The sequence below is a fragment of the Glycine soja genome, chromosome 8 (assembly GCF_004193775.1).
Source record: "Glycine soja cultivar W05 chromosome 8, ASM419377v2, whole genome shotgun sequence".
Taxonomy (NCBI): domain Eukaryota; kingdom Viridiplantae; phylum Streptophyta; class Magnoliopsida; order Fabales; family Fabaceae; genus Glycine; species Glycine soja.
This window is the reverse complement of record NC_041009.1, coordinates 29,764,750-29,836,838: the sequence shown is the minus strand read 5'-3', so window position 1 is coordinate 29,836,838 and position 72,089 is coordinate 29,764,750. Positions and strand designations below refer to the sequence as shown.

General features: G+C 37.6%; 1 protein-coding gene, 1 long non-coding RNA gene and 1 pseudogene across 4 annotated transcripts; 2 read left to right on the top strand and 1 right to left on the bottom strand.

Moving 5' to 3' along the window:
* Nucleotides 1–16,069: 16,069 nt before the first annotated feature.
* Nucleotides 16,070–16,765, top strand: LOC114424077 (annotated as a pseudogene).
* An 11,900-nt stretch (nucleotides 16,766–28,665) lies between these two features.
* LOC114422914 lies at nucleotides 28,666–29,312 on the bottom strand. The gene is made up of 2 exons (XR_003668766.1): nucleotides 29,258–29,312; nucleotides 28,666–28,834 (listed from the first exon to the last, which is right to left on the bottom strand). It is a non-coding gene; the product is annotated as an uncharacterized LOC114422914 (long non-coding RNA).
* Nucleotides 29,313–36,000: 6,688 nt separating this feature from the next.
* LOC114422912 (actin-related protein 2/3 complex subunit 2A-like) lies at nucleotides 36,001–60,638 on the top strand. 3 transcript variants are annotated; one of them, XM_028389474.1, is made up of 11 exons: nucleotides 36,001–36,293; nucleotides 39,964–39,997; nucleotides 40,112–40,178; nucleotides 40,354–40,561; nucleotides 44,399–44,568; nucleotides 49,410–49,487; nucleotides 49,654–49,786; nucleotides 49,872–49,963; nucleotides 50,583–50,639; nucleotides 59,944–60,015; nucleotides 60,114–60,638. In XM_028389474.1, exons 2-11 carry the CDS (start codon nucleotides 39,993–39,995, stop codon nucleotides 60,147–60,149), a joined length of 918 nt encoding a protein of 305 aa, XP_028245275.1. In that variant the 5' UTR covers nucleotides 36,001–36,293; nucleotides 39,964–39,992; the 3' UTR covers nucleotides 60,150–60,638. The 3 variants fall into 3 exon arrangements, with proteins under 3 accessions (XP_028245275.1, XP_028245276.1, XP_028245273.1); XM_028389475.1 differs by having other exon boundaries at nucleotides 36,002–36,293; nucleotides 39,964–40,002; XM_028389472.1 differs by lacking the exon at nucleotides 39,964–39,997 and having other exon boundaries at nucleotides 36,002–36,293.
* Nucleotides 60,639–72,089: the final 11,451 nt, after the last annotated feature.

Sequence of the window (72,089 nt, the reverse complement as noted above, 5' to 3'; positions counted from 1 at the left end):
TTTGGCAGAGGGAGGTCAGAATTATGATCGCTGGGCAGGATGTTGCTGAGCTGCAACGTCATCCATATCTGGGTCAGGGTGGTCATGTTGCTGCGCATGATTTGCACTCGCCTCCCTGCAGCAGTCCGGGCAAAATCCTGCCCCGGTATACACAACAACTGGGCGATGGCCTCCTCATCAAAACCATCGGACCGGTTCCTCCTCTGGTCATACTCGCACTCCTGGCCCTCTTCCAGCTCTAAAGGATATCCCAGGAACTGGCTGATAGCATCCGCATCGAACGGGATCCACTGACCCCTCACCCAGGATCTCATATCTCGCACGCCCTCCTCCGTAGGCCAAGCATTGGCATAAAATTCGAGGACTATGTCTGGGTCGAACTTGGCCATGGGGGTAACCAGTGATGCCCACCGTCGGCGAACTATCTCCTCCTGGAAATCGGTATACTCATCGTCCCTGAGCTGGACGCGTCGCTCCCGGAGAAATGACCATCCCTCGATGGCCTCGAAGCGCTGCTGGTGTTCAGCGCTCCTAAAGTGGTGGCTGTCATACTTGGGAGCGGAACTGGTTCCTTCGGCCGCTTTATCCTTCCTAGATCTCTTTGAGGCAAGCTTCCTCGGGGCCATTTCCTGCGAAGGCAAACATTTGGAAAGTTAGTTTTACCAAGAAATGCTACTCTTAAAACGAAAATGGCATACAACCTCCTCCAATAAACACAAACATCAATGTAAATTTAGAGCATACTCATGCACATACTTTCTTACGAACATTCACTCGCACAAGATATTCTTCTAACTAAAAAAAAAATGCACCCATGCACAATCAAGGCACCTTCGTTACCTAGATCACTTATATGCACTTCCAAGGTGTATTTGCTACCTACATCACATGCATTTCCTTTGCTAAATTTACATACATACATACTCAAGGCACTCTGGCTACCAAAAATTGCATACGTGCACATTCAGGTATTTCTAATACCTATACTATTATAGCGTGGCTTATAGCTGATTGCTGGCCAAAAAGGGTAGCTTCACCCAATATGCACCCACTCTTGTGTTTTCTTGCATCAAAACAAGATTTGGTTACTAGGCCTAGGGTATATGAGGGGTAATTATTCTAGCCCTCACGAAACTGAACACATGTTCAAAAAATAGAAAACATGCGCAAACCAAATTGTCCCATAGGTTGTTTCCCTATAAAATCATGCGCAAATGCCATTGAGGCATTTCACCGAACACTTGGTGGGCGCGCGCTTAGGCATAAATAGCGAGAGAACGGGGACAATGTGACATGCCCCATTGCTTCAAAATGCATTATAGGCCTAGGGCCATCTCATACAAACCCTCAATTCAACCCAATCAAGCAAGAAAACAAACCAAAATTGCCCCACATATATGAGCACATTCCCACAATTTAGAGCACCAAAAGAAGATCAAAATACACCAATGGAAAGCTAGAAAGCTTAAGGATGGAATACTTACTTGTTGGTGATGAATAAAAGCGCAAAATGGAATCGAAAAATGCGAAAATAGTGATCCTAGGGTTGCAAACTTGTAAATCCCGTGGGTATTGCTTTTGAATGGGGGGGAAAATTTTTTGAATGCAAAAACGCCCCCCCCCCCCCTCCTTCTTTTTTTTAATTTTGGTGCAGGGGGTTGCTCGCCCAGGCGAGCTAACCTGCACTTTTTTTTTTTTGCCGTAGTTTATCAACATCGCCCAAAACCTTGATTGGACAACATCCCAGGGATTTTTAAAAGTCGATTGATTTTAGGAGACGACTGTACACGGGAATGACTCGCGTGAGGGGACCAAAGCTTTTGATGCTCCGCCAGCCACTCCGTAAGGTACTGATCGAAACCCCCCAGGATAGATTTGGCATCGAACAAAGGTAATAATTACTATGAATTCAAAGGATACTGGGCTACTTTACTGCAGCGCTTTCTGCTTGTTCCGGGCTAGGTTAAGGACGACAACCTATTGGTAGTGACCCTAGCCTCTTTTTTTGTCCGTCCCCAAGTATCTGAAAGTAGGAAACAACGAGGTGTGGCAAATCTCGGCCGCGTCGCTGTCTTACCTTGATTGGTTTCTGCTGCTTTAACTTTGTCTCCACCCCAGAAGGTAGCTCTAGATGATCCTGCCCCTGTTTTATCACAACAATATGCATGCGTATGCGTATGCATGAACGTTTTCAAACGCAACAAATTTTAGTGAGAGTTGGTTTAGGTTCAATTTTAATTAAGCGCTTGGGGCATCCCATGAACTGAGCGCAAGGGCTCAGGCGATCACAAATTAACGCAAGGTTTAAAACCAACGTGAAGACTAAAGCCTCGAACCCACGTTTACTTCTTTAAAAGATTGTAACGAGAGATACAGTAGACGGGGAATCCCTGGGGGAAACCCAGAAAACACATAAAGATAAAGAACATGCAGCGACATCCTTAATTGCCCCAGATTCTAAGCATAATATCGCTTGACGACATCAGAGTTCACGGGTGAAGGTAGCTCTTCGCCATCCATGTTGGTAAGCACTAGGGCTCCTCCGGAAAAAGCCCTCGTCACAACAAAAGGCCCTTCGTAGTTTGGGGCCCATTTTCCTCGATTTTCCTTGACAGCATGGGACATTTTCTTTAGCACAAGGTCTCCCTCATGGAACTTGCGCAAGCGTACCTTCTTGTCGAATGCATTCTTCATTCTTTGCTGGTACAAGCGCCCATGACTCATGACCGTTAAGCGCTTACCTTCAATGAGGTTGAGCTGGTCATAGCGCGTTTGAGCCCACTCTGATTCCTTTAATCCGGATTCCGCCAAGATCCTTAATGACGGGACTTCTACCTCAAACGGTAGCACAGCCTCCATCCCATATACCAATGAGAACGGCGTTGCCCCAGTTGACGTTCGTACTGAAGTTCAGTAACCGTGTAACGCGAATGGGAGCATCTCGTGCCAATCTTTGTACGACACGGTCTTCTTTTGGATAATCTTTTTCATATTTTTATTGGCCGCTTCCACGGCTCCATTCATCTTTGGTCGGTAGGGCGTGGAATTGTGATGCTGGATTTTAAACTCCTCGCACATTTCCCCCATCATCTTGTTATTCAGGTTGGTGTCGTTGTCCGTGATAATCTTCCTTGGCAAACCATATCGGCAGATGATCTCTCTCTTAATGAACCTGACCACTACACCCCTCGTGACATTAGTGTAGGAGGCCGCCTCGACCCACTTTGTGAAATAATCTATCGCCACGAGGATGAAGCGATGACCATTCGAGGCCTTGGGCTCAATGGCCCCGATGACATCTATTCCCCACATGGAGAAAGGCCAAGGGGCGGACATGACATTCAGAGGATGCGGTGGAGCATTGACATTGTCTGCGAACGCTTGACATTTGTGGCATTTCCTTACATGGACACAACAATCACTTTCCATGGTAAGCCAGTAATAACCTGCCCTTAGGATCTTTCTGGCCATAGCATGCCCGTTGGCGTGCATTCCAAATGAGCCCTCATGGACTTCCTCGATCATGTGGTTTGCCTCTTTGGCATCCACGCACCGCAGGAGTGTCATGTCGTGGTTTCTCTTATATAGTATGCTTCCGCTCATGAAGAAGTCGGCCGCCAATCTTCTCAATGTCCTTTTATCATTGTCGGCAATCTCTGGTGGGTATTCTTTGCTTACGACATATCGCTTGATGTCGAAATACCAAGGCTTACCGTCCCGCTCCTCTTCTACTTGGCAACAATGCGCGGGTTTGCCACGACACCAGAATTCAATGTATGGTAGATCCCCGTGCGGCGTTAGCTGGAACATAGACGCCAAAGTGGCAAGCGCATCCGCCATCTGATTTTCCTCCCGGGGAACATGATGGAAGGAGATCTCATCAAAGGTCTTAGCCATTTCCTTGATATAGGCTTTGTAGGGTATCAGCTTGGGATCTCTAGTTTCCCATTCCCCTCTCAGCTGATGGATTACCAACGCTGAGTCGCCGTACACCTTGAGTAGTTTGACATCGGAGTCAATTGCTGCTTGGACGGCCAGGGCACATGCTTCATATTCGGCCATGTTGTTGGTGCAGTCGAATCCTAGCCTGGCTGTGAAAGGTACACATTGATTGTTCGGAGAGACCAATACTGCTCCAACGCCATGGCCTAGAACATTCGACGCTCCATCAAACCATACGGTCCATTTGTCCCGATCTTCGTCCAATTTTTCCTCAAACAAGGCCATGATGTCCTCATCTGGGAATTCGGGATGCATGGGCTGATAGTCGTTAAGAGGCTGCTGAGCCAAATAATCTGCCAAGGCGCTTCCTTTTATCGCCTTTTGGGTGACGTAAACTATATCAAACTCGGATATCAGGACTTGCCACCGGGCGATTTGTCCTGTGAGAGCTGGCTTTTCAAAGATGTACTTGACCGGGTCCATCTTGGATATCAACCAGGTAGTATGGCTCAGCATGTACTGCCTTAGGCGATGGGATGCCCATACTAAAGCACAACACGTTCTTTCAAGCAAAGAGTAATTCATTTCACAGGCCGTGAACTTCTTACTCAGGTAGTAGACAGCGCGTTCTTTCTTTCTGGATTCGTCATGCTGCCCCAGCATACATCCCATTGACTCGTCCAAGATTGTCATGTATAAAATGAGAGGCCTTCCAGGTACCGATGGTATAAGCACAGGGGGATTCATGAGACACTTCTTGATCCTTCCGAAAGCCTCTTGGCAACCCTCATTGCAGCGGTCAGTTTGGTTTTTGCGTAAGAGTTTGAACAACGGCTCACAAATGGCGGTGAGCTGCGATATGAATCTGGCAATATAATTCAAGCGTCCCAGGAAACCTCGGACTTGCCTCTCTGTACGGGGTTCCGGCATCTCAAGGATGGCCTTCACCTTTTCGGGGTCTACCTCTATCCCTTTCTGGCTTACGATGAAACCTAGCAATTTCCCTAATTTGACCCCAAAGGTACACTTAGCGGGGTTCAACCTTAATTGATATTTCTTAAGCCTTTCGAACAACTTCCGCAGGTTGACAAGGTGTTCTTCCTCGGATTTAGATTTAGCAATTATGTCGTCCACGTAGACCTCGATCTCTTGGTGCATCATATCATGGAACAAAGTTACCATGGCCCGTTGATAAGTTGCCCCGGCATTCTTGAGTCCAAAGGACATCACCTTGTAACAGAATGTCCCCCATAAGGTGATGAAGGTAGTCTTTTCCATATCCTCTGGCGTCATTTTTATCTGATTGTAACCGGAGAAACCATCCATGAAGGAAAATAAAGTGAAATTGGCCGTATTATCTACGAGGATATCGATGTGTGGTAAAGGAAAATTGTCCTTGGGACTGGCCCGATTCAGGTCCCGATAATCCACACACATTCATACCTTCCCATCCTTTTTAGGGACCAGTACAATGTTGGCAACCCATTCTGGGTATCGAGCGACGGCCAGAAAACCAGCGTCAAATTGCTTCTTCACTTCTTCTTTTATCTTCAAGGATGTTTCGGGCTTCATCCTTCTCAGTTTCTGCTTTATCGGGGAACACTCGGGATTTAGAGGTAATCGGTGTTGTACAATGTCAAAACTCAAACCAGGCATATCTTGGTACGACCAAGCAAAGATGTCTTGGTAGTCTCTTAGCATGGTTATTAATTCTTCACGGATAGGTGCGGTAATACTCGTGCCTATCTTTACTTCCCTTTTTCCACTGCCAGTTCCCAAGTCTACTAGTTCTGTTTCTTCTTGATGAGGCCCCCTTTCTTGGCCCTCATGGGCGACTATCCTTTCTAATTCCGGGGGAAGTCCCACATCCTCGTTCTCTTCATCTTCCGTTTGATTCGTTTCTTGCTCGAAGTTGATAGGCGGGTCCCAGGTATTAGTACCTTCGAGGGACTCGTCATCGGATCTGCCGTTTTAAAAATAAAGAAGTAAACATGCAAATGGATGAGAATGGGTAGAGACGTAGGAACAGATGAAGAAAGATCCTTGTATTTATAAATTAAAAGACACAAAGCCTTAACAAAAGAAAAACTCTAAAGCCTAGGCCCAACTATAGAGCTTTTTAAAACCGTAAAGGTTTACATTATGCTCGTTGCGTAAATGCTGGGGCATTCCTCCACTTGCCAATTTCCCAGCTGGAAATCAGGAAGGCATGGTCGTACCAAATCCAATGTACTCGGAACATCATCTTCGTATATCACGACCACTTGACCTTCATCCCCCAGACCCGCGCTTATAAAGCTGCTACTTATGTGGCAGGGTGGGCTTCCTTCACCTTCTTGTCTCAACCGCGAGCTTTGACTACCGCTCTTCCTTCCCACGATGCTTCTCTTTATATCTGCCTGAGTGGGCTTATAGCCTAACCCATACTTCCCACGATTTCCTTTGGCATTTATCAGGCTAGTAATGCCGCCGTTGTCTTTGCCTAAACCCATTCCGGGTTCGTAACCGTTCCCCAACATAACTCGGGCCATCATTACTGCTGCATCGGACAGGCAAGCTTGCCCAGAGAAGGAATCCACGGAGGAAATGCTTACCACCTCGAAAGACTGGAAAGCGGTTTCTAATGACTCCTCTGCGGCCTCCACATAAGGCATAGAGGATGGGCAGCTCACCAAGATGTCTTCCTCGCCTGATACGATGACCAGATGCCCTTCCACTATGAATTTCAACTTTTGGTGGAGTGTAGAGGGAACAACTCCCACCGAGTGGATCCACGGACGCCCCAACAGACAGCTGTAGGGGGGGTTAATATCCATTATTTGGAAGGTAACTTGACAGGTGTGAGGGCCTATCTGTACTGGGAGGTCGATCTCTCCCCTAACCACTCGGCGGGTGCCCTCGAAGGCACGAACCACCATCGAACTCGACTTTAGGTGGGAAGCATTGAATGGTAATTTCTCCAAAGTGCTCTTAGGCATCACGTTTAAACTGGAACCATTATCGATGAGCACCTTGGCCACGATGTGGTCCATGCACTTGACTGACACGTGCAAAGCTTTATTATGCCCTCTCCCCTCGGCGGGGATTTCTTCTTCGGTGAAGGCGAGATAGTTGTTGGCAGTGATGTTATTGACCAGCCCTCCGAAACCTTCTACCGAGATGTCTTGGGCCACGTGGGCCTCGTTCAGAACTTTTACTAGCAGAGCCCGATGAGGCTCGGAGCTCATGAGTAACTCCAATAGCGAGACCCTGGCCGGGGTTTTGTTGAGCTGCTCGATAACCTTGAACTCGCTCTGCTGAATTATACGGAGGAACTCGCTGGCTTCCTCTAGCGACACCTCCTTTTTACCGTCCTTTTTCTCCGGAAGACCTTTCGTCGGAATATCTTTATTCGAAGCGAGGGGTATTTCATCATCTTGTTCCTCCACCACTTTTGCTTTCCCCTTGACGTTTGCGGGTTGGACTGGTAGGTCCGGGGGCGCAAACACACGACCGCTACGGGTCACACCACTCAATCCCGTGATATTTGTTACCTTAGCCGACAACGAGCTGACGTCGGTGGCTTCTTCTTCCTTCCCCCTCGGAGGTGTATATCTCCATGGGACTGCGTGGCTATTTTGGTGTGGGAAAGGGACAGGTTTAGCTGTCAAGGGGTGTCCGGGCTTTTGCGAAGCTGTGCCCTTGGTGAAGTATATCACCAAGGGTTTGGGCTTCGCAACACTGCTCCCATCCGTGGACTGCATGCATATGTGCTGTTCTTCTCTTCCTTCACTGCCGACTTCCAGTCGACCCTGATCTATCATCCGCTGTAACAATTCCTCCACTTCCAAACACGTTTCCATGTTATGCAGCTCGCCGGAATGCAGCAAACAGGAATCCTCCTTACGCCCACTATGGGGAATCACACCTCCTTTTTGTAGGGCCTCAAAGATAAACCTCCTAGGGGTTGCCACGTCCCTCAAAGGTTTAGACCTGTGCGGCCTGTCGGACTCAACGGCATTAACCGCTCCCCCTCCATGGTTGGCGAGCGGGTTGGTTTTCACATTGGGCCGATCCTCTTGGAAAGTCAGCCATCCAGCATCTATTAAATGTTGGACTTTGTGTTTAAAGGCCAAGCATTTTTCAATGGAATGCCCCGGGGCACCCCCATGGTACTTGCAAGTCGCGTTAGGGTCATACCACTTTGGGAAAGGGGGTTGGAAGACCTTTCCGGGAGTTACCACGGCCAATTGGTTGGCGATGAGGGACGGCAAGAGGTCTTCATACGTCATTGGGAGTGGGGTGAATTCTTGAAATGGCCTCGGAGGGAAGTTCCTCATTGCGTTGGAATTGCCAGCCGGGCGAGTTGTGTTTGGAGTTGGAACTTGGGGAGCTTCCCTCTGGGTGGGTGCCTTAGGCTGCACGGGTGCTGAACTAGAGGCACTCCCGGTGTGAGCTGAGAAGCTCGGATGATGTTGCACGTACTGATGGGTACCATGAGGTGGCTGCGGGGGTTTGACCCATGCGGGCGTTTAAGAGACGGCATGGGCATCTCCTTCCTTCCTTTTTGCCCCCGTTGCCCCGATTCTTTTGGCATTCGCACTCGTGGAGGAAACGTAATCGAACTTTCCTCTTTTCAATCCTACCTCGATTCTTTCCCCGGCGAACACTAGGTCCGCGAAGCTGGATGGCATGTAACCTACCAACTTCTCATAGAACACTGGCAAGGTGTCTACCATCATAGTGATCATCTCTCTCTCGACCATGGGAGAAGCCACTTGTGCTGCCAGGTCTCTCCACCGCTGTGCGTATTCTTTAAAGGTTTCGCCCTCTCTCTTGAACATATTCTGTAGCTGAGTGCGATTGGGAGCCATATCGGAATTATACTGATATTGCCTTAGGAAGGCAGTAATCAGATCCTTCCAAGTACGGATACGGGAAGCTTCCAAATTAGTGTACCAAACCACCGCGGCTCCAGCCAAGCTATCTTGAAAAAAGTGTATTAACAGCTTCTCATCCTTAGAGTGTGCGCCCATCTTGCGACAGTACATCTTGAGATGGTTCTTGGGACAAGTCGTCCCTTTATACTTGTCGAAGTCCGGTACTTTGAACTTCGGGGGGATAACAACATCGGGTACTAAGCAGAGATCCGTCATGTCTGCGAACGGATAGTCACCAAATCCTTCCACGGCCCTCAATCTCTCCTCGAGGAGATCGAGTTTCCTCCTTTCTTCAGTTGCCGGGGGAGGTCCTTCCATGGACAAAACTATTGGTTGTGTCGTGAGGTTGGGCTGAGGCAACGTGTTGGGTGCCGGCCCTTCGGGGATCGGGGGATAGAACTCGACATCCCTTCGGGCATAGTCTTGAGGGTTTTCGTGGACCTCGTCGGGCTGTTGAGGAGGCTCCCTTTCAAGGACGGGAGAAGAAATATGGCCCGCATCGTCTTGCATGATGGGGGGTGAGTAGTTAGGCGGCAATCCATAAGGGTAAGCTGTTCGGTTGTATCCCAGATGAGGGTTGTCGTCGTGCCCCAGCGTGTTCCTTCCCCGTCCTACTGTGTTTGAGGGAGGATGGCGCGCGGTAGCCAAGAGAGTTGGGTCTGCTTCGGCAGCCGAACTGACAGCAGCGGCCATGTTTTTCTCCATGAGCTGCCTCATTCCTAACATGGCCTCCATCATGGAAGCCATTTGTTCTTTCAGAGCCGACATGTCGGCTTTCATCTGTTCCTGTGTCTCCTCTTGATCACCCATCGTTCTAGATTTGGATCTGGTGCGATAGGGATGCCTTGTAGCGCGTTTAGTTATGGTGTTTTTCCTAAAAAAACCAAACGTGAGGAGTAGGTAAAGAAAAATGAATGCATGCTAGAGATAAAATGTAGGAGTGATTTGATTCACACAAGCTTTTGGAGCAGAAACATAGGACCAACTCATTTTATTTCAGAAAGTCATATCTAGTCAAGATCTGAGAGACCATACAAGTTTCCTAGCGGTTTCTAATTATATGGGCCATTAAGTCTATCATATGCTGACAATAGCTGAGAAGCCCGTGGATTTCTTCGGGGGCGGAGTAGGTGTCCGCCATTGCCTTGGCCTTGGCTAGCAATCGGGGAAGTTCTTGACTCCCGTTCAAGGTAAGAGCAAACCGGTCCATCCACATGGTTGCCTCTTGGTGTAAAGAGTCGATCACCCTTCCTCTAGCCTCTTTTTCCGCGTATACTTGGGCATACTCGTCCGCGACCCTATGCTCGTGGGCCATGGCTAGACTTAGCTCTTCTTGGTACTTGGCGATGATAGCTAGCATGTTGGTCTCTGTCTCGCACAAACGCTGAGACAAGTTTCTTTTGGACCTTGAACAGGCAACTAACTCCTCTTTCAAGACCATGCCATGTGCTCGCGACTGGTCTCTTTCTTCCCTTTGCAGCTTGAGTTCACTGTTGCTACCCCACAAAGCTCTGCGAAATTTGTTACGACCATACTCTTCCTTGCAAGCCCTCTTGGTCTCTTGTTCAAAGGCTCTTGCGGTAGTTGCATTCTCTTCACGTAACCCGGCACACTCTTTCCGGATGTCTGTAGCGGCTAACTTGAACTTCTCATTGGCAAGTCTCGCCTTTCCTAACTCGTTTTTGAGAGCTTGGACTTCTTCGTCCTCTTCCGGCGCTTCGAAACTCTCTTCGCTGACAACCTTTAACTTGGGGAGCCAATCTAAACCTCGTGTATGAACTTTCAGCCATTCATGATAACCACCAATAATGCCATTATGAATGCCCCTAAGTTCTTTATCTTTTCTTAACAGGGTTTCCCACGCTTTATGGATCCTTTGTATAGCTTTGAAATTTTGCGTGCCGAAATCTCTCACAAGGAAAGGAGACATGCTTTCTTCACATATGGCAGCAGTAGGGACTACTAGCAACAATAAGTTTTCAAAGAGAAAAGCTCTAGATGAGGGTTCACTGTAATCAAGCAAGTCGGAGACCTAGCATGATCACAGATTCACCTCCACTCCTTATGTTCCCATGAACCCGGGTATAGGGCCCTTTTTCAACTCACAGTGTGTGCAAATAGTGTTGGTGTTTGTGTGCATCAAATGAATAAATTTTTACCTCATGCATACATTTTGAAATACACTAAAAGTATCAAAGAGTTGTATACAAAGAACGTAAGAAAAATAAAGGGAAACCAATAAAGGAGGATGTCATGATAAAACATTGCACAAGATTAAATGGCCTAACTCTCTAAAAAATATTCCCCAGTGGAGTCGCCAACTATCGCAACCTACCCTTCGGCGGGAGGACGACGCGTGACTCGCGAGATTCGTGTTCCACGAAAGGAATACGCGCGGAGTCGCCACCAACGTTTATTTGGGGAAAACGTCGGAAAAACCGGAAAAGACGTGATCTACGAACTTTAAATGAAAAGGTTTGGGAGTTGTATTTACGCACGGGGAAGGTATTAGCACCCCACACGTCAGTCACAAGGGACGGCAGCCTTTAATCGAATGTGCAATCATGACTTTGATTTTTACGTTCCCTTTTATGTCCTTATATCCTTTATACCCTTTTTATATTTTTTTTCTTTTTTTGTGGTCGACAAGGGTGTTTCCCTTTGCTCCTACGTATTCCTCAATTGTGATGAGAAAATCAGACCTACGTAGTTCTTTCTTAAAGGTAAATCAAGCGATTCTTTTACTTGAAAGGTGATCACTTAAAGGTGTTGGGCCTTTAAAAATGATCCATTTAACTTGGTAAGAAAAAGCTGAGATAAAAATTTCAAATCCTTTTTTAGTGATTTTTTGGTGGACGAGCTTGACTTGGCGAATTGATTTTAGCCTTAGTTTCGCTTTAGTTATTAGTCAATTCAGTTGAGAATGAGAAATCCCAAAGAGAAAACGTCCGATTGATTTTCGCTTCATTTTACTAAAAGATATTTTTTATTATTATATTATTATTTTACCTCCTTTTTTGATTTCCAACGCGGTTACGGCACGACCGAACGGTCGAAATTCATTTTAACCGAAATTAACGGATGATACAATTCAAATGATCGGTGGAAGTTTATTTTATTTTTTGATTAGGCAAGAAAATAACTTAAGCAAATGACTAAAGCACGTCAAAAAGGGGGTACAGAAAGTAAATGAAATGTAAATGAAAGCACGTAAAAACAAATGAGGACCACTAAGGGTGCATAGAATGAATTGAAAAGTTCGATCTAGGGAACTTACCGGTTGAAGACCGAAGAACGACGAAGAACGAATGAAGAACGTCGAAGAACGGTCGAAAACCTTCGCGAAATCACCCACGGAAACGTTACGGAAATGTTACGGAAGCGCCTCAGCTTGGATTTTCTTCACGGAACCAATTTTTCTCACTAATTTTAAGTGATTCTGAATTACCAGGAGGGCTGAACCCTTTTCAACTTCACTTCTCCCCCTATTTATAGAAAATTGAGGGAGAAGCTTGCCACCCAGCTCGCCCAGGCGAGCAAGGTGGCTTCCTCCAGAAGCAACCGCCTTCTGGAGGAATCTTCTGGAGGGACCAAGTGGTTCTGATTGCTATTTGCACCCCCATTTTTACTAAACACACCCCCTGCCTTTTTTTTGTGCTTCTTTTTTCGTAAAGTTACGAAAACCTTCGAATTTCGTAACGATGCTTGTTTTCTTTCCGTAATGTTACGGAACCTTGCGGATTACATAATCATCCCTTTTTTTACATACGGAACGTCACGGAACCTCACGAATTGTGCAACGATGCTTCCTTTTTTATTTCCGATATGTCCCGGAACCTTACGGATTGTGCATCAATACTTTCTTTTGATTTCCGGCATGTCCCGAAACTTCACAAATTGCCTAATGATGGGTGCCAAGCACCTCACAAGGACCAAACAAAAGTTGCATGCCACCAAGCAAAGGTCCCCGGACGAAATTAGGGTATGACAATGAGAATTAGAGAATAAGAGTTTTTATGTTCTTGTTTGCTGTACAGATCCTGCCACCTCCTATATCGAGAACAAATTTTGACAAAGTACTTGCTAGACAAAGACCCACCGTAAGCAAGTCTGACCTTGATGTTCATGAGCGATTCACAAAGGAGTTCGGAGAGGAAGGATAATTCTGATAGAATTTTTCTTCAACCATCTTCACTAGTTTAAACATGTTATGATTTGTAATTTACAGAGCTATTGGATCAAGTGAAATGCATATTTTTACTAATCATAATTTGTGAATAAAAATAGACTGATGAAATGATCAGAAAAATAAATTTTATGTGAATATGTGATTCCAGTTACTCATGTTGGTCGGCCTTTTGAATGTAGATGTCACAAATTTTATGATAGTTATAGATGTCACAAATTTTATGATAGTTATAGGTTTGAGTTTTTTCAGATTCCAAGCTGGGGTGAGGGTTGACAATTTCAGCTGCAATGCTTCACCCAACCGCAAGAGACAAACTAATTTCATCACTAAAGATGCCGATTAAGATATTCGTTTAACTGTAAATTCAAGTTTTGAGCAGGTTGTTCAACCAAATGTGATATTACTTTGCAATTCAAGTTAGTCCTAGAAAAGCATATAAATTGTCCTAAACGTGGTTTATATATGCGAAAAATGCTTGGAAAGGTCATCTTTATTAGATGTGACTTGCCAGAGAATAGAAGGCATTGCTAATGATGACACTGTCTGAAATTATCAATGGAAACAAAAAAATTTTGGCCACCTCTGATTGTTTGAATCGTAGGGACGGCCAGTTGATAATTTGAAGAAGTGAATGGCATGTAAGCTGTCTAGTTACAATCAGTTCCAAATGTGAGGAGGTGATCTGCCAAATAGATATATTAAAAAACAAAATAGGTTTGTTTGCATATTTTGTAGAGGGATTAATTAGGGAAAATTATGAAGTAGGAAAAAGAACTAGTGTAAAAAAGAAAAACCACATTAATTAGAAGGATTCATCCATTCGTCTCTGTATGAGCATACAATACTAGAACTTTAAAGTTTGATATGGCCCAGTGGTTAGAGAGGGGAGAAGGGAGGAGGGAGAGTCATGAGTTCGAATCCCCCCAAGTGATATTTTTAACAAAACTAACCTTTGTTGATACAAAAAATGCCAAAAGAATCTAAGGATGGAACATTTTTGGCAGAGCACCTAGTAATGAAATATAGCTTATATTTTCTATCTTTTTATTTTTTTTAAGAATCTTAATTGCACTGTAGCTTATGGTCTGTAAGCATATGCAATTTGTGGTTGCCAATAACATACTCTCAAAGTTCAGACAAGGGAACCACCCATCGTCCTTTGCAGTCTAAAATATTGAAAAATTATTAGTTCCAATAATTGTTGTTTATAATTCGTCCAAATGATGTTAGTTCGTTAAATATATATTCGTCTTATCTCCTCTTGTGAATGTCATTTAAGTTTTTGAAGAATCCCAAATGTACACTAAGTTATAACCAGAAACATATAAAGTCGGAAATGATAATTTTTATATGTGTGACATGACATATAAGTTGGTCCGTGTATGCTATAAAATAGGTGAATCACCAACCAAAAAATGAATCAGCATTTCCACATCTAGCATCTATTCTGGACCCCTTCAACTTATCATGAGGTTTGCCAAAATTTTGAGCTCTTTCACCCTTCTGTTCATTGGGTATACTTTGGTGAATGGATCCACACCAAAGGTAAGGAGCATATTCACTTGAACTTAATGCATGATGTCAACGTGAGTTGCATGCATCTACATCCTATGAGCTACATTACTAGCAGCTCCTAACTACTTACTTATATAGAACAAAACTAACTTTGGGATTTGCATTAATGTAGCATTATATAGTTTACATGGAAGATCATTCACACCCTAATTCAGAATCTGTAATCAGAGCAAACCATGAGATACTAGCTTCAGTTACTGGAAGGCATGTCACTCAATTTAAGATAAAACTCATGGAATTCATTATAACTAATGATGTTATTTTAAGCTTGATTTATTCAGAATGGAATAGTGTAGTCTAACATAGTCTTCCTCTGTAAATTCTTTACACTCTTTAGCCTCAGCGAAGCAAAAGTAGCAGCACTCCACCATTACAATAAAAGCTTCCAAGGTTTCTCAGCCATGATTACACCAGAGCAAGCTAGTCAACTTGCAGGTATTTATTCCAGTGTTATACCCTTCTGTCTTTATCTTTCCCACTATATTGGCCAGGCAAACATTTTGAATAAGAGATGGAAGACTAATTCAATATTTTGAGAAAGGCTTCTCGATTTAGATGGGGTGGCTCCAAGCCTCCAATAATTTGGAGCCGTATATTTTCAAGTTTCAGAGTGATAAGCATATTCTATATGGAATTCATTCACCACTTTCTTGATCAGGCTCTGAATGACGTTTTGAATTGTGTTTCAGAATATGAATCAGTATTGTCCGTATTTGAAAGCAAAATGAATAAACTTCACACAACACATTCTTGGGATTTTCTTGGATTAGAAACTATCAGTAAGAACAATCCTAAAGCACTGGACACCGCATCCAATGTCATTGTTGGTGAATATTTGCTCAAGCTCAATGAGAACTATTGAGGAGGCTCTCAAATGAGAAGTTTTTGGTCAAGGTCAACATCAAAGTTAAGAAAAGAAGTTATGAATTTTTATTAGAGTCATTAGGTGAGTTTGTTTGATTTCCTTTTCACTTTTTGCACAGGTGTCTCACTTTTTGTGTTAAAAATTCACTAAAACAAAAAGGAAGAAAACTACACACTACTCATTCGTGGGAATTCATGGACCTGGAAGGGAATGATGGGGTAATTCCCTCTTATTCACTGTTTAGGAAGGCCATATATGGTGAAGATACTATTATTGCGAATTTTGACACTCGTAATTTTGGTCCCTTGTTTCTGCTATTATACATTTTTGCCTTTCCCGAGTCTCATCTACCTTAAGCTAGCTATTTAGGTCACTCATGTATTATAATTATATTATTATCATTACTATTATTAGAAGATTATGTCCAGGGATTTAGACTAGAATGTGTTATGGTATCATTACTATTATATATAATAACTTATTAATTTTTAAAATAAATATTTAAAAATATTTTAAATAATAATATATAATTAGAATGATAATATAAAATTAATAGATAAACATTAAACTCATATAATAATGCGAGATAAGTTAGGTATTTGGTGTCCGATTGGAGATTTGGAAGTTAGAACTCTCAATATTTGGTTACATGGAGCTATAGAAATTTTTTTTAAGGAAACAAATTCATGTCATTTTATTAAGGATATCAACATACATTTTGAGGAAGACTATAACAAGTTTTATGAAGGCTTCTCTAAGAACTTTGAAACTTGGTATTAATGAGGATTCTCAGAACAAGACAAAGCTAGCTGAATTGCTCAAGTATGACTCGAGTAAGAGTGGTGATGAGATGACCAGCCTCAAGGACTATGTTACGAGGATGAAGGAAGGACAGAATGACATCTACTACATTACTGGTGAAAGCAAGAAAGCTGTCGAGAATTCCCCCTTCCTTGAAAAGCTTAGGAAGAAGGGGTACGAGGTTCTCTACATGGTTGATGCTATTGATGAGTATGTTGTTGGTCAGCTTAAGGAATTTGAGGGAAAAAAGTTGGTCTCTACTACCAAGGAAGGCCTAAAACAGGTAGTAATCCGTATGCACCTATAATATATAGGGACTTTCAAGAATGAAGATTGGCTGCTTAACTTCTACCATACCCTCAGAAAAGGTAAAAAATGTTGATATTTTAGCTGAACGTGAAGCGTCTTGGTCTCAACATGTTTTAGTTTTGGAGCACTTTCCCATGTTCAAATGCTTCTCTTGGAAGCTGTAGATTCTGCTAGTTTTGTTGCCTATATTGATTATGCTGAATGAACAAAAAAAGATGACACAATATTTTTATTATCATTATTTATAAAATCCATTATATTTAATAATTAACATATATAAAAAAATTGATATAGTTAATAATTGATTGATAAACAGTCACCAAAGGCAAAGCAATTGCAAAGTTTCATTAAATATGTACATTACCTTGTATTGGAGGTATATTGACCCTTTCCTTTAGCAATAAAAAATCGAACACGATGTCCCAAATATACTTAATTATTCAATTCAAGACCTGTGATTACAACAGAAAATTGATTTTCAGGTTCAAGTCATAACAACTGAGTATAACTAAGAGTTTTCTAGAACTTATTAGTATGGTACTGTATGACATGGATGACAGGATGCGATTTCTCATCACAATATAAACTAATAATTCTTATGCATGTGTAGAAGCTACCACTTAATGTTTTCTCATATGGCTACTACAACTCACAATTTTCTTGTGCAATGACAAATTTAAAATAGGAACTATAAGGCACAAAGAAATAGTTTAACCAACAAATTTCTTGTAAACATAGACAAAAGTCAGAATGGAAGGACCTCAAAATGACCTGGCAATAGCAATTACTAATTTCGGTTTACTTTCTATCACTTTTTTGACTATTGCACTAAGTTTCCAACTTATCTCTCCACTTAATCCCATAAAAGTTTGTTTTAAATTAATATACATGATCTGGAGCAATTTGTTATGCCATTGATATATGTGAGTACAGTACTCATTTGTTTTTTGGGTATGTAAGTGAATCATAATAATTTCTCAGGATTTCCAGTTCTATAGCAATAATAAATGGACTGGACTAGAAAGAACTAGACTATCAATAAATTATAAAACAAAAACCATAACAAAAAAAACTATCAGTTCCTACATTTAGTCCCTAGTTGGCAACTATTTTGGTCATGCTTTGGATTTGAGTAAACTTGGGCTTTTTAAAATGCTTTGTCATAGCCTTTGTTGGAACAAGGACATTATTATAATGAAACCATACACATGAATCAATTAACACAAATTATTTAATTTAACTAAAGATTAATTTCAAGTTTAAATTGTCAGCATACAGTTATTAGAAAAATTGTCACCTATAATAATTTTATATATTTGAAGATTATTTTTAATGAAAAATACAAGTAGTGGAGGGTTGGGGGTGAAGAAGAAGGGTGAAAACCCATTAGTATAAAACATATATATTAAATTAACAATCTGTAATTCATTATATGTTCTAATTTAAGGTTGTTAGTATTTTTTATGCATATTTAAATTGAATAAAAAATTATTTTATTCAAAAATAGTATCATATTTAAATAAATTTTTATTCTAAAATAGAAAACAAAATAGAAACTTAATACATATTTTTTTCGGTGAATAATATACATATATTTATAATTAGGCTAAGAAATTCATTTATATAAAATAATTATTTTTTCTATAAATATCAAATCTCTGCAGCGTTTTGTAGTGGATGAAAAAGTTTGAAACAAGCCATTCTTTTATTTATTTATAAAGCCAAAAAAATCTAATGTTGAACAAAATAATTAATCAGACTTTAAAGAATTTATTTAGGCAACTTTAAAGAATTGGTAAAGCTTAATGCATGTATTCTATCTATTAAATCAATATTTTTATAAATATATCTATAATTATAGACACAATTCACCTTAAACCTATACCTACCCATAACTTAAAATAAATCTATCATATTCAATTGTTTTTTTATGATGGGGTTTCTTGTTGTCAAATAACATTTGCAAAGAGGAAGAGGATTGTGAAGATGCCAAACTAAAACCCAATGATAGAAGTTTGAGGACCTACTTAAGCAATGGAGAGATACACGCAAACTCTAAAATTGATTTTTCTAAAGGTTTCACTCATTGGGGCTAGGAGCCTTGGAATCACTTTGGCTTGTTTATGTATCCTGGTCTAAGAACACCAACTATTCATAATTAGTTCCAATCAATTTCTTTATGACATGTTACTAAAATTTAATTTGAGTCATTTTTATTTTTGGTTTTCTAATTTAAATTTATTTGTTGTAAAAAGAAATAATTTATTTTTTGCCCCTCAATTTTAAAAAAATATTATTTATAGTCACTCTTTATGAAAAAAAATCTCATAATAATTTTAGGGTAATTGTGATGCTTATTTATTTTTATGGAGATCAAGAGAAAAAAAGATTATTTTTGAGATTGAAGGACTACAAAAATATATTCTCTGAGAATTCCCATGTTAACATCAGTTTATAAACTGTTTTTATTGATTAATTTATGTAAGTTATTTTAACTCTCAAGTGATAGGTGGGAAATTTCCAAGGGGAATGTGATTTTACCCCCAAATTCTAGACACAATGATTAGGGGGGTGGTATAAAGAAATGATTGCACTTATCAAAGGGTTATTGTCAAACCCCTTTCCATGTTACAACAATGTGGTCCTCAAAGAAGAAACTTCAAGGATTCACATTTCCTTTAATGATGTATGGTCACCTAGACATACAATGTAACACATGGCATATGGTCAAAATTTGCATTTAAAGTTCAGCAGAGAAATTGTGCACAGAAGAATGACATATATAGCCATAGTATCAAATGCAGTTTGAAAAAAATTAAGGATAACTATACGTATAATGAAAAGATACCTCTCATACAACAAACATGGTCAATATATTAATGGACCTATGAAATTGATGGCACTATGAAATTGTACCTAAATGAAGCTAATTGCTTTTTGTTAAGGGGGGGAAGGAATTAGCAATTGAAATTATTACCTTACATCTTTCAGTCAATTATATCATGGAAAATTTGGTGAAGCATTGAATCTAGTACCTAAAATCAATCCCCACACAAAATCTAGTCCTCTATGGTTATTTATATGGAACTAGATAAAACCTTTGTTCTTCATATCTCAACAATGCGCTTAGCCTATTGAAACTAAATATTGTCAATGACTCAAATTTTCTCTGTTGATAATTTCAATGAAGCAAACATTTTAGAAGGTAGCTCCAGATTTCATAATATCTGGGAGATTCAGGAAAATAAAGAGAAGATGGTGTCATTCAGAATGGGAATTTTTTTTTTCCAACAAGTACTGTCGAGTCAATAATTTTATCAATTGCACTAGTAAGGTTTCACTCATTGGGGCTAGGAGCCTTGGAATCACTTTGGCTTGTTTATGTATCCTGGTCTACAAAATAAAAAATAACTTTTATTTTCGGTCTCAACATTCTTTCTTTGAAGATTGATGCGGGGAGGGAGGGATTGGTATCTCTATATTTGACTTGAGCAAAAGATTATTGATCTCTATGATGAAATAGAGATGTATAGGAACAAAGTGAACTGCAAGAACAATTAAAAATGCAGTATCAATGTTCATCTCCTCCTCCTGCCGTTGATATGTAATGTGCTGATATGTAACTAAAGAAATAAATGGTGAGCAGGGAAGGTTAGCCAAATGAATTTCGCTAGTTCACTATAACCATCTTATCCACAGAAGATATGGAATTAGGAACCTGGATTCTTCTGCTATTTTTCAAATTTTCATGCAAATCTTCAATTTCTCATTTATTTTCCTACAAGGGAAAGCTTTCCCTAGATAATTCAATTTGGAAATCCAAAGCTTCTTCTAAGGTCAATTTTTCCCAGCTAGAGATGAATTTGTCCTAGTTGGTTGGATCAGTTTCTTCATGCCCACTTTCAAGGGTTTGGAAATAATAATTAAAATGAAAATCAAAACAATATGGCCCTATGTGGTTTGTGAGGTGTAGTGTATGTGACTGGAAAGGAATGCTTCAATCTATAAGGGTGCATCATATCCTCTAAATTTGCTATAGATAGAAGTGTGTGTGTGGCTTCCCGTTGGTCTTCAGCACATGTATTATTTCATGGAATCAACATATAATATATACAAAGAGATTGGACACCTTTTCTACACTAACTAGTTTTATAGTTATAGGACTTCAACTTTTGTCTCTCTGTTTTGATTTTCTAAATCAGTTCTATGACTTCTTATCCTGCATCTTTTTTATCTGTTTTCTCTCTACTCCTTATACAATTTTTTTTCTAATCAACTAAGGAAAATAATAAAAAAAAATACAGCAGTATAAGAGAGGACAGTTGAAATGAACCCGAATGGGAGAATAATTAGCTAAAAAAGGAAAAGAAAATAAAAAATATACTGCATCAGTCAGATTGCATATAGAGTGCTCACATTCACCAGCCAAGAGAACTGGAAGTTATTCAAAGGCTGAAACCTTTCTGTGTCATTCTCTCACACCGCAATCATTATTGGAAGCAATAATATGAGTTGCGCCACTGCAAAAGTTTCCATGTCAAGCAATATTCATGTTCCAAACTAAGACAAATAAACTTGGTACGAAAAATACCTTAAGGTGTCATATATTTCAATTGCATTTGTTATACCATTATCATCATGTGTGGTCCGTGTACAAAAGCTTACTCCTTTCTTATTCAAACGCTGCATTCAATATAGACATTATAAGCTGCATCCAACATAATCCTAATAGGACAAACTAGAGAAACAGAAAGAAGTAGCAGGCTTGTGTAGCATCAATAATTCCTACTACATATCCAATAAAATGAATAAATTAATATATATATATATATATATATATATATATATATATATATATATATACTAAGTATATATTGCCAAACCAGACAGAAGCAAGCCACAAGTGGAGAAAGAGAGGAAAAAAACACCGAGATCATAGAATCATGAATATCTATTAAGGCAAGCCCTGTGAATTAAGGAAGGTTTCACCCCCAAAAGCAAGTGTGATTAACTACAAGTTAATCTTAGGCAATTAAGTGGAGCTTGATTGAGAAGTGATTGTGACAGAAACAGGAAAAGTAGAAATAAGAAATAGAGTGAAACTAAAAAGGTTGTATGATTGAAGAGAAACAAAATATAAATAAATAATTAAATTAATATTATTTAATTGATTTTTATTTGATATATAATAATAATTATAATTTTATTTTATATATATATATATATATATATATATATATATATATATATATATATCCCATTACTAACCTTTTGATAAATTTAATTTCATGTTACAATAAAGTTTCTATATCCCATTACTAACCTTTTGATAAATTTAATTTCACGTTATAGTAAAGTTTCTAGTAGGAATACTTGCACATTTGATAAGAGTAAATAATCATTTGATCCAATGATTTCAAAATTCATTTGGATTTTTATTTTATTTTAGTCGTATACTTTTTTATTTTTGCAAAAAGTATTGAATTAATTGTAACATATATAAAAAAATAAAAAAATAAAATAGCAGATATCCTATTTATAAGTCATTATATAGAACATATGCACTTTGACTCAAAAAAACATGATTGCATTTTTAGCTTTTAAATAAGTCTATACTTTTGGTAGTTTTGCTTCTGAGAAGAAATGTAAGATCAAAGAAGGTAAAACAAAAATTAGAAATAAAATAAAAAACTTTAACGGATATATAAAAGGAAACATATTTTTTATGATGTATTAACAGAATTGAATTAAGTGAAAATAGTTATTAAATGTGAAGAACATTAATTTTGGAAACAACTGCATAGCAAAATAACAATTGCATAGCAAAATAACCACCAAAAAAGTAGAAAACAAATTACAGCAACCAGAGACAGACAGAGACAAAGCAAGTAGAAAGAGTTATACTTATCAGTATCACCGATGGGACCTACGCATATATACACTTGGGACAAAAATCATGTTAATAATAATAAAGAAATTCATATTCGTAAGGGAAGCTTAAAAAATATCTTAAGTATGGCAAAAACAATTATCATATTCACAATAATTTCAATAGAGTTGAACATGCAGCAAATGATAGAAGCTCATTTAGTTATTGCTAGGAAAAGGTTGATTTCATAAGAGTGCCAAATATAATCAAGCAATCCAGTACTGCGCTAATCATGATTTCTGAAAAGGTTGATTTCATAAGAGTGCCAAAAATGTTGGAAATAAGGCTTTTTATGTTTAGGAAAAGTGTTTAGGAATATTGGAGACTTTAAATAGAAACTTGATAGGAAGGAGAATTCTTTATGGAGGAGAGAACTTTGTATTTTTGCTTGATACAAATGTGTGGGATTGCATCTCTATTTTACTACTCTAAGGAGAACTCTAGACACACTAATTCTAGAGAGTTCTCAACTCTAGAGATCCAAAGAGTATTCTAGAGAATATTACAACCATAAGAAATATCTAGACACTACTACAAGAATTCTCTAGAAACATGACCCATAAATACTTAAGCCCAAAATAACTAAGTCCAAGGAACCAAATAATTAATTTAGGCCCAAATCAAGTTTATATTTCAACATCCCCCTTTAAACTTGATTTGTGACTCCAAGCATACTCCTTAGCTTCATGAAAGTTTCCAACTTGAGTGGCTTTGTGAAAATGTCGGCAGCTTGATCTTGAGACATCACATACTTCAATTTTACCTCCTTCTCAATGCATTCTCTTATGAAGTGGTAACGGGTGTCGATGTGCTTACTTCTTTCATGAAAGACTGGATTCTTTGCCAAAGCGAGTGCTGATTTATTGTCAACACATATTTCCATAGGTTCTTCTTGTGGCATTTTTAACTCTTTCAACAAGTTCCTTAGCCAAATTGCATGACAAACGCATGATGTGGCAGCGACATACTCGGCTTCACAAGTTGATAGTGTGACTATTGGTTGCTTCTTTGACATCCAAGTGAAAGCAATATCTCCCATAAAGAACACAAAACCAGTAGTGCTCTTTCTATCATCCAAGTCTCCACTCCAATCACTATCACTATATCCAACAATGTTATAATTGTCAGAAGAGTAATAGTGCAAGCCAAAGTTTGTTGTACCTTTGATGTATCGAAGGATTCTCTTTGCCGCCTTGAAGTGAGTTGTGGTTGGAGCTTCCATGTAGCGACTTACTACTCCTACAGCATAGAGAATATTTGGCCTTGTACATGTCAAGTAATGCAAACTTCCAACCAAACTTTTGTAAAGAGTTGGATCCACATTCTCTCCTTTTTCATGCTTGCTCAACTTGCTGCCACATTCCATCGGGGTGCCAACTGGATTGGCGTCATCCATCTTGAACTTCTTAAGGACTTCTTTGGCATAGCCTTCTTGGGTGATGAAAATTCCTTTGTCTTCTTGTTTTACTTCGATGCCGAGATAATATGCCATGAGCCCCATATCCGTTATCTCAAATTCATTTGACATATCTTTCTTGAACTCTTCGAACATGCTTGGATTGTTCCCTGTAAAGATCAAGTCATCTACATACAAACACACAATCAAAATATCTCCACTTTACGCTTTAATATAGAGTGCATGCTCATATGGACACTTGATGAAGTTCTTGTCTTGAAAGTACTTGTCGATTCGAACATTCCAAGCTCTCGGTGCTTGCTTGAGACTGTACAACGCCTTCTTCAACTTCAAGACTTTTTCTTCTTGCCCTTTTACTTCATAGCCCAGTGGTTGCTCAATATAGACTTCTTCTTCAAGAAAACCATTCAAGAAGGCTGACTTCACATCCATTTGATAGATCTTCCATTTATTTTGGGCTGCCAAAGAAATGATCAGTCTAATAGTTTCAAGACGAGCAACAGGAGCAAATACCTCATCATAGTCAATTCCTTGTCTTTGACTATAGCCTTTAGCCACCAATCTTGCTTTGTATCTCTCCACATCTCCTTTAGCATTCTTCTTTGCCTTGTACACCCATCTTACTCCGATTGCTTTGTGTCCTCGTGGAAGTGTAGTAAGTTCCCACGTATCATTCTTCGTGATTGACTTGATTTCTTCGTCCATGGTGTCTTTCCACTTTATGTTTTTCGCTGCTTCTTGATAGCTTAGAGGTTCACAAACACCAAAAAAACAAAAGAGGTTAATGTCGTTTAGGTTTTTGGTTACCTCATAAATCTCTTCAATGCTCCTTAGTCGCGGTGTCCTCTCACTTGAACTTGTTTCATCCAGCCTTGGTGTCGGTGAGGCAGGTGGTGTAATATGTTCCTCTATGATTGGTTATTCAATTTCATCATCTTCTTCAAAATAAGGAAGAAAATCATACTTATCTTCTTGAACACTCCAATCCCAACAATCTTCTTCTTCGAACTCCACGTCGCGACTTATGACGATCTTTCTACTATTTGGATTATAGAGCTTGTACCCCTTGGATCTTGAGTCGTAACCCACAAACATGTACTTCTCACTTTTATCATCAAGCTTTGTCCTCTTTTCGTCTGGAACATGGGTATAGGCAATGCTTCCAAACACTTTGAGGTGAGAGATCCCAGGCTTCCTTCCACTCCATGCTTCTTGTGGTGTCTTCTCATGCACGCTTCTTATTGGGGAACGGTTTGTTAGGTAAACTGCACATGCCACTGCTTCAGCCCAAAACTCCTTCGGCATCTTCTTGCTTTTGAGCATGCTTCGCACCATGTTAAGTATGGTCCGGTTCTTTCTCTCTACTACTCCATTTTGTTGTGGCGATCTTGGCATTGTCAGTAGGCGACGAATTCCATGGTCTTCACAATATTTGTTGAACTTATTTGAAGTGAACTCTCCTCCTCGATCAGATCTCATGGCCTTGATGGAAAGACCACTTTCTTTCTCCACGAGGGCTTTGAACTTCTTAAAGTTTTCAAACACTTCTGATTTCTCCTTCAAGAAATAAACCCAGGTTTTTCTGGAATAATCATCAATAAAGAGGAGAAAGTACTTATTCTTACCAAATGAATTGGGTTTGATTGGTCCACAAACATCGGTGTGTATGAGCTCTAGCAGCTTTGTTGCTCTTGTTGTTGATTCCTTTGGAAAACTTTTACGAAATTGCTTCCCAATTAGACATCCTTCGCAAAGTTGGTCTGGGTGGTTGATGCTAGGCAAGCCTAACCATCTCCTTCTTCGCTAAACGTTCTAGACCGTCGAAGTTGAGGTGCCCGAATCGTAGATGCCATAGCCACGAAGAGTCGGTATAGCAAGCCTTGAGACACTTTGCCACATCATTTTGAATGTTCAAGAGGAACATTCTATTCTTTGACATAGGCACCTTAGCAATCAAGTTATGTCTACAATCTCTTAAGAAAAGACTATGTTCTTTCAAATGGATGTCATAGCCTTTCTCTAATAATTGTCCCAAGCTCAAAATATTATTCTTCATTTTAGGCACATAGTAGACATTGGATATGAATTGATGACTCCCATTCTTCAAACGTATGAGAATTTTACCTTTGCCTTTGACTGGTATCTTTGAGTCGTCTCCAAATGAGACATCGCCAGTTGCCGCTTCATTGATCTCCATGAACATGCTTTGATCGCCGCACATGTGGTTGCTTGCGCCGGTGTCGAGGTACCACTTGTTTCTTTTCTCTTCAAATTTGTTTTGGAACGCGAGTAGCAAAGTTTCTTCTTCTCCGCCTTTTTCTTCTACAAAGTTAGCTTTCTCTTCAACCTTCTTCGAGAATCTACACTCAGATGCGTAGTGACCAATCTTATTGCAATTGAAGCACTTGATTTGTGATTTGTCATACCTCGACCATGAATTTCCTCTTCCACGACCTCTTATTACTTGTGGATTCCAACTTCTTTCTCCATTGTTGAATTTGTTGGAGTGGTTGTTGTAACCACCTCTTCCTTCTCCTCCATCTCCTCGTCCACGTCCACGATCTTGGCTGCGACCTCGTCCTCTTTGGCTCTTGTAATTTGCATAGTTTGCTTCCTTTACGTTGAGTTGTAGTAGTTGCTCCGTAGCCTCCTTTTGTTTAATTTTTCTCTTTTGTTTTTCTTCGTATGCTTGTAAGGAACCCATGAGTTGCTCAATAGTCATGGTCTTTAAATCCTTGTTTTCTTCAATGTTGGTAACAATGAAGTCAAAACTTGGATTTAAAGTTCGAAGTATTTTTTCCATGACCTTCACCTCATCAACATCTTCACCATTTCTTTTAAGTTGATTGACTACGGCCAATACTCGAGAAAAATAATCAGAAATTGACTCGGACTCCTCCATAAACAAACGCTCAAAGTCACCTCTAAGAGTTTGAAGACGAATCTTTTTTACCTGCTCAACTCCTTTGTTGCAAGTTTGAAGCTTATCCCATGCTTCTTTGGCCGTCGTTGCGTTGGATATCTTCTCAAATGTATCTTCATCCACCGATTGATAAATGAGAAAGAGAGCTTTCTTGTCTCTCTTTGTTGACTCCTTCAACGTCTCCTTTACACCTTGGCTTAGCGAGGCTTCATCTTACTCCTTGAAGCCATTCTCTACGATATCCCACACATCTTGAGCTCCTAGTAGCGCCTTCATCTTGATACTCCAATTATCATAGTTGTTCTTTGTGAGCATCGGCATTTGGAAAGGAAAACCTCCATTCGCCATCTTTTGAGGATCTTGAAGCTCTGATACCACTTTGTTGGAAATAAGGCTTTTTATGTTTAGGAAAAGTGTTTAGGAATATTGGAGACTTTGAATAGAAACTTGATAGGAAGGAGAATTCTTTATGGAGGAGAGAACTTTGTATTTTTGCTTGATACAAATGTGTGGGATTACATCTCTATTTATACTACTCTAAGGAGAACTATAGACACACTAATTCTAGAGAGTTCTCAACTCTAGAGATCCAAAGAGTATTCTAGAGAATATTACAACCATAAGAAATATCTAGACACTACTACAAGAATTCTCTAGAAACATGACCCATAATTACTTAAGCCCAAAATAACTAAGTCCAAGGAACCAAATAATTAATTTAGGCCCAAATCAAGTTTATATTTCAACAAAAAAATGCATTTCTGAAACAGAAAACCTGCTACACTCAGCAATTGCAATTTTAACCAACTGAAGATTAAAGCAATATATTCAAAATTTAAAACTACAAGCCAAAAAAATCTTAACAGAACTCATCATTGAGTTAAGTTAGGAGATATATTGAAGAAGAATCTTAACAGTACCAATTGTTGATGGTATTTTCAGGATATAATACATCTCGCTAACAATATGTTGGGATAGCAATGACAAATAAACAATTATAAAGGCAAGCTAGACAACATACAGAAGTGCTCAAGAGCCCCTCCCCCAAAAAAATCATGATTTCAAAGGTATAAAGCTTGCCTACAGCTTGGATTTCAGAAATGCAAGACTAAGACATCTGGGCTTCTGTGCAATGCAATTATGCAAGGTAAACAACACCAAACTAGATTTACCATAAAAAGAAGTTAAGAAACTTCCTTGTTGTACAAGCCAAACCACATTTTAAAATGAGTTTCTATGAATAAAAACCTTACATAATTATCAAGAACCAATTTCATAGTAGAATAAATCATAGTACTTAGAGAAACAATAGACTATGTCCTAATAAATATTTGGCATCAGTATAAATAATTTAAAGAAGAAGAATACACATAGTTTACAAAGCAATGTAATAGACAGCAACACTCCTAAACTCTGCATATCTGCAGAGCATAATTTGAATCCAAAACCTCACATCACACTTCATATATGACTACAAACTTCAAAGCAATGTAATGGACAGTAGCAATGTTAGCTGGCACGTGAGGACAAACTTTCAGGGATTCAGTGAAGTAATTTTTCCCAAGCCATATAGTCCTCAAATAACAACTTCAAAGCAGTATTATTAGATGAGTGTACAAGCTGCACAATGTTTTTCATTAGAAAAATTAAGCCTTTCATGCTACCAGTATGCTCATACTGAAGGAAATCTATCACTATTGTGAACTTTCCTATATCGTTATGCTATTTTTACATGAATTTAAAAATATATTTTACTTTATATAATAAATAATGTTATTGAGCATACTGAGCACATGTATATAAATGATCTTCAAATGAACATCTCAGACAACATAATATGCCTACAGACGCAGAAAACTCATTAACAAATACCTTGGACAGACCAGTCAACCATGCATCCCTAACTTTAGGAATGATTAGAATATGGGTAGGAGCTTGTGGATCTATGTCCCTAAAGGCAAGGACCTGTCAAACAGAAAATAAAAGATGAAAGGTTATAATACATCTTTAAATAATATTTTAGCTAGTTTCGGAGTCTCTTTTTACTTATTTAAACGAATGTTGTCAAGGCATTAAACAAAACAAGAATATAAGAGCAGTAGAAAACTAACATAGGAGATTACTGAGACTTTGGAATATCCATATACGTACAATAATAAGCAAAAAAATTTAGAACTTGGCTATATGCCAAACAATCCATCAAACCCCTCTTAAGGGAATGGGTGAAAGTCCCCTAAAACCCTATCATGATTCCACCAAGTGGAATTCATGTGGAGGGTTTCAGAAACCCGCCAATACTGAAATGTTTGAGTGTCCAGATTTCTTTGCAGTGGACATAAGTGGCTCAAAGAGTAGGGTTGAGCGAAAAATTTAAAACACAACGCATACCTGGGAAAGGGGGGCTCGCAAGTCACAGAACAGTCACGGCACTGAAGCTACCACGACGGGGTAGACTAGGGCACAGAAGATGTTGCCTTCTCGGTCAGCTTTGAGGTCGATCAGCTTCGAAGTTCGCTTCGCTCAGAATGCGTAGAGAACAAGAAATGTTTTGTGTAAAAAACCAATGAAAAAACCTTTTTTATTTTTTTTAAATAACAAAGACGGTTATTTGATGGAACCCGTTGTTGCTTAAGCTCTTCAAATTACGGAAATGTCATCACCCACTACGTACAAAGACGGGTCTCAAAAACCGCCCTAGTTATATGACCATTAATTACAAAAATGTCACCGATGTACATTCTACATCGGTTCTAAGGAACCACCTTAGATTGTATGTCGTAAAAAGAGGTTTTTTTTAGTAGTGCTAATTGTTTTAAAAATTGATTTAAACTTATGCATAGACTAATTTTAACTAATGGGTGGAGCTTAATTCATTTAATCTTTTTATTTTGTTTTCCTATAAGTACTTATGGAGAAGTTTATATAAATAGGACCATATTTATGAAACAAGCATATAATTTTCTTATGTTTTACAAAAGTTATTCTTGATTCTGAATTAGCATTTTGATGCCAACAATATCAGGTGAAGGTGTGCCTAGAATTATTTCCAGGTTGAGCCAAGATCTACTTCCTACATTATTAGGTGGTGCTATGTTTTGGCCTGTATGTGATTTTGTTACCTTCAGATTCGTTCCAGTCCAATTACAAGTTTGTGATTGTGAATGAAACGTCTTTGTTAAGTAAGCTTTCTATCTTAATTTAATTAGTAGCTTCAATTGAGTAGTTATTTTGTTTAGTTGTCCTAATTTGAATTTTTTTTCAATTTTTGCAGCCATTGATGAATAGTGTCTGCGCATATGTATGGACCATATATTTAGCATACATGGCAAATCAATCGAGTGTGAGCAATACCTAGTGTTTGGTTCGTAAACATTCACATTCAAGCAATTTTCCTTTGCTTAGCAAATCTGTTGTTGGTAGATATCTAACCAGATACAAGAATTTGGCACTTGCAACTTTCTGAATTTCATTTCAATTTGTTGTGCAATTCTTTAATTCTTTATGTATATAGCCCTTCATATCCATATTTTTCTTGTTAATTTGGAAGCAAATGACTTCTTTTCTTGATAATTAGAGGTAATCTTTTATCAAATCATGTTATGTTTACGCTCTTAAACTTGTGATATTAAAGGTAAGAGTTAAATTATCTTCTTGCATTGATGGGGAATGGCCATATTAAATTAAATTTGCAGTTTCTTATTAGTTAAATATTTTATCTTTTGAGTTAATTAATTTTTTTCTTAAATGAACTGCTTTTTTTTATTGAATATTGAAGTGCCTATTTATGCCTATATGATTGTTAGATTAGTTTCCATTATCATATTGAAGTAGCAAATATCCTCTCTTTTTTGGTGTTAACTAGGGTAATAGAAAAGATTTTTGTAAGTACCACTTCTCCAAACCAACAAAAATCCCTACACTTAAACAATTGAAGTAACTAGGGTCCCAAATGCTTGTTAGATTTTTTTTGTAGTTATCTTTTCTACATATAGTTGTAGGTATATGTAAAGTTAGTTTTTTTTGACAATGATTGTGTATATTCATGTAATCAAAATCATTTATTTAATTTTTTACCTGGTTGCAGGTATTCCTGAAGCAACATATTATGCATGTTCTATTGATAATTAGTACTTTTTATTTTTATTTATAATTACAAATATCATCTTATTTCTAAAAATAAAGAAAATAATTTTTTATTTTTTCTTAGAAAAATGACATTCTAAGACCATTTTTGGGGAAACCAAAAACCATCTTAGAATCTTCAAATTTTTTAACTTTTTTTTTGTTTTTTAAAAAGGACATTTTAAGACGGTTCTCTAAAAAACCATCTTAGAAAGTTTATCATTCTAAGACGATTTTTAACTAAGAACCATCTTAGAAGGGTGCTTTTTTCTAAAAATTATCAAAAACTTTCTATGATATTGCCTATGACGACGGTTAATAACCGACATAGAATATCCTTTTTGGGGTTGTGCACATAGAGTTTTAATATTTATAAAATAAGTGACATGCACAAAACATAATAAAAAAAAATAAGTGGTATATAAAAAGAGTTGTTAATTATGTTGGTTGGTGAAGAAAATTCGAGAGTCGGAAGTGAATGTAAAGAAGCATGAAACAAGGTTTGTTCTGAAGTGAAGGGATTGTTATCTGTTGTATGAGAAACAAAGCAGCAAGACACAACACAACAACGCGGGTTCTCCTTTCAATCCAGGTTAGAATGATTTTTATAACTATTCAAAAATTAGGTTGAATTCAAATGTTAGCCCTATATAAGAAAAAAAAAGTTTTTGATTTTATCCCAACACGAGAAAATCTTTTAAAATTAGTTATTGTTATATATATAAAAAATAGGATAATAATTAGACCAATTTTATGAGTTATTTTTAACAAAAGTATTTTTATTTAAAAAAAATCTTCAACTAACTTTTTTTATGGATTTTTCTTATTTTTTTCTATCCTTTCCATTTTTTAGTTTAATTTTGTTAGATCAAGTGGCCTCGGAATAATTAAGAAGGGGGGGGGGGTTGAATTAATTATTAATGAACCTTTACTAATTAAAAATCTATCATTCTTAATGTTACTAGGTTCAATTAGGTTTTTACTATAATGTTAAGAAAGTAAAGAACAGAAATAGAAACTTAACCAAAAGTAAAAGCGATAATTAAAGTGCACAACGGAAATTAAAGAGTGTAGGAAAGAAAAAGACAAACACAAGAATTTATACTGGTTCGGCAACAACCCGTGCCTACATCCAGTCCCCAAGCAACCACTGGTTCTTGAGATTTCTTTCAACCTTGTAAAATCCTTTACAAGCAAAGATCCACAAGGGATGTACCCTCCCTTGTTCTCTTTGAACAATCAAGTGGATGTACCCTCCACTTGAATTGATCCACAAGAGATGTACCCTCTCTTGTTCTCAGTTACAACAACCCAAGTAGATGTACCCTTTACTTGTACCACAAAGAATGTACCCTCCAATGTGTTGAGACAAAGAATTCTTAGGCGGTTAGTCCTTTAAATCTTTGTAAAGGGAAACAAAAGATATCTCAGGTGGTTAGTCCTTTGAAATCTTTTGTTTAAGGGAAAGGGAAGAATCAAAAGAATTCTCAGACCGTGTCCTTTTGAATTCTCTTGAAAAGGGAGAAGGGAGACACAAAAGAATTCAGGCGGTTAGTCCTTCGTTCTTTTGGAAAAGGGAGAAGAAAGACACAAAAAGAATTCAGGCGATTAGTCCTTGTTGAATTCTTTTTGGCAAAGGGAGAAGAGAATGAAAAAGATGTATAGCACAAGTTTTTGATCAAAGAACTTTTCTTGAAAGAAAAAGTTTTGAACAAAAACTTTTAGAAAGATGAAGAGAAGATGAATCAAAAAAAATTTGTTGAAAGAGTTGAATGATGTTGAGAGAGAAGATTGAAAGATATATTTCTTGATTGTTGTCAAAATTCATGCCATGGTCACATATTTATAATTTCTTGATGACTCAAGTCAAAGTTTGTGACTCTTGGCAATTTCTTTTAAAACTAGTCACTTAGAAAAGTTGTGATTTTTGAAAGAATCTTCAGAAACAAGTCACTTGAAGAATTGTGACTTTTGGAAATGTATTTTTCGAAAACAGTCACTGGTAATCGATTACCATTAATGTGTAATCGATTTACACATCAACATATGTAACTCTTCATTTTGAATTTTGAAAATCTTAACGTTTTAAAACACTGATAGTCGATTACATGTTTATGGTAATCGATTACAGCTTTGTAAATCAGTTTGAAAAACAATGTTGGCTACTGGTAATCGATTACTACCTTCTGGTAATCGATTACCAGAGAGTAAAATTCTTTGGTAAAAGATTTTGTGAAAACTTCTTGTGCTATTCAATGTTTTGAAAAACTTTTCAGTACTTATCTTGATCGAGTCTTCTCTTGATTCTTGAATCTTGAGTCTTGAATCTTGATCTTGATTATTCTTGAATCTTGATTCTTGAGTCTTGAGTCTTGAAACTTGAAGCTTTATTCTTGAATCTTTGGATTTTGCTTGACTCTTGATTCTTTGGCATCATCAAAATAACCTTGGAAGACATTGCTTCCACAAATTTCAATATTTTTTTTTAAAAAAAATTCACCAGTTGTTAAAATTAATCTTATATCTCAATTTAAGTTATTTATCATAAATTTTAATTATATAAAAAACATTTATCACAACGTGTTCTTGATTTCTTGTGGTGACAATGTGGATTTATCCCCCAACTTATTAAATTGTTATTATTTTATTAAAAGCACTAAAGGAAATAATGCATTACCACACCTTCCTTGATTGTCAAACTATTTTTTTAGTTTTTAATATATATATATATATATAATAAATTTATATTTTAATTACGGGTTCACGGATCAGTTGAACGAGTCAACAAATCTATAAATCTAAACACGTGACCCAACCCATACATGAACGGTTTTGATCGGTTCAATTTTGACCCAAATACATAAATGACTCAAACCAAACTGTTCGGATCGATTTGGATCAATTTGGATTTGTGGGTAACCCATACCCGTGAATACCCCTAGTTTTTAACATTTTGTAGGAGCTTTTAACTGCAAAAAATAAAGTCCATTAAACAATTAAAAAGAATAACATGTGGCAGCCATTGAGACTGCCACATCACCATTTAACAAAATGGTAGGGACTAAAATAATTGATGGAAGAAAAGTTTAGGGATTAAGACCAATCAAGAATTTGTTTAGGGACTAAAAATTTAGTTAATCTTATTTTTAATTATTTTTATTCATAATAAGTATAAAAATTCAAGCTAGCAACTAATAAATTTTTTTTGGTTAAACTTTAATATAATTATTATAAAAAACAATAAATTAAATTTCAATAATAATTTATGATTAAATGATAGTATTTTTTGGGTAAATAACCAAATTCATGCCTGAAAGTATAATTGGTGACAAATTGGTCCATGAAAGATGAAAAATAAAAATCTAGTAACTAAATATGCAAAAAGTGCGATAAATTGGTCCTGCAGTTAAATTTGTGAACCATTTTTGTTATTAAATTGTAATGTTTAATGACCAATTTAACAATATGTTATATTTTTCAATGATCAAATTGACATTAAGTTGTAAAATTTAAGGACTAATTTATCATTAAATTATTTGTAAGACTAATTTGTCGCACATTCAGGGAATAAATTTAAATTTTTCATGTTTTAGGAACCAATTTGTCAACTTCTCACACTTTTGGCAACGAATTTGATTCTTTACTCCTTTTTTTTTTTTTCTGAATAGTACTTATGTCATTTTCACCATGAATTAAATGCTCAGTACAAGGAATCACATGATCAACAGAGTAGAGGCTAGGGAACAATGGAGCCACCCTTGCCAACTCATGAGCAACTCCATTAGCTCGCCTCTTAACAAATCCTATTCCATAGGATGGATGAGTAACTAAAATCTTTCTACGCTCAACAACAATATTTTCCCAATTCTGTATGGTCCTCACATGTAATATTTAATTTTTCAACTACCATTTTACAACCTAATTCAAACACTACATGATCAAAATCCGTTGTAGCTACAAAACGAAGAACAACTAATAGACCCATGTTTCCCCTTCTTGAATGTTCATGCATGGTTTTCTCCACGATGTCATTGTTGAAATCAATCTTCCTTGAACATCACAAACATACACAACAATTCTAGTAGTATTACGAATCATATGGAAGCTAGAATCCACATTACATTTGAGCCATCCATGTTGTGGTTTTCGGCAACCTTTATTGATGCGGTTTCGAGTGTCAATTCTCCCCCTATCTTTTGTATTTACACACTTTCAACTTTTGTGAAACTCTCCCCTCTTCTAACCACAAACTCACTTGGGACATCCTTGTTTTCCCATACCTTGTCATTCCTCCTCCTCCATATGCTCCATAGCAAGATAACCATTTAATCTTTCCTTTCTTCTTGAAAACAAGGTGAAGAAGAATTCCTAACATGTTGTGGTTTGTAACAATACCTCCTTCACCCAATGGCTCGGGTTGAGCTTCAACCAACAATCTTTTTTTTTTTGCATGTAAAAAACATATAAATAGTTGTATCAACTTCACATAACAAACAAACAATGAAACACTGCACAAATAGTGGGACATAACACCCTCTAGAATTCAAAATTGCTCTAATTGAAATGCTACCTCTACATATTCTCCACATCAAAACTTCATTTATCTATTATTTTTCTTCAAAACTTTGGACAAAAGTGCATATACTATTTACTTTTTTATTAAGTTTAAATAAATTCTTGTGAAAGTAAATTGATACTTTTAGTTTATTTTTTTTGCTAGAATGATAATGAAAAGTAAATTTTAAATTTATTTTTCTTAAATTAATTATATTTTTATTTGTGTTAAATTAATTATATTCTTTTGCATCCAAATCGAAGAAAAATATTAAAAAAATTATAATCAATTGAATTATACTCCTTTAATAAATTAATCATATCAGTCCATGCTTTCAGGTATTTTTAATCTATATTTTCATATTTCACATGAATAAATTAGAAATTAATCACTCATAGATGGTAATAATTTGGTGTTAAAATTCAAAAACATTTACTCGGACACAAGGATTGGTAAAAAAGAAGAAGAGAAGAGGTAGTAACTATCTAATATTATCATAGGGCATGGCAGCATCATCAGGATGAGAGCACAATTGAATCAACGTATCCAATCATCATCATCACATCACATCACGACGACGACGACGACGCATGATTCTGGTCTTTCTCTGCTCCAAAAAAACTGAATCCCAATCGCGAAGAAAAGAATCCCTCGCTTGGATCTTGCAACATCGCCAGAGGGATCCATGATACTCCTGCAGTCTCATTCAAGATTCCTGCTCCAGACCTTGTTGAATCGGGCCCAAAAGTGCGTTCTTTCTCTCTTCTTCTTTCCCTTCGTTTACACTTAATTCATTCTAGACTCTGATAGATAGAGAGGTTTAATTAAGGGTTAAAGGGTTGGGGTTGGTGGGGAAGGTAAATTTCTACATTCATACGCAGCTTCCTTATTAAGAAATAATAATCATTTCAATTCATGCTCACTGAGTATTAATATTTTGAATGTAGTGATTCTGGGTTTTTATTTTGTTAGATGTAAAACCATTCATCAGTGTTCGCGTTACAGTTTGCTTAAACTTTGTGTGGGAGTTGGTAACTTATGTGAGGCTAATCCTTGTGGTCCTGTTGTTTAAAATTGAAGTTGAATTTCATCACAAGGAATGATGGTTTATGCTTTTCAGAGAGTTGAATCTTGTGCGTGTTAGACTATTCGTGAATGGTGACCCTTCGGCTAATGGTTTATGATGCTTTTCGGAGAGTTGAATCTTGATGGCTTTGAATTGGATGATGCCTGTGACTTTAAATGCAGCCTTTGTTTCTTGAGGAAGATTGGTTTATTTGGGTTATGGATTTTAGTTGGGCTTTTTAGTTTGATAACAGGTGTATATTACGAAGTTCTTTATCTTTTCAGTTTTGTGAAGTGTTAGTAAATACTATTTATATTATCCTATAATGGTTTTGCTGAAAGCATAATATTGAAGATAACTCGGTTTATCATGTTGGATTGTTGGAGAACTGAACGGAAAGTTTCTTGTGTTGATAGATTTTTAGTCTCTGCTACTTAGGGAGATTTCTTTTCCTTCATCTAATTTCTGATCATTTTTCTATTATTTGGAAGACCAGATAGATTCTGCTGGGTCCTGTTCCTCTTTGATTTCAAAATATGTGGTGGGAACTCACTCTTTTGATAACCTGATAAAAGAGTAAGGGTGAATGCTGGGTGGTGGGATGGGAATGTTAGCAGCTTTGGATCATCTAGTAAGTGAGGTTGATGTAGTAAATGAGCAGCTTATTATGTGAGCTATATTTTCTAATGATTATGAAGAGATTCTGTCTGTGGAAGAGATTAGTTAAAGATCAAATTATTGGATAAGGAGGATTAATGAGCTGGAGTTGGATAATAGGAGACTAGTAGAGTTGTGTGAGAACTGAGAATTGACATCTAGGTTTAATTGCTTGAGAAATCACTAACTTAAAGTTCTATACCTAGAGGAAATCCCTTCTATAAGTTGAGAACATATAAATTTATGTTCTCTACCTTGAAATGAGAATGATATGATGGATGTGTCACCACACAAAAAAGGAGAGGATACCAAATAATTGTATACGTGGAGATATTGGTGGGACACCAATTGAGAAGATGACACCAAAGCAATTATGGTGGTTTGGACTTTGGACATGTACAAAGAAGGCCATTGAGGCGCCAATGAGGAGAGTAAATTGCATGGTTTTTAGTCCTGTGAAAAGGAGAGAGGGAGACCAAGAAGGACATTAGAGCAAGTTGTTAAGAGGGATCTCATGGTGAACGATCTTGTGTGATCTATGTAATTGACCTCACCTAGTGGGATACTGGGATAAAGCTTTTTTGGTTTGGATTGGTGTCCTTTTCTAAGTGACAACTTGACAAGGTCATTTAGAGAGATATTTTGAAGCAGAAATGAAAGCAATTTAGGATTTACATAATGTGGACCCAGGTCCATTTCGGGTCATTATTAGTTTCTTTTAGAGCTCCTAGGAGGTTGTGTCATAATGTGGACAGAGTTCTTCAACAATATGAAGAAGATTGGGCTTCTTCTGCTTTCAACTTTTATCATCCTGAATCCTAAAATTATTTGCATGGTGAAAGTTTAAAAGCCACATTTTGTTACTAGTGTTCACACAGTAAAACTTATTCTCTAGTGTTGCCCTTGCTGGTTTGTGAGATGTTGGGTGGCTTATTTTTGTTACTAGTGTTTATGTAACTTTTGCCTAATAAACTTGTGGATAACAACAAATGCTGCTAGAGTGACATGTGGTTATCAAGTTGGATTTGAAGAAGGCCAATGCTTGCATGAGAGTATTAAAATTTGCCTAGGTCTTTGATTTGAAAGTGATGGAATTAATGGTTATTGGGGGATCAGCTTTAGAAACATCAATCTCGGTTGGAGATTTTGAAAGGACACCAATAATGAAGCAAGTGGACTCAAAGAAGATAATTGCAGCAAATACCAAGTATGGCCTGAGGTTAGGAGAGAAGCAACGATACCCTTTTTTGGGAGTGAGAGTGGCCAATATATGTACACATAAAGGATGTAGGATCTAGTTTAGATGTTTGAGGGTGAACATCCTTGAGAAAACAGGTGCAAATATGCAGTTGAATATATGAAGGATAAGGGAAGCGTGGATAAGAGGGAAACAAAACCTAGTAAGAAATTTTATCAATCAAAATAATAGAAGACATAATGTATGATCAATTGAATGACACATCATTAGAATGTGGGTTTTGGACCTAACTCAATCCCAAACACTAGCTTATAGGGTGAGGGTTGGCCCCCACTTATATACTCTATCTTGGCGCTATCTCTAGCCAATGTGAGACTTGGGTTTTTCCCAATTCATCCCCTCACGCCTAACACTTTTGGGCTTGGTGCTTGGATAATATGGTGGGTGGCCCGTTTAATGAATCTAGGATAGGCTTTGATACCATCTTAGAATGTGGTTTTTGGGCCTAACTCAACCCCAAAAGTTAGCTCATAGGGTGAGGGTTGTCCCCCACTTATATATTTTGTATTGGTACTATCTCTAGCTTATGTGAGACTTGGGTTTTTCTCAATAATCAAAGCAATGACATCTGTCCAAACTTTCTTTGAAAACTTCATATGGGACAAACATGCTTTTACTGTTTCTAAGTGAAGTCTATTTTTCCTTATAGCAATCTTATATTGTTAACGGATAGAAATACATGAAGACTAGTGAGACTGCCTTGTTAAGACAAGAAAGTGGAGAATGGAGAAGAGAAATATTTTTTAGTATTATTGTTTTGTAAAATATTAAATAACCAATTTAAATTGTGTTGGATAAAAATGATTCTAGAGAAATTGATTTTGTCTATATGATAAAGTAGAATCACTTTTGCAGTGTAAATATAGGTATATTTTCTAAATATTTTTCATGCCTAGAATCAATTTTACTTTCCAAAAAATAAAATAATTTTCACTTTTGACTTTTCTCAAAAGTAATTCCTTGGTGAATATTTTTTTTTCACTGCAAAAAACAGCCAAACACACATGATTACTGTGCTCCAGGAACTTAATGCTGCAAATGTGATTCCTCCTGCTAACATATGGGAGTCAAAGCAATGTTAAATAAATGTTTTAGTGCCACCATAATGCTATAATGCGGTGTTTTATGACCCCTCCGCCATAGGCAATTTGTGCTATGGCCATAGGCTGCAATGGCATGTTTATATGGCAGAATTTTGGCCTTCTTCCATATTCTTCCATTTGCCGTTGATAACCTTGGAGTCATGGAGACACAAGAGGGACTCCAGTTCAGAAAATTCTGAGTAATTAAGTGTAGCTACATCCTTACTTCAATGTGAACAAACTTGATGGTAATTGACAAGGCTTTTTAACACATGCTATTGTTACTTTTTGCCAAGTGCATAATTGTTGACTTTGATTTCATCTCACTATACAATTGATAATATATATTTCCAGCTAAAGAAGCCGCATTTGAACTCCATTTCATGCAGTTAGGTCAATTGTTTCCCTTCCTCATGCTAATTAATAGTTTTAACAAATATTATGAAACCTGAACTTCTGCTCTAATGTTCTGTCACACAATTAATGTTGATCACTGTTTCAGTCTCGAGAAAGGAGTTGAACTGGATCACCACTGGGTTGAGTTTGATGATGTTCGATATCATATTCAGGTAACAACTTTTTTTCTTTGGAGATAATTATCAGGATTCAGGAAAATATTTTGATGACTACCTTACCTTTGATTCTTTAACATTGCTGGTTAACTTTAGCCTAGATAGTTTTAATTAAATATAAGTTGTTTTGACAGTTTTAGATTGCATATTAACCAAACAATAATGATTGAAGGTGTCAATGAAGAATCCTCATGTTTTGTTGCTATCAGTATCGTTGCCTACTCCTTCTTCAGAAACTATTTTTGTCTGTGGACTTCCTTTTGGAGCCATTGAAGCAATAAAAGCTGCATATGGTAATCTTGTGCAAATTCTTGATCCTCCAAGGGATGGCTTTAATCTCACATTAAAAATAAATCTGTCTAAGCTTCCAGCAAATCAAGGTACAGAGAGCTTCTGTATAAAATGCCATCTTAACTTTCCATTCCCCTTCTAGCAGAAGTTTTTCCTCTTTAAGTTGAATTTAGAAGCTGCTATATTTTCTATGCATTAGAACAATTGACTAGTGTTCAATTTTCCTTACTCTAGTACAGTCTTTCAACCTTCTTTTTTTAGTTTCAGGAATTTATATTTATCTTAGACATTAAATAGTTTTGTTAATAAACGTATAATTGAATCACTTGATTTGTTGTTTCAATTTTCATATTGGATGTGGGTATCATTATGAATGAATAGGGTAATTTATTTAATATGGTATTTTGTCATGTATCATATACCATATGCTTTAGGTTGTCTATATTCTGAACATTTTATGTTTGCTGTTTCGGTTCATCTTAATGTTGTATGTTGGTGTTATACAAAGGAAGAGAATAAGTGTAAACTCTAAAAAAGTGTCTTTTGATCAATGCCAAAGCTTTCTCAGCTCAATCTCTGAACAAATGGTTATTTATGTCCCTAAAAGAGCATTCCTGGGTAATTCTTATCTAGCAATGAATAGAATTTTAATCCAACAAGTAATAATAAAACATAAGATACATTCTTAAAATTACAAATACTGGATCCTTTTTAGTGTAAAGCTTTAATGAAACTGATGACCTCATATGTGGATCCTTTTCCTTGATTCCTTTGTACAATTGTCTTTGATTACCTGATGACCACACCCCATTGAAGTTTAACTTAATCTATTCATGTATATAGTGGTTTCTTGGTCATCAGTATTTGCAGTTTATTTTATAACTATTCTGTTGTGATTTGATGTGAATATGCCTGGGGATTGCTAAGGTTACTGCTTGATGATGGAAGGAATTATAGTATCATGTGAAAATGATTTTTGTTTTTTGTTGAAAAAGTTAATTTTTAAGTTGTTGAGAGAGGAATGAGAGAACAAGAGAACAAATTCATGTCTGACTCTGAATTACACGGCTGAGCATATATTTATATTAGGCGTCATAAATAGAAGAATAATTACAAATAATTATAAGAATATACATTTATCCTAATTAACATAATTGCAAGATTATAATCTGCCCTATTGACAATAGTACTATAATTATATATTTCCAACATTCCTGTTCTAGCTTATTCAAGGATCTCTTAATGATTTGGTAAAAGCCTCCTGTTGTTGATCATTTGAATTGACTAAGTTAGTGGTGATGTTTTCAGATAAGATTTCTCTAATGAAATGCAATCTTAGCATGTTTGGTTCTCTCTTAAAAGATTAGACATGAGGCAATATGCAAGGCCATTTGATTATAAAAAATGATTGCGTCTGTGAAATCTCCCCAAATTTTAGCTTTTTGAGCCAGCTGTTTGAGCCAAATAATCTCACAAGGGGCTGAAGCCATGACTTGATACCCTGCTCTTGCAACCACACTCTGTTTCTTGTTTTTTCAAGGAATCGAATCGTCACTGATAAAGATGCAGTAACTAGAAATAGTTTAGTGGGAGAGCTTTCCCAATTTGAATCCAAATATCTCATAACCCGAGTATCTTATGTGAGAGATCTTTTGTTGGAGCTTCTTTAATATATCTCAGGATATATGGATTGCTGCTTCTCAATGTCCTTCACTGAGAGAGTTAAGGAATTGACTTACCACACTAACTATAAAGATGTCTAGATGAGTAACAATTAGATAGTTCAGTTTTCCAACCAGTTTTCTATACCTTTCTGGATATGAAACTGGCTTTCCCTGGCTTGGCAGAAGTTTGGTGTTAGGATCCACAGAAGTATCAAGCACCCATCAATCCTGTTTCTTCTAGAATGTCCATCTCCATCACAGACTTTCTTTGGGAAATCACAATACCATTCTTGGATTGTGCCACCTCTATCTCCATGTATTAGACGTCTGCCAAAATCTTTTGTCTGAAAGTAGTGACGAAAATGTTGTTTTACTTGATACTTGTGCAATACCATGGTGATCTATCTGTAATGACAATTTCATCTTAGTACACAATCAAGTAAATACACCCTATGGTTGAATGGTGATGGAAAACTGAGTGGTAAGCTTCATTCCAAGTCACACCAAATTGCTAAGCTACTGTGCTAAATCTGCCAAACTGCCCTTTGGGACTATTTAAAACCATATAGTGAGTTCTGGAGACAGCATACGAGTTCTAAAGACTTGACAAATAAATGTAGGAAGTTGCTCCATATGCCCCTCTTTTGCAAAATCACCGTTGGATCACTAACTTGTAGCAAAATAATTTACTAACTTATATTTATCTTACTAACTTGAATTACTAACTTGTAGCAAAGATAATTAAAATTTGAATTTTAGAAGGGTTGAATGGTTGATGGTAAATTTCAGTTTGAATCAAATTTTGGAGCATTTAGTCAAATGATTGAATCATTTGAATGGCCACAAGTTGGAATTTATTGGACTACCTGGACATGTTCCTAATTCATTTTTAGAACAAACATTAATGAGGCTTCTATTTTTCTTTTCTTTTAATTCAACTCTGTAAATTTTTCTTTTTTTCGTCATAATCATAGTTATCAATCCCAGATACTAGAGTGGAGCAGCCAACCGACCCCAAAACGGGATCGCGGGATGACTGCTATTCTAATTTTTTTACATACATCATATATATATATATATATACACACACACATATACATACATACATTTTAAATAATATAATTAATAATAATTTTGAGTTACTTTTCTGTTTTTGAGCTTATAAGCTCAAAAACAGAAAATTAACTCAAAATTCATAGTACTTAAACAAAAATAAAGTAGGAAATCAAGGAAACAAAGTGCTTAAAGTCATGGTTGGGTAGCAGCAGCTGAGTTGCTAATAAGGAAACAAAAACTGAAAAAGAAAAGAAAACCTCATGTGGGGTTGCTGGAGTGGGCTGGTCACTAGAGTTTCCTGGTATAGAAATGAAGGTCGTCGGAGAAGAAGGGAGCATGTGGGCTTGTGGGTAGGGAAGGTTAGGGTAGAAGCAGAAGGGTTTGTTAGCGGCTTCGTGCTGCACAGAGAGCTTCTGTTTCAGAAGCTAATAATCAGAAAAAAGAACACTAAAAAAACCAGAAATATCCTCAATAAGGATTAAATAGTGAGGGAATTTTCAGGTTTTCCTCAAGCTTCAAGATTGAGCAAGTGAAACCGCTCAAGGGAGCATGATTGCCCTGCTTCGATCCAGATAGCAGCTGCTCTGTCCGTGACTTCAAAATGCAACACAACTATGTCAACATTGCGCTTCCATGCCACTCCACCACCGTGATGAGCGATATTGATATAACATAGGTCTGGGTCATAATGAAGTTCTTTTATTAGAAAAAAATCCTTTCCCCTACTTAGGGTGGGTCTTTTGTTTGGATTGTGGTACTTAATAGAGTAACAATAGTAATGCTAATGTTTTAGTTTCCAAGGCTACATAACTGTTTTTGTCCTCAGATGTGTGTTAAGTGTGGTGATTGTTCTGAATTGGTTAATCATCTCTTTAGGGAGTTGTTCAGCTTATGCAAATTTTCTTGTTATATTAGTTTTAACTTTTAAGTTTTTCATGTGCGTTATGCATTGATACGTTTCATGTATTTTTTTTCTTTTTATGTTTTAGCATTTCAGGGTAAAAGAACTATTTTTTTTCTTAAAAAAAAAATTATCCTTCAGTTTTATAATGATTTTTTGAAATATACTTCTGAATCCCTCTATGCTAATGTTCTACTCTGCCTTGAACTAAAATTCTGGTTGAATTACAAAAAGAGAAAGGAATTTCGATTCAATTATTTGGCTGTTGATGTTCTTTGACAATTGGTGATGTTGAACTTGTGCAGAGCAAAAACATGCTTTTTTGGTAAAAGTTGCATCAATAAGGGAGGTTGTCCTTGGTGCACCGTTGAGAGTAATTTTAGAACATCTTGCTGCAAGAACTGTTGCTCTGGACATGGATCCGCTTGTTGCCCTTGTTCATCGGCCTAACGAGTCTTTCTTTCTTTTTCCTCAGGTGTGATAATCGTTGCAACTTTCTGTTACTTTAGTCTTTATTGCTGCTTGGAATGTTTTATTCACTCTCTTGAGATATGATATGATAGAGATTTAGGAAATATGATAAGATATGATTCTGTTATAATATGGTAGAGATTAAGATGTGATTCTGTTTATGATATGGTAGAGATTAAGAGATATGATAGTTTATTTCTAGGAAAGTAGGAAAGTTTTATCTTATCTAGTTGGAATATATCTCTAAGATTTAGATTAGATTTTGATTAATCTTTTCCTTTTTACTAGCTTGTCTTTTTGTATCTATATATATGCATTGCAGTCTTTGAGTCAATGAATAAGAGAAATATACATGGATTTTCAGTTACGTCATTTAAGCTCAACATGGTATTAGAGCTCGGTTGAGGCCTTGAGGGATAACGAAAAATTGTGCTCCACCGACATTTGCTTTGTCCTCCATTTGTCGCCCTTCTTTTGTCTACTTATTTCCACATTCTAGTGGACCTTTATACTTGATGTACCTTTTCCAACAGTCCTTTTTCATCTGTTTTCGCTTTCCGGCGACATTTTCTGCTGCGAGCCGTCGCCGCCATTCCAGCGACATTTTCGAACGATGACCCCATCACTTGACTCGTCTTCCACCAATCTAGATGGCAGTGGGCATCAACATCTGACTTCTCACACGCCTTTTCTTCTACACACCAAACAGCCCCAGTGCGAACCTTTCGTCGGCGTTGACAACGTCTTTTTCTGCCGGCGACATTAGACAGACTCGCCGGTCACCGATTTGTCCAAATTCGATCTCTCTTTGTCCTAAAGATCTCTGACGTGCAAGTATTGTTATGTTTTTTCGGTTCCTGACTCTCTCAACAATGGCTTCCACTGGCCTCATCTTTGTCCTAGATGCCCTGGCCCTTGTCTTTGTCCCAATTACATTGGCCCTTGTCTATGTCCTAGATGCACTGGCCCTGTCTTTGTCCCAAATATACTGGCGCCGTTTATGTCCCAGGTGCAATAGTCCCGACGATTGTCCCAGATGCATTAGTCTTGCCTTCAATTTGAACAATTATAGGTCTTCCACAAAGAAATTGAAATTGACTATGACTTTATGTGAAAGAAGATAATTTATGGAGAAGTCACTACCAGATATTTTTACCAAGTCACTTAGAGGGTTGAGGACGTCCTACATTTGGTCCAAGCTGAATGCATATGATCTATACACTCCAGCTTGAGGGGGAGTATTGAGATATGATTTTTGATGTGTTAAGATATCATTCTGATATGATTGTTTCCTCATTTACATTATTGATTTAGTTGCTAGTTACTATATATATGTGATTGATATAGCTTGATTATTATCCCTACACACTATGGAGTAGTGCCATAGCAATGCTACATGCAGGATTAACTAACTTTAAGCATAAATGTTGTGTCCTAAACTTTCTTGACAGGCTATATATATACAAATATAAGTGCACTTTATTAGAAGCGAGGAAATACATACTAAGTAATATAATAAGGCAGTTTATTTAAAGCTGTGTTATCAATCGCAGATAGCAGCATGTAGCAGTCAACCCCAAAAACGCTATAGTGGATGACTGCTATTCTGAATTCTTTGTATAGTTTATATAAATTCTCAAAAATGATGAAAATTACTCAAAATTTACAAAGATTTTGGAGGACAAGGGAACCTCGTTAGTGTTAAAAAAATAATCACAAATAATGAAGAAAATAAATAAATGGAGCAAAATAGTTGAACTTGACCAGAAATAGGGAGAAAAAACAATCTTTGTTGCAATGAATGGCCTCTGATCAATAGCAACAAGATACAAAACAGATAAAAAATGATACAAATGTATTGTTCTCTTCCTATCTCCCTTCGTATTTGAGAGAATTGGACTCTCCCTCCCAATTTACACTTGAAAATCTAATGCTTCTTTCCATTCATTCCTTCCTATCATTTATACCCTGTCCTATTTTCCTTTCTTAATTCTATGTATCATCAAGTGAGATCTCAGGCTAAACAATATTTCTGAAACTTTGGTTTTTAACCGTGTTGAACGGCATTGTGTGTCCATGTAGCTGACCTCACCAAGTGGGATAAGGAGTTGTTGTATCTAAATATTCCGAATAACTAACTAATTGTCTGAAGAAGGTTATGCCTTCCATCATTGATGAAAGACAATCCGCATTCATCGAAGGAAGGCATTTGCTTCATAGTGCGGTGATAGCAAACGAGGTAGTCGATGAAGCAAGGAAAGGCCACAAGCCTTGCATTGTTTTTAAAGTCGACTATGAGAAGGCCTATGACTCAGTATCATGGAATTTTCTACTGTATATGTTAAGAAGGATGGGATTCGGTGACAAATGGATTCGATGGATAGATGGATGCTTAAAGTCTGCTTCTATTTCAATATTGGTGAATGGTAGTCCCACGCAGGAGTTCATCCCGCAAAGAGGTCTAAGGCAAGGGGACCCACTAGCACCCTTGTTATTTAATATCGTCGCTGAAGCTTTAAATGGGCTAGTAAGAACAGCTGTGGGGAGTAATTTATATAGGGGATTTTCAGTGGGTTCAAACAATGTGGACATTAGCTTCCTCCAATACGCAGATGACACAATATTCTTCGGGGAGGCTACCATGATGAACATCAAAGCAATCAAAGCAATCTTGAGGGCTTTTGAACTTGTATCGGGACTCAAAATCAATTTTGTAAAAAGTAGTTTTGGAGCATTTGGTATGCCAGAACAGTGGAAACTTGAAGCAGCCAATTACCTCAATTGTAGCCTACTGTCCTTTCCTTTTACCTATCTAGGCATCCCTATTGGAGCTAATCCAAGAAGAAGTCTGATGTGGGATCCTCTAATCGCCAAGTGTGAGAGAAAATTAGCGAGATGGAAGCAAAGACACATTTCGTTTGGGGGGAGAGTGACTCTCATAAAATCTGTCTTAACATCCATTCCTATATATTTCTTTTCTTTTTTCAGGGTTCCTAAAAAGGTGATAGACAAGCTGGTTCGCTTACAGAGAAAATTCCTATGGGGAGGTGATGCGGATCATCACAAGATAGCCTGGGTTAAATGGGACACCGTGTGCCTTCCAAAGGAGAAAGGGGGGTTGGGGATCAAGGATATAAATACTTTCAATATTGCACTACTTGCAAAATGGAAGTGGAGTCTATTTCAGCAGCAAGGAGCACTTTGGGCCAGGGTTTTGGAATCCAGATATGGCGGGTGGAGGAGCTTGGGCGATGCACCAACAACCAATGATGATTCTATTTGGTGGAGGGATCTAAAAAGGGTATTACAGCATCCGGAGTATGGCGAGCCATTATCGAGGAGTATAGAGTGGAGGGTTGGATGTGGTGACCATATAAAGTTTTGGGAGGATCAATGGTTAGGCGAAGACAGATCTTTAGCAGCAAAGTATCCCAGGTTATACCTCATTTCTAGCCAGCAAAATTACACCATTCAGCAAATGGGGGCCTGCAAGGATATAGGGTGGGAATGGGAGCTTAGTTGGAGGAGACCGTTGTTTGATAATGAGTTAGGCATGACTGTCGCTTTTCTAAACGATGTGGACAGCAAGCAAATTCAGCCAGACAGAAAAGATGAGTGGTTGTGGGTGGCAGATCCTAGTGGCCATTATTCCGCAAGAAGTGCTTACACCATGATGAGGGAGATTGCAGCAGAAGGGGCAGAGCTGTCAGCTTTTGAAGAACTGTGGAAGACAAATGCACCAAATAAAGTATTAGCTTTCGCATGGAGGTTACTTAGAGATCGACTACCTACAAGGGCAAACCTTCACAGACGACAGGTGAAATTAAATGATACGACTTGCGTGTTTTGCAGTAATCTGGAGGAGAATACAGGTCATGTGTTTTTTCATTGCAGTAAAATCAGTCCGCTGTGGTGGGAATCGATGTCTTGGGCGAATTGCATGGGTCCTCTCCCGCAAAACCCAAAACATCATTTCCTTCAACATATATTTGGGGTGGCTGAGGCTGTAAAGGTCAGCAGGTGGAAGTGTTGGTGGCTAGCGTTGACATGGTCTATTTGGCAGCAGCGGAACAACATTATCTTTTCTAACGACATATTCAATGCTAACAAAATCATGGATGATGCATTATTTTTATTATGGACTTGGCTTCGTAACTTAGAGAAGGATTTTGAGACAAGCTTTAACCATTGGTCGACCAATATTCGATTAGCTTTTAGGAGTTAGAGTAGGAGTATCATGTTACAGTTGTGTTCAAATTATGTAATTCTGATTTCAGGCTTGGGTTCCTATCAAGACTGCAGCAAGTCTGATCTGGAACCTAGTGCTTGATATCAATATTTGTAAGCTTAGTACCTCTGGTACTCATTTAATACTACTTATACTTTTGCTGAGCAAAAAAAAAACTAAACAGTAGCTTACACTAGGAGCTAGATCTAGATCCTAACTAACTCAAGCTTGTCATAACAGAATGACAACTGATAAATAATTATGCTGAGTCAGAATGCTGGCTCAGCTTATACTCTATTTAAATGGGGTCTGTTAACACAAATGTCCAATCCTCAATATGTTTTAGGAAAACCCCTTAAAAGTGCACACATTACATTAGATAGGATGAAATGCCTAATCTTATTCCATGTGAACTGCTGTGCCATAAAAACCTCCTTAATCAACCAAGCATATAACACAAATATTAGGAGATAGTGCTTTTTGTGTGATATTCAAATCTGCAACAATAGTTACTGTTAGTTGAGTTGGGAATAAAGAAAAGGATAAAATAATAAAATAAAGAACTCTTTTAATTTGAAACTTGTAAAATCTAGTTGATGAAACATCTTTTTTGACAGGCTGATAAGGTAACTGTGGTGTATCCTATGAGATTCAACGATTCAATAGACATTGTTCTTGCAACTTCATTCCTGCAGGTATGGTTTTAGGTATTACATATCTAAGGGTCATTGGGATTAAAGAGAGTAGGGAGAGAGATAAAGTATCATTTTTGTTGTATTCTGTAAACCATTCTTGTTTGGTGCTTTACTACTCTTTTGTGTGGTTTGATGGTTTCAATTTTCAAGCTTTATTATAATTTAGGAATTTGTCGAAGCCAGGCGTACAGCTGGACTTAATAATACCCCTCCTTGTTCGTGGTCTCTTACTCCTCCACTGGAACTAAAAGAAGTTCCCGCTGATGCATTATCTGCGAATGCAGGATTTGTGACATTTGGTTAGTGTCAGGAAAAGTGTCACATTGTATGTATACATATATTTTTTGCTAGCATCACTGCAATGTAGTATGTTAAACTCTGCAGTTATCTTCCCTCGTCATGTCGAAGGCCAGAAACTGGATCGTACAGTATGGAATCTGTCAACTTTTCATGCCTATGTTAGCTATCATGTTAAGGTGTGGGTTTCTTTGGACTAAATATTTTCAGTGCATTATATGACTTCAATTTCTTGTATTCAGTATTGGGTCACGACAATGCACATGCGACCTTGATTTGGCATCATAAAGAAGTTATTACCGTCTTTTACATGGATTATAATTTTTCATTATTTAGCTTGGGATTTAAACTATCATGTTTGCCTCAGTATGCATAAGGAAGAATGGTCGGAAATGATTAATAAAAGATACCATATTTTCCTCTGAAATATTTAGATATAAAGGATTTTATTTGATCTTACATAAAACCATTTTTTTTCTTGTTTTACAAAAAAGATTTGTAAATACTTTTACAAATAATTTTACTTTCTTAACGTATATCATTTTTATTTAAAAAAATAAATACGAGGGGCACTACTGGAAAGTGTTGGGAGAGAGTATATGGTGATGTGGAGTTTGTTAATATAGATTTGAACACTTTCAAGAACGTTAAGTGCGGATTATGGGAATTGGAATAGATTTAGAGAATCTTATGCTAATAATGTTATATACTTGGCTGTTCAATAATGTTTATTTCTTTTTTAATAAACCTGCAAAAGTGATGTTTGATCCTGATCTACATTATGCATATTTGTGACAGTGCTCAGAAGGATTTATGCATACACGTATGCGGCGGCGTGTGGAGTCCTTGATTCAGGTAATCTTGCATTTATTTACTTGTTCAAGTAAACTTTTGCTGTAGCTCTTACTAAAAAATGCTTTTTAGTACCTCACCTTTGTTTGATATTGCAGTTGAATGTGTTTCATTATTAAAATGTAATATAGTGGATACTGGACATTACATAATAGCTAGGTATATGCTTTATTGAAAAGGTTGTGTTAGGATATAAGCAGAAGGAAAAGTTAGTCTGTTAATGAGTTAGTTAGAGGGGTTTATTAGATATAAATAGGGGAAGAAGAATAGGAGAGAGGAGTTTTGTTGTCATTGTAAATTGAGCATTAGCTCTTTGTGAAAGGAGAAATTCTTTGTGAAGGGGAACCCTTGGAAAAGAGTTTTCTCTCCTATTTTCTGTTCTTTTCTTTCTAGTCAATAAAATCCTTTCTTTTCTTCATCATTTCAATCCTTGGTTCCAAACAATTGGTCCAACCTGCCGGATCCCGATTGAGGAACAATGGACAAGGTTGATGCGAGATTCGTGGCACTAGAAACTTCTGTTGAGGCATTGAAGAAAGCAATGAGTGAACAAGGAACAAGGTTCCCATATTGCAGAAATCAAGAAAAGTGTGGGAGAGGTGAGTGAGATAAATGTTGAAGAAGTGGATGCAGAAACAAGGTATTTTTTTTTTGGAAGGCAGAAGATATATATTATTAATAAACAAACAGTACCAGAGGTACTGATTAAGAACAGATACAAGACACCTAAGGTGCCACCTTCCAAAAACAAAGGAAAAACCCAACAAAACCCCACCACAAAAGGAAACAACCCAAATTAACCAAAGGACTCTGAAAGATTGGTAGGTTAAATAGAGTATTGAAACCTTTCTCACTAGCTTTTAACCTAGACCAAGCAAGAAATAAAGCATCATCCATCACTTTGGAAGGGTCGAAAGGAATGCCCTGAAATAACAGAAAATTCCTATGCTGCCAAATGGGGTGATAGTTAAGGCAATCCAACACCCACACCATCTACTATGATTTCTCCCTGCACCAAAGCCATCACAGAATTGGATGAAATGACTTGCTGGGTTAGCTGGAAGAGCACCTATGACCTGAGTCCATCTCATGGATTCCCACCACAAACCCATAGTCATTTTGCAGTTGAAAAAAAGATGACCAGCCTCCTCCTGCTCAATCCCACAAAGTGGGCACATAGTATCCTGAATGGGCACATTTCTTCTAAGGAGATTGGCCCTAGTGGGGAGCCTATCCTTAATAAGCCTCCAAGAGAAAACCCCAACCCTTGGGGGGATTTTTAACTTCCATATTGTCTGGAAAATCCTCCTCTCAGGAACAGATCTGTTGAATGTCATCATTAGCCTATAGGCTGACTTAGTGGAATACAAACCACTGGGATCAGCTTTCCATAACATGGTGTTCGTCAGATGTCGCTGAATAGGAATAGCAGTAATGTCTTCCATGAAAGCCACTGCTACTTCATTCTCATGATCAAATAAGTTCCTCCTCCACTTCACATCCCAGCTCCATATATTCTGAGAAAAATTTCCCATTTTAGAAATGGGAAAATTCTGTTGTCTGCTAATCAGAAAAAGTTGATTATACTTCTGCTGAAGGCTGCATTCCTCTCCCAACCAGTTATCTTTCCAGAAATTTATTTTATCCCCACATCCAACCTTCCAAGCCATATTTTGATGGATAATGCTGAAGTCAGACTGCTGATTTAGCTTTCTAAGATCCTTCCACCATTGGGAATGCCAACCTTTGTCTCTGCCATTCTGCAGATCTGACCACCCTCCATATTTGGAGTTTAAAACTCTGACCCATAATTGATGCTGATTGGAGGATAAGTCCCAAATCCATCTACCCCTCAAAGCTGCATTGAATTTAGAGAGATCCTTAATCCCCAGGCCCCCATCATTCTTCGGAAGACAGATAACATCCCATTTCACCCAAGGGATTTTCTTATGATCTTGATTTCCTCCCCACATAAAATTCCTTTGGAGAGACACCAACTTGTCAACTATTCTTTGAGGTATCTTGAAAAAAGATAATAGGTAAATTGGTAGGGCATTCAGAACAGACTTTATCAAAGTGACCTTGCCACCCATGGATAAATTTTTCTGGTTCCATTTAGATAGCTTAGCTTCAAATTTGCTAATCAGAGGCTCCCATACCACCCGACTAGAAGGCTTGACCCCAATAGGCATACCCAGGTAGTGAAAAGGGGTATCCATCTGTCTACAATTCAAAAATTGGGCAGCATCATGGACCCAATTGGCTTGAACCCCAAAGATCCCAAAGTGGCTTTTGGCAAAGTTGATCTCCAGACCCGAAGCCATTTCATAACCTCTAAGCATGGCCTTCAAGACAATGACATTCTCCCAAGAATCCTCACCAACAAAGACTGTATCATCAGCATATTGCAGGATATTTATAGGCTCATTTTGCTTCCCAACCAGATAGCTTCTATAAAGGTTTTTGTTAAGAGCCTCTCTCATCATACCGGTAAGACCCTCACCCGCTATATTAAAGAGCAAAGGAGCTAGAGGATCCCCTTGCCTCAAGCCTCTAGTAGGGACAAATTCCTTTGTAGGACTTCCATTAACTAGGATTGAAATGGTGGCTGATTGGAGGCAAGCAGTAATCCACTTTCTCCATTTGAGGTAGAATCCTAACCTTACCAGCATGTAGTCCAAAAGAGACCAAGATACAGAATCATAAGCTTTTTCAAAATCCACTTTAAAAACCATAACTGGCTTCTTTCTCTGAATAGCTTCCTCAACCACCTCATTGAGAGTCAGAATGCCATGAAGGATATGTCTATCCTTTATGAACGCTGACTGCCTTTCATCAATTATCCCAGAAAGCACTCTCCTCAACCTTTTTGCCAAAAGTTTGACTATTATTTTATACATGCAACCAATAAGAGAAATGGGTCTGTAATCATTTAAAGACTGAGGGTGGGTTGTTTTAGGAATAAGGGCCAAAAAGGAGGCATTGCTGCCTCTAGGGAAGCTGCCATGAACATGGAATTCATCCACAAATCTTCTGAAATCAGGTTTCAACGCCCCCCAAAATTCCTTGATAAAGTTGAAATTAAAACCATCTGGCCCCGGACATTTATCCCCCCCACAACTCCAAACAGCATCTTTGAGTTCTTGGTCAGAAAAAGGTGCAGTCATCCCCTCCCTTTGTCTCTGATCAATCATGGGGAAATGGACCCCATCCAAAGTAGGTCTAGAAGAGTTCTGTTCAGTGAACCTCTCAAGAAAGAAATTAACAACTTCATTCTTGACTAGGTTGGGCTGCTGAACCCATACACCATCAATGAGGATTCCTTGAAAAACATTTAAGCTTCTTCTGAAATTTATAACTTTTTGAAAGTATGCTGAGTTGCTATCACCTTCCTTGATCCACTTAGCCCTAGATTTCTGTCTCAACAGTGATTCATATGCATTTGAAGCATCCCACAGGTCTTGCTGGATGGATTTCTTGACCTTAACTTCATCTTCAGACAAAATTCTATCAGAAGCTAAGGTTTCCAAATCATTTAACTTCTACCTCAGATTTTGAATCTTGTTGGCATTAATATCCCCCTTGTCTTTACTCCACTATTTTATTCAGTATCTTAGGTTCCTCAATTTGTTTTAAAGGACAATTCCCCCCCAACCACCCTGCTGATCTCTGCTCCAAGCCTCCTTCACCATTGTTTGGTATCCTTTTTTTTTGAGCCACCAGTCCACAACCTGAAAGGGCTTAGGACCCCAGTCCACCATCCTTGTTTTCAAGATGATTGGACAATGGTTTGAGAAATCCCTTTGAAGGACATGCTGAGAGGTATCAGGCCATAGAGATATCCACTGATCTGAAACCAGAAATCTATCAAGTCTGCTCTTCACATTGCCATTGGGCCTAAACCAAGTAAACCTGCACCAAAGCACTTAATATCCTGAAGCTCCATCTCAGATATCCAATCATTGAATTCTGAGATGTCAGGAGTGGCAGCAATCCTTTGGGATGAGCCAATTCTTTCTTCCTGACTCCTGATGCTGTTAAAATTCCCAAGGAAGCACCATAAACCATAGGATTAGAAACCTTCAACTGCCTCAACTCATCCCACAAGGCTCTTTTCCCAGCTAGATCACAAGGGGCATAAACATTAACAATGGACAACCACTGATTTTCTTTCACCCACCTCCCCTCCAACATTAAGAAATTTCTACCTTTGACCCTCCTTTCCACCTCAAAAGCTAAGTTGTTCCACATGCACAGCAAACCACCAGATGCCTGGGCTGAAGGAACATTATCCCAAGATAAAGTAGAATCCCCCCACATAGATTGACAGATGATCTTATCAAAACTTTTCTTTTTTGTTTCTTGAATACACATGAGGTCCACCTTATGTTTTAAATTGAGCCTCCTAATGGCAGCCCACTTAATCCCCCTGCCCAAACCTCTTGAATTATAAGAAAGAATAATCATGATTGATGATATTTAATTCCCATCTCAGCTGCCACCTTGTTATCTCTCTTTTCCATATCTAGCATCATTCCTTGAGCTTTCTGACTGTCCTCCCCATGGGTCAGACCCATTTCTTTTACTAGGGCACATTGTTTTTCCAAAATATCATGGTTGACTTGCCCTAAGCTATTGTCTTGGTATTTGCTGTTTGGTTCATGTTGTGAGGCTTTAGTGGTAGAAGTTCCCCTCAGGTCCCCCTTGTATCTTGATACCATTTTTGAAGCTGATAATGGGTCCACGGCTGGTTCCATATTAATTTGGGCCTCTCCTCTAATCTCCAAAGCCTCCTTTCTTCTAACGTAGAACTTAGTAGCAACAGCAGGAATTGGGCCATGTGGCCTCAGGCCCAAATCCCCCCCCTTCCACACAGAGATCAGAATGGCCTAGGGATATATTGACCCTATTGTTGGCCTGAACATTGGTTGCTGGCACACTTTCCTCTTGCAGCTTTTCTTTCTCCTGTGCCCCTTCTGTGTCTCGGGCTGTGACTCCAGAGGTTACCTCATTTGGATTCCTCTGCTGACCCTCCCTTGCATCATGTGACCAGTTCCTTGCTTTTTTTGTTTGCATGTTATCTCTCCTCTCCCACTGTGCCATATCATTTAATGCTCTCCTTTTCAAAAGCATTTGACCATTGTTGGGTTCCTGGGACACAGCAGCCTCAACGGTTGGGTATTGATCCGAGATGTTGTTGTCGCCATGTGGATGGTCCACGTCATCACTCTCAATGAAGGACCGGTCCAAGCAACAACGACCAATGGCTTGAATTCATTGGTCACGACGCATTTGGAGGGAATGAGGTTGACTCCCATGGTTGGAGTAACCACCGTCAACGTCGTCGGGGCCGCCGTCGGTGAGGTCGCAATCAATATCGGCCCCTAGAATATCATCTCCGGCGGTGGCGGGACTGTTTGGCTCCGTCGAGAATGGAGATGGCGGAAGCCAACTGGTGATACGCTGCGGTTTCGTCTTCACTCCCAAACTGCTCGTGTCTTCAACCACGTCAAGAGAGATTTCAACACCGTCGATGACGACCAGCACCGCCGTCTAGATCCTCGGCCTCATCTTCGTCCTAATAAGTATTCTTGCCACGTCGAGTCGCCGTCGCTCTTCCACCATTTCATCCACTTCCACCATCTCACCGATTTCCGCCACCACCTTCTCCATATATTTCGGCTCCCATGCAGTCGGCGGAAGACCCCACAGAAGGACCCACGCAAGCCTGTGTGTTGGTCGAATATCCTGGGACCACTTCTGAATGTCCAGGATGGGTGTGAACCCGTTCGTCGTTTCTTCATATATAAGCCGACTCGCCTTAGTATCATCCATGTTAGGTAGGATGATCCAGTCATCAGCCCAGTAACGAGGGGTAACGTCCAAGTCTACCGCCCATTTCAGTTCCTCCTCTACCCTTTCAAACATGCCTCTATTTTTCAATCTCCCCACCCAAGCCTTCTGTAGCCATTCCTTCTGCTCCATGGTTGGGTTCAGGACCACTGGTCTCTGAACATCCTTTATAGCTTCCTGGAAGTCATCCTTCTGATTGCATAGGCTACTCACTCCTGGCGACGCCGCTCTAACCACCTCGACATAAGACCGAAGTCTACCACCATTAGAGTTTGTTTTCAAATCTCCTTGGTTACGTCTGGGCACCTCCTGTATACTCACCTTGCCAGGTATAGTGTTAGCATTTTGGTTTCCTCGAGTCACCTTTCCCCTTTCAAATTTAGGTCGGTTAACAAACATTTTCGTCCCTCCAAAGAAAATGTTGTTATCTAGTTGCCTTTCCAACCCCTGTTCGTATTCAACCTCCTTAAACCTGACAAAACCAAATCTATGATCTTCCTTATTTCTAGATTTGGGAATGAAAACCTCCCACACCTTGCCCCATCTTTGGAATGTCTGCCATAAATCCTTCTCATTTACCCATGTAGGGAATCTATAGAAGTAAAAAGTCGTTACATCAGCCTTGTTTCTCCATGTTACTGTTCTATCTTGCCATTGGTGATTGCTGAACTTTGGTGTGGCTCTGTTAACTGCCATCTTCCTGTTCCTCCTATGGGTTACTTCAACCCATTGTCCTCATTGATTACAGACTTGCTGTCCTCCTTGTAGCCTACCTCTCCTCTCTCTGCAAGGCTCCATTGTTGATTGTGACCTCCATGTCTACTGTTCCATCTCCTCACACTATCTGAATATGGATGTCGTCCTTGTCTCTCTCTCTCCCACTGTCTCCCTCGAGGTCGCCCTTTCACACTCACCCTATCTCTCCCTCTCTCTCTCTGTCTACCCTCTCTCATTCTTCATCCAGCTTTCAAGTTTGTTAAGATACATTACGCAGAAACAAGGTATTACTCTTGACAAAGAGGAGATCGTAGACAAGAACGCGCATGAGATGTAAAAGGTCGCTGAGGAAGGAACGGAGAAATGGAATGTTCTTGGGTAAAGAGGGTAGAGCTACCTTTGTTTGAAGGAGCGATCAGCTAGGGTGGGTTGCTAGAGCGGAAAAATTCTTCGAGGTGCAGCAAATTAAGCCGATGGAGAAGTTGAGACTTACGTTCATTGGAATGGAATGCAGTGCATTGGTTCCAATTTTGGCGAAAGAAATCCTCCTTGGGAGGAGTTTGCTACAGCACTAATGCGAAGGTGCAACCTGCCAGATCCGTGTTTGTGATGGAAAACCGAGTGGAAGCATTGGAGAAATTGGCCAGCGATCAAGGGAAGAAATTGACGGAGCTGCAACATGACATTGGCCACATCAAGGACAATATGTCAGACATGAAACAGTTCAAAGAATTGATCTTGTAGTGCATGTCGAGCAAGAAAAAGGAAACCCGCATCAAAAGAAGGAAGAGATTCATAATGTTCTTGAAAGAGAGGACCAACATTTAAGAGCTGAAACATGCAAGATATTGACTGAAGAGGTTGATCCTCATTCGACTCAGCAAGACAAAAATTGATCTTGTAGTGCATGTCAAGCAAGAAAAAGGAAACCCGCATCGAAAAAAGGAAGAGTTTCACAATGTTCTTGAAAGAGAGGACCAACATTTAAGAGCTGAAACATGCAAGATATTGACTGAAGAGGTTGATCCTCATTCGACTCAGCAAGGCAAAAATAGCATGGAGGGAAGTGGGTCAGAATGTAGTAAAGCCAGAGGCCTTCTTGGACAGGAAAGCTGGAACTACCCACCTTTGATGGAAGAATTTTGAGTGTGATGATGATTGATGACCCATTGCAATTCTTGAAATCAGAAAACAAAAGTAAAGAAGGTTCAGTAATCAAGAACCATGCACCTTGTGGTGAAGAAACCAAAAATGATGAAGTAAAATTAGCAAGAGAAACAGAAAATGGAAAAGTTATGATGGAGGAAGAAGTTGATCCTTTGATCAAGAAGGAGAAACACAATGAAAACAGACTGAAGAATGTGAGCTGCAAAGACCATTTTCTTGATAACCCAATACCAAAGTTGATCAAGAAGGAAGTTGAAGCTGGTGATGCAGCCAAGCCTCATTCTTTTCAAGATTCAGATTTCCATAAAAAGATTGTGATGACACAGAAATCATTGTTGTACCGAAATTCGATCATGAAGGTGGTTGGAACATCAATGGTGTTGGAATCTTGGAATGCCAACTTGTTGGGTGAGCCTTTGGCATTAAACTTTGGTGTGCCTATGGATGACAGATCAACAATGGAGCCAAGGCAGAAGGTATGTACAGAGGCAGTCATGATGGTTCAAGTTATACGGAGTCCACCCTCATCCCCACCACCACCGAAGCTGCCGGATCTGAGTTTGTATGAAGTGGCCAGTAGGTTTACAGTTGATCCCCCATGGAGGGACACCAAAGAGGCACGTCTTGTTAGAGTAAATGTTTCAGTTCTGAAGGATGGGAAAGAGGAAGGGGAATTTTTGGAATTCTACAAAGTCTGTACAATTTTTTACATAGTGGATCAGGCCCAAATGGGCTGTCAAAATAGGATTCGTAAAAGAGGAGCAGAAACTGGGCAGCAAGATTTATACTACTAAATTTGGAGCCCTGTGTAGCTGATGACATTTTAAGAGAGCGGAGATGGAAAGAGATTGCAGCACCACACATGGAGGTCCAGATTATTCAGAATTTGCTTCCATCCCGATCTCCATTGGAGCCACAGAACTCAACCCCACATCAGGGGCAGTGGGTCATTCCTAATTAAGCTACAATGGGTGCAGTTGTCTTCCAGCAATCGAAGAAAACTTGAGGAAGTTTCAATGTGCAATTCCAGTTTTCAAATTCCAACCTTGAGGACAAGGTTGATTTTTAGGAGGAGTGTATTGTTAGGATATTAGGAGAAGGGAAAGTTAGTTAAGATAGTTAGTTTGTTAATTAGTTAGTTAGTTAGTTAGAGGAGTTTATTAGATATAAATAGAGGAAAAAGGATAGGAGAGAGGAGTTTTGTTGTCATTGTAAATTGAGCTATTCTTTGTGAAAGGAGAAAAATCTTTTGTGAAGGGGAAACCCTCGGTTCCTAACAGGTTGTGATTAGGGAAAGTTCCCCGTTTTTTACATATATCAACTACCGTCCTAACATTGGCATTTGGTTTGTTCCAAAAGAATGCACCTAGTTTGGTAGCCAACTAAAATCCTACACATTGTATAGTTGAGTGAACTTGTTCTGCTGCATTGGCCCGTGCAATCAGTGTTTTACAGTCTACGTTTCTGATTAACTTTTTTGTGACATAAATGTGTTGGTTGTCATTTTCCCTTAAATGATTTGCCGAATTTCGCAACATAATTTTTAATAGAACCTACACTTGTTTTGTAGGCTCTGAATCGTGCCAAACCAGATGCCGAGAATTCAAAGAAAACTTCTTACAACAGATCCTTCAAACGGCTGGTTTGTGATGCGCATTCTTGTGATGGTTTTTAACTAGTATTTTCTTTTTACCTGTTTTATAATAAAACTTGTGTCCAAAAATTTACACTGGATACTAGGGTCTCAAGGAATCAAGGACCAACTCATTTTCTTAAAGGAGAAGCATGGTGAGGAAGATATTCTGCTTCTATTGGACTATACAATCGCCAACCAAGGAATTGCTATTGCAATGTTTGCAGAATGTTCCAGATGCTTGTAACTCAGATGTGATTCTCCTTCTGAACTCTTCACGTTCAGTCCAAGGAATTGCTGGCATATTTCTGCAGACTGCTCCAGGAGCTTGTAATTTATTCATGGAAAAGAATAGGATACAAATAGAAGAGAAACGACCAAACAAACTAGTTATTAAAATGTACAATTGTTTATCATCTGAATGAGGTGTACTGTATATCTGTTTTTGGGGATACGTATCAAATATCTTCCTTTTTGAGGCATTCATCAAATTTTCGTTTTTATTGTAAGGTATCGATAATGTGTTGATGCAAGTTTAAACTATTGAATGAGGTGACATGGATAAGTTGTTTTAGCTTTTGAGGGGTTTTGAATAAGATCATGTTGCATGCTTTTGTGGATTGTAATTCAAATTCAGTGTTTACTCGTATATCATCACCCTTGAGTCATTCAATCACAAAGAAATCTATCTCATGTTTGGGAGTTGCTTTGTGTACCTATAAAACTTCTTGTGCACCCAACAACTTTTGAAAATTCCATAAATACCCCTTTCTTATAACTTCTTCACTTTCCTTGTTCGATCATGCTTTATTTTTTTTTTCATTGCCTTCACCTTCATTCTCGTGAGAGGTGCTCGTTGGTTGTGTCCTCTTTGATTACGGTGGTTCGTCGGTAAGTGGTTACACCATTAATGGTGGAGGTAAGGTCTCCAATTTGGATCTTTTTTTTTTGCGCAAAACTTACGGATTGATAATCCGTAAGTTATATACAATTTACGGATTGGTAATATGTAAGAAACATACGAATTGTCAATTGGACAATCCATAAGTAACATACAGATTGTCAATCCGTAAGTTTCTTACGGATTACCAATCTGTAAATTAATATTTTTTTTAAACTTGTGTTATTGTTTTATTAAGTATTATTAGTATTATTAACTAAAATAATTTTAAATAGGTATAGTTGCATAATTGATTCGAAACTTTTAGTTTTTATAGTTTGAAAGTGATATTTAATTTAAATTAATTTAGACTTTTAATTTATTTCAGTCGTGATGAGAATTACAATTAGTAACTGCTATTTCAATGACAATATAGGTAAAAAATAACAAAATCCAATTTGCATTACCAAGCAAGAGTAGTCTTCACTCGGTACATAGTCTGCTAGTGGCTGTATTAGGATGGGCGATAAACGTATAGGACCAGATGATGGTTGTTCCTCCTCCAATAGAATGACAGTGGTGGGAAACCTTATAAAACCAAGGCAAATAGTCAGAGGTACAACTTTTCCCAAAGGAATGATATGTTGCTCCCACTTTGTCCACGCCTTATCATAAAGCTGATACATAGGACGACGAGATGGATTGCATGGAATCCTCTATACATGGAAAAACTGCCTCAACACCCTCTCTAGACGATAAGGCCACACATCATTCTTGCATTTGATGAAGCTAAAGAAAAGTGCTTGTTGTGCGAAAGGCCTCACACCCCTATGCAAATCAAATGGACACCAAGCGAAAAATTCCATTTGCAGCTCATCCAATTTCTCCTTGATTGGAAGGACACACATGGTACCTCTCAATGGCTTCCACCTGGTGGCTATCGAGTCATCAACATCATAACTTGTCAGCTCTAAGTAGCCAACATTGAGCAAATGCGCAAATGCACAAATGCCCATGACTATAAAAATTCATAACAAATTAATTACAATAACTATAAAAATAAAAATAATTACAATACTACAATAATTTACTTACCATGGGTAACGTCATATAACTTCCAACTTGCTTGATGTTGTACTGGCTCGCATAGGAGAGATGGTCATAAAGGTACACCAGTGCAATGACTCCCCGTGCGTACTTGTGACAAATATCCAGGTTGTTACGGTATAGGAGGTAGGCGACATGGACATGAGTCAAGGACTTGTTGGCAAATATCATACTATCAATCAAGTGCAATAGATAAGTCATGGCAGACCAAACACATGAGCCCGACTCAATGTAGCGGTGATATAGGTCTACCAACCATGTCAACTTTACCTTGGCACTTGTGCTTGCCACCGTTGTAGCCTCTTCTTCTATCAAAATGCCAAGACGAGTCATCACTTTCTCTCATTTGTTCTGCAATTGTCCTCTAATAGTTTATAGACCCCACAAGGAAAACTAGTCGTCATGACAGTTGAGCCTTCTTCTCTCTCTTCAAAAGCTTCCTTCAAGTCTAAGATACCCCAAGAAAATAGTTGTTGAAAGTGGGGCCCTTAGCTCGACAACAACTTCTTAAAGAAGTAGAAATATGCAAGTTGTACTTGATTTGACAAATATGAATTTGTTCTAAAGTTTTTCATTCTAAAGAACAAATATGATATGCTTATGAAGGTACATCATAATTGGATTCTCATGTTGTTGAGAAAGGACCTATTCTAATGTAGGTTCCTTCTAATGAAGATAACATGATATGACAATATAGATAGCTCTACACCATCAATCCAAACACTTCATCACAACATATTTAATTTTGAAGTAACATACTCCAACATAGGTAACATGTGAAGGTTGTTGTAACTATTGTGTTAGTGTTTTGTCCTTTGTTTAGACTTCACAAAATCTCTCTAGTCTTCATTCTGATGTTACACACCAAAACTTCTCTAGGAAAAAATCTTTCTTGTCTTGATTTTGGTCTATCATTCGAGTATCATTTTGATGTCCACATTCTCAGAGTCCTCAATTACACCATTTTGATGTTGTATGTTCATTGTAGTCTTTGATAAATCTTCTATGTAAGGCCTTCTTGATGTCTTTGCAACTTGGTAAAATTGAGATCTTCAAAGAGAAGCATTGACTTCATCAATAGATGGGGTTCTTTCAAATCTTCTAAAGCTTCTCACTTGAAATCACAATAGAGACATCCATTATGAGCTTATTTTGAACTCATCATAACACTTGTTATGCCATGTGCGTTGTATATGTATCATTTGTAGATATGTTGTCTTGCATAGATTTCTTGCATATGATGTTCTTTGAGAGAGTTCACTGATGTAGATGGAAATCCAGTGAATGTTCTTCTTGTGGGGGATACTTTGATGAGAAGACATGACAAACTTGTATTCCAAACATTCTAGTGTGAGCTTGTTGTAGCTTGTTGTGCTTGCTACTATTTTTTATTTCGTTGACCCTTTGAATTGCCAAGATGGATTTCAATGTATGCATGAATTTTGTAGAGGATTCTATCCTTGACATTCAGGAATTGGTCTCATGTTAGTTGGACCACTACAACATAAGCAATTTTCAATGCATTGTTGTTGTGTTATATTGTGAGGACAAAATGACATCTTTATCTTGATCATCAATTTCATCCAAGATAAAAATCATATTAGCTCATGACTTCTTCATGAAAGATATAGATATTTCTCTTAGATTTTCAATAGACACTGATATCATCTCAAATGCACTTTTGTAGCTCAAGCAGTCTTCAAGTTATTGCATACATGTCAAGTTGTCTTGGCATATTTTCGTTTGCAACTTCGGGCTCAATTTTGTCCATGGTCCAAGTTATTTCAGACCACAACTTCTTCATGAAAGATCTTTCTTCAAGCTTTCCATAGAAACCAATAACATCTCAAATGCATTTTTGGAGCTCCATATACAATGTTTAGAATGAACTCATCCTGTCGATGAAATACCATTTTGAGTATATTGTAGCAATGTTGTTTTACAATTGTTTATAATTGTTCCATCTAGAGCAATGTTATTCTTGTCCTTTAGTTGTTGATTTCTTCTCTTGGCTTAATGTTTTCTCTTCTCCAATGAGCATGTTGACTTCATTGTAGTACATAGCCAATGACACTTTGAGTCTTCTTTTGAGCTTATAAGCCTATCATCCTTTCTAAGTGACTCGCGATAGCCTTTAGTTTACTTCAATTGTTATTCTTTAAAATACTTGTCTTTTTTTAATACACTTAAGCAAACTCATCAGTAGGAATAAGCTCAGAAGACTTATGATTTGTGTTCAAAAGATTTGTCATAATTAAAATAGAAAGGGTTTTGGACTCAACACAAATAACATGCTTATATTTCCAACATACTGAACTTAAGGCGTCATTTCAGTAAAGCATGAACATGATTGACCATGGGTTCAATACACTATTTTACAATAGAATTTGGGGCTTCGTATCAACATAGGCACAAAGTTTAATCTTTGATGAGTTGAAGTGCTCTCTACCACCATTGGTGTTGATAGCTCTGCTTATGGCTTAACACTCAGAACTACTCATGGCCTACCATGTACCTATGAACTAGTTAGGTATAACCATATGATTGGCTCAATACCCTTGAAGTTCATTCATGTGGATTGGAATATGTTATCCATGAATGGTACAAATGGCAAATGTGATTCTTGGGGGACTTAACATTCACAAATGAAGTTGATGTATTGTTAAAGAGATTTTCACAGCTTGATGTGGACGAGAAAATCACATTGAAGAGTAAGGGTCATGAACTTGCATTTTTTTAATACCACTTCAATGTGTCCCCCTCCAGAGAAGGGTGTGCCAAAGTCTATGAGATCTATTAAACGTTCACTTTCAATGTGAGAGCAAGTAGATGAAATGAACATGATGGTTGGTAGTTCAGGAACATGATGGATGGGGTTTGTAGATAATTGAAAATGATGAAGTTTGCACTTTGTTTGAAAGGATTTGGTTAAGAAATGAGAAAGTTATGAGGATTTGAAGTTTTAGGAATGGAGGGTGCCGTCAATGAGAGAGAGAGGAAAAGGGTTCTGAAATAAGAGAGAGAAAAAGCTGCATTTATAGGCAGGGATGAGTTGTAATCGATTACAACAAATTACAACCTATTGTAATCGATTACAGGCGTAATCTATAACTACCCACGGCCTCTGGTATTGTAATCGATTACATCAGTCCTGTTCTATGGTAATCGATTATAGGGATTGGTGATCGATTACCAGACCCTAAAATATGATTTTCAAGTCTAATAATCATGACAAACAATTTATTATAAGAAACCAATATAGACAATCAAGATAAATATTTATCATAAACAATCATGATAAACAACCATAAAAAACAATCATTATAATTAAATTAAACAATCATGATAAATGTAGAAGCAAAGACTTTGATGTTTTGATGATGCCAAAGGATCATGCGCTTCTCAAGTTTAATTCAAGAGGATCATGTGCTTCTCAAGGTTAATTCAAGACAAGAATCCAAGAAATTCAAGATATATGATCAAGATAATCTCTAGAGACTTGGGAAGGGAATTCCAAGTTGAAACAACAAGAGGTTTGGCCAAAGAATTTAAGCTAAAATGTTTTTACAAAAGATTTACTCTCTGGTAATCAATTACCAGAGGATGTAATCAATTACCAGTGGCCAAAATACTTCTTGAAATGCTTTTAAAATGATTTTGAATACTTTTGAAAGCATGTAATCGATTACATGAGTATTGTAATCGATTACCAGCAGTTGAAACTATTTATAACAACTATTAGAAATTTGAATTCAAATTTTACAATGTGTAATTGATTACACTTGGATGGTAATCGATTACCAGCATTTATTGAACGTTTTTAATTCAAATTTTAAAGCCTGTAATCAATTACACAAGTCTTGTAATCAATTACCCGAGGAGATTTTTAGAAAATATTTTCCAAGAGTCACATCTGTTCAAATGGTTTTTGAATGGCCATCAAAGGTCTATTTATATGTGACTTGGAACACGAATTTGCTTAGAGTTTTTCTGAACAAAAAAGTCTTATCCTCTCAAAAGCAAAATTGTCTTATCCTCTAAAATATTCCTTGGCCAAAACAATTGTAATTCAATAAGGAATTATTTGAGTGCTTCATTGTTCAATCTATCTCTTTCAAGAGAGATTTCTTCTTCTCTTCTTCTTACTTCTAAAAAGGGATTAAGAGACCGAGGGTCTCTTGTTGTAAAGCAATCTGAACACAAAGGAAGGGTTGTCCTTGTGTGGTTCAGAACTTGTAAAGGGTTTTTACAAGATAGTGGAACTCTCAAGCGGGTTGCTTGGGGACTGGACGTAGGTACAAGGGTGTGGCCTAACCAGTATAAAACTGAGTTTGCACTTTCTCTTCCCTTAATCTCTTTTATTTATTGTTGCTTTACATTTACATTCAGATTGGTTATTTTGAATCATCTTTTAGAAATCTATCTTTAAGGGAACTTGGAACTTTCATTAAAATCAAAGTAGAATTTTAATTGGGGAAATAGTTTGTAATATCTTAATTCAACTCCCCTTCTTAAGATATCTGAGGTCACTTGTCTAATAATAAATAACCATAAAAAACAATCATTATCAACAATCAAAGTGGCTAGGAATCTAAGTTATTTGGGTCTATGAGTTCTAATTTTCTTCTAATAGCAAAGAAATTTTCTTTGGGGAGAGGTTTTGTAAAGATATCAACTAACTGATTTTTTGTGTCAACAAATTCTAATATGCAATCTCCTTTTTGAAAATGGTCGCGAAGGAAGTGATGCCTTATTTTAATATGCTTTGTTCTAGAGTGCAGAATAGGATTTTTGGACAGATTGATTGCACTTGTATTGTCACAACGGATAGGTATATGAACAAGCTTTAAGCAATAGTCAGAGAGTTGTTGTCTCATCCAAAGGATTTGTCCACAAAAACTTCCAGCAAAAATATATTCCACTTCTGCAGTTGATATGACAACACTATTTTGCTTTTTACTATGCCATGATACTAGAGTAGAACCAATAAAATGACAAGTGCCACTAGTGCTTTTTCTATCGGTTTTTCATCTAGCAAAATCATAATCAGAGTATCCTACTAAGTTATAAGAGGAATCCTTATGATACCATAACCCTAGATTTATAGTGCCTAATAAATATCTTATTATTCTTTTAACAACACTAAGGTGAGATTCTTTGGGATTTTCTTGATATCTTACACACATACAAACGCTAAACATTATATCAGGTCTACTTGCTGATAAATAAAGAAGAGATCTGATCATACCTCTATATTTCTTTATGACTATTGATTGACCGGTTTCATCTTTATCCAGATAGCAAACAGTGCTCTTAGGAGTGGCCATTTGTTTAGCATTTTTCATCTCTAATCTGTTAAGCAGTTCTTTGCAATATTTTGACTGACTGATAAATATTCCATTCTTTGTTTGTTTTATTTGTAGTCCAAGGAAGAAATTCAACTCTCCCATCATGGACATTTCAAATTCACTTTGTATATCTTGAGAGAATTCTTTGCATAGAGAATCATTAGTAGACTCAAAGATTATATCATCAACATAAATCTGTACTAAAAGAATATCATTCATTTTTCTTTTGATGAAAAGTGTGGTATCAACCTTTCCTCTTGTGAAGTCCTTTTCTAAAAGAAATTTGCTCAAACGTTCATACCAAGCCCTAGGGGCTTGTTTTAAACCATATAGAGCCTTTTTCAATTTAAAGACATGATTGGACATATCTGAATTTTCAAAAACCAGGAGGTTGATCAACATACACTTCTTTTTGAATAAAACCATTTGAAAATGCACTCTTAACATCCATTTGATAAAGTTTAAAATCCATTATGGATGCAAAGGCTAATAACATTCTAATGGTTTCTAATTTGGCTACTTGAGCATATGTTTCTTCATAATCTATTCCTTCTTCTTGATTATATCCTTTAGCCACTAATCTAGCCTTATTTCTAATAACTATTCCATGTTCATCCAATTTGTTTCTAAATACCCATTTAGTTCCTATCATTGGATGATCATTATGTTTATCAACTAATTCCCAGACTTGATTTCTTTCAAATTGATTCAACTCTTTTTGCATAGCAATAATCCAATGTTCATCAATTATGGCTTCATTTAAGTTTTTAGGTTCAATTAAAGAGAAAAAATGCCATATTATTGCATGCATCTTTGAGAGAGTGTTGAGTTGTTACCCCTTTTGAGATGTCACCGATGATATTATCAAGAGGATGATATCTTGAAGTTCTCCACTCTCTTGGAAGATCTATATTTGTTTGTTTCATTAATTTGAGAGTCTTCATCATTTCCATCTCCTTTGCCTTTATGCCATTTTTCATGAATGTGCATGTCTTCTAAAGAATTTGTAATATCATCAAGTGTTTCCTTCCTTGGCCTTATAGGGTTAGTCTCATCAAAAGCAACATGATATAGATTCTTCAATAATCATAGTTCTTTTGTTATAAATTCTAAAAGTTTTACTATTCGGGGAATAGCCAAGGAATACCTTCATCTGATTTTGCATCAAACTTACCTAAGTTGTCTTTCTCATTGTTTAACACAAAACACTTACATCCAAAAACATAAAGATGAGAAATGTTTGGTTTTCTTCCTTTGTACAATTCATATGGTGTTTTCTTTAAGATAGGTCTAATTAAAGCTCTATTCATTATATAGCATGCAATATTGACAGCTTCAACCCAGAAATATTTAGGAAGATTTGTATCACTAAGCAAAGTTCTAACTATTTCTTCTAAAGATCTATTTTTCCTCTCAACTACTCCATTTTGTTTAGGGGTTCTAGGTGCAGAAAAATTATGTCCAATGCCATTTTCATCACAAAATAATTCAAAACTTTTATTTTCAAATCCTCCTCCATGATCACTCCTAATGGATGTAATGTTAAGATTTTTCTTGTTTTGAATGATTTTAGCAAGTTTCTTAAAAGTATGAAAAACATCTCTTTTGTGAGTAAGAAATAATGTCCATGTGAATCTTGAATAATCATCAACTATAACAAGGGCATAATAATTTCCACCAAAACTCATGGTTCTAGAATGACCAAAAAGATCAATGTGCAAAAGTTGTAAGGGTTGAGTGGTAGAAACAATATATTTTTTTTATTTGAAAGAGACCCTTACTTGTTTTCCTTTTTGACATGCATCACATAATCTATCTTTTTCAAATCTGTGCTTTGGTAACCCAATTACTAAATCTTTAGAAATTAATTTATTTAATTGTTCCATATTTATATGAGCAATTCTCCTATGCCATAACCATGATTCATTATCTTTGCAAAAAAAAAAAACATTGAGCATGATTTGATGTTTTATCTAAATTTATCATATATACATTATTAGTTCTATATCCTATATGTTTTATATTCTTGTTGTCATACCCTAATTTCGTCCGAGGACCATTGTTTGATGGCATGCAACCTTCGCTTGACCGCTTCGAGGAACTTGACACCCATCGTTAAGCAATCTGTAAAGTTCCGTAACATTCCAGAAGCCGAAGAAGGGATGGTTACGTAATCCGTAAAGTTTCATGACATTACGGAAAGAAAACAAGTATCGTTACATAATTCGTGAGGTTCCGTAACATTACGGAAAAAAGAATCAGCAAAAAAGGGGCCAAGGGGGGTTATTTAGTAAAATGAGGGGTGCAAATAGTAATTTTCAAATCTGGGCCCTTCTAGAGGTTTCTGGGCATTTTCTCGCTTAAGGTGGAAGCAACCTAGCTCGCCTGGGCGAGCTAGGTGGCAACCACCTCCCTCGTTTTGTTAAAAAATGGGCTTATGGGGCTTCCGGGACACCCGTAATGCTTTCGTAAAATTCCCATAACCCTAAATAAGCATATTTCATTTAATATGGGTGAGAAGGATGAGAAAAAAAAGAAGAAAATCAAGTCCTATAGGCTTCCGTAATTTTTTCGTAAATTACGAAAGAAGGGGGTGAACTTGTCAAAATGGGGGGGGGGGTGCAAATAGAAATTTTGAAATTTTGAATTGGGTTTTCCAGATTGTTTTTTGAAGCTGGGTTTGAAGGGGGAGGAGGTTGTCTGGGTGAGCTGGGCGGCAACCTCCTCCCCCCTTTTTCCTATAAAAAGGAAAAAGGGGGTTGTTCTAAGGGTCCCTGATTCCATTGGCTATGCGTTTCAGCTGTTTTGGTTGAAAAAAATTGTTTCCATGAAGAAAATCCAAGCCGAGGTGCTTTCGTAACACTTGCGAGATGTTTCCGTAAGCAAATATGTGAAGGTTTTCCTCCGTTCTTCACCCGTTCTTCGTTCTTCAACGGGTAAGTTTTCAAATTCGAGACTTGTAATTCATTTCTTGTTTTTTGGCTTTCATCTTTATTTCGTTCAATTTCGATTTCTTTTCTTCCGTTTTTAACGAGCTTTAACCGATCGTTTAAGCCGTTTTCTCGCCTAATAAATGATAAAATGAATTTCAACTGATCATTTGCGTTGTAATCTCGTTTAATCACTGTTAAAACAAAATCTAATCGATCGTTCATGTTGTAACCTCGATTAAACCAAAAAAAGCAAAATAATAATAAAATAATCAAAATATCTTGAAAAATAATAATAAAATAATCAAAATATCTTTGAATAAAATAATAAAAAACAATCAATCGGACGTTTTTCATTGGAAGTTTCCTTGAATGAATTGATTAATAACCAAAGTGAAACTAAGGCTAAAATCAACTCATAAATCAAGTTTTGTCCGAAAAATCACTAAAAATCGTTTTAAGGTCCAACGCCTTAAACGGTCTTCTTTGCTTTTATCGGTTAACATGGACCGTTCAAAAGCATAAAATCAACATGTAACTTTACCGCTTTCGTGAGAACTACGTAGGTCTGATTTCCTCTTCGATGGAGGATATGTAGGAGCAAAAGCCCCGCTTTTGTCGACCTTGTGAGATGGTTAGAGGTCCAACGCCTTAGCTTTCTCACCAAGTAAAATGGATCATTTTAAGGTCCAACGCCTTAAATAACCACCTTCCTAGTAAAAAGAATCACTTGATTCGCCCCCTTTTGAAAGAACTACGTAGGTCTGATTTCCTTATCACAATTGAGGAATACGTAGGAGCAAGGGAAACACCCTTGTCGACCATAAAAAGATAAAAAATAAAAAAGGCATAAAAACGTAAAAGGGAAAATAAAACAATTGGAAGTCATCTTTGCACACTCGATTAAAGGGTGTCATCCCTTGTGGCGGACGTGTGGGGTGCTAACACCTTCCCCGTGCGTAAATACAACTCCCGAACCTTTCACACTTAAAGTTCGTAGACCACATCATTTTCGGTTTTTCCGACGTTTTCCTTGAACAAACGTTGGTGGCGACTCCGCACATTTTCCTTTCTTAGAAGACGCACCCGTGAGCCCTCGCGTCGCCCTCCCGTCGAAGGGTAGGTTGCGACACTTGTCATGTTTATTTTCAATAAAACAATTGTGAGAATCAAATGATACTAGAAAGCCTTTATCACATAATTGGCTAACACTTAGTAAACTATGCTTGAGACCATCAACAAGTAAAACATTTTCAATGGAGGTAGATGGATTCGTACCTATTTTTCCGACTCCAAGAATTTTACCTTTGTTGTTGTCTCCATAAGTCACATGTCCATTATTCTTGGGAGAAATATGAGTAAACTTTGATGCATCTCCCGTCATGTGTTTAGAGCATCCGCTATCAATGAGCAACTTCTTTTCAAAGAATCCTCTTCTTCACTTTCATAATTTTTGGCCATGAGACTTAGATTCACGACTTCATTTTCTAAATCTCCTGATGAATCCATGTTGTTATCTTCCCAACTGATGTATACTTTCTTTCCTTTCTTGTCTTTGAAGGTTTTCTTGTCAGATTTTTCCATTCTTATTTTGAAACTAAGACAATCAACTCTTAAATGTCCAGGATGATCACATTCACAACACTTTGGAACATAAGAGGAATCTTCTCCCTTCTTCTTTGGATTGAAGTTTGTTTTTCTTTTATTTCCTTTGTTTCTTAGAAACTTATTGAATCTTTTTACGAAGAGACTAAAATCATCATCTTCTTCCATTTCATTCAAAATCCTCTTTGTCACTTTCTTCCTGAATAGAAGATG

Excerpts from the sequence above, each read along its gene's own strand:
- LOC114422912 (XM_028389472.1), top strand. The coding sequence starts at position 36,232 with ATGATACTCCTGCAGTCTCATTCAAGATTCCTGCTCCAGACCTTGTTG. Across the intron at positions 40,562-44,398 it reads TAAGCTTCCAGCAAATCAAG|AGCAAAAACATGCTTTTTTG; the intron begins GTACAGAGAGCT and ends GAACTTGTGCAG. Across the intron at positions 49,787-49,871 it reads TGCAGGATTTGTGACATTTG|TTATCTTCCCTCGTCATGTC; the intron begins GTTAGTGTCAGG and ends TAAACTCTGCAG.